This window comes from Heloderma suspectum, chromosome 2 (genome assembly GCF_057233095.1).
Source record: "Heloderma suspectum isolate Gila_16-S chromosome 2, 16-S_ref, whole genome shotgun sequence".
Lineage (NCBI taxonomy): Eukaryota > Metazoa > Chordata > Lepidosauria > Squamata > Helodermatidae > Heloderma > Heloderma suspectum.
This window is the reverse complement of record NC_139459.1, coordinates 344,254,913-344,314,356: the sequence shown is the minus strand read 5'-3', so window position 1 is coordinate 344,314,356 and position 59,444 is coordinate 344,254,913. Positions and strand designations below refer to the sequence as shown.

The 59,444-nt window shown below is 46.7% G+C and overlaps 1 protein-coding gene across 6 annotated transcripts; it reads left to right on the top strand.

The window, feature by feature from the left end:
* Window positions 1-5,218: 5,218 nt before the first annotated feature.
* Window positions 5,219-44,472, top strand: LOC146355313 (uncharacterized). Of its 6 annotated transcripts, none has more exons than XM_084830455.1 (6): window positions 5,219-5,237; window positions 25,711-25,811; window positions 35,428-35,576; window positions 37,579-37,698; window positions 39,022-39,119; window positions 43,898-44,472. In XM_084830455.1, exons 3-6 carry the CDS (start codon window positions 35,489-35,491, stop codon window positions 43,943-43,945), a joined length of 354 nt encoding a protein of 117 aa, XP_084686581.1. In that variant the 5' UTR covers window positions 5,219-5,237; window positions 25,711-25,811; window positions 35,428-35,488; the 3' UTR covers window positions 43,946-44,472. The 6 variants fall into 6 exon arrangements, 5 of the variants coding, with proteins under 5 accessions (XP_084686581.1, XP_084686579.1, XP_084686578.1 ...); XM_084830453.1 differs by lacking the exon at window positions 5,219-5,237 and adding an exon at window positions 25,499-25,623; XM_084830452.1 differs by lacking the exon at window positions 5,219-5,237 and adding an exon at window positions 25,499-25,623 and having other exon boundaries at window positions 25,708-25,811.
* The last annotated feature ends 14,972 nt before the right edge of the window (window positions 44,473-59,444 follow it).

Genomic DNA, 59,444 nt, shown 5'->3' with positions numbered 1-59,444 from the left:
CATTGAGCTGGCACACAGCTCATCTGGTCACATTCTTCTCCACTATGGAGAGAGGTATTGTGTTTCTATTTAAATTACAATAATTCTTTTTAATTTTAATCCATATGTATAAATTAGCATATGCAAATTTTATGCATATCAGTGTCCTCTTTTTACCTCTTTTTTCATGATGCATTTCCTCTTTTTTGGTAATGTGTAATGTGTAAGTGGCCACCCTAGATGAAAGACTCAAATTTGCAGCAAGAAAGGAGTTTGATTACTCCACCATATGACACAGCTCCCCAGAAGCCATCAACTGAAGAAACATTCAGACACTGGGGAAGGAAGTGGCAAAGTCCAGGTGCTCGAATTTCCATCTTCACCCTGCCCTCATTCCCATCTCTCCCTGTGTTCTTCTGTTGCTAACCTCTGCCCATTTGAGCCTCCTCAACAGGGGTGGGCAACTTGTGGCCCTCCAGATGTTTTGGCCTACAACGCCGATCAGCCCTAGCCAGCAAAGCTAATAGTAAGGACCATGGGAGTTGTTGGCCAAAACATCTGGAGAGCCACAAATTCCCCACCCCTGAACTACAGAGGTTTGTTATCAGAAATTTCAGTAGTATTATTGCAAAGGAACAAAACACACACACACAAATATTTCAGTCCTACAGGTCACTTAAAACATTTATGCATATGCTTGCTTTCTGTTTCAACACCTCAAAGTACTCGAGTTCCAGCTTTCAAGATGATATTTTCCACTCACACCTCATACAGAAAATGGCCACTCACTAGTTCTTGAAACGGATTTAAAGAACCTAAAAACAACCACCACCAAACCTTGTACAGATTAAGAGTGAGCTATAATATCAACTCTGCTTGAAATTGCATAATCACTTGTCACAGGATGTTATGTCGGCCAGTTCCACAAACAGATTTTAAAAGACCCTAAGCATATTTATAGATCTATATCTTATTTTAGAAATGATTTATTTACTTAAATATTTTATTTGTTCTTAAATTATATAGAGAGAATTTCTCCCCTTTTCTTTGATCAGAAATATCAGTGCCACTTGGTGTTATCCGGCAGGGAAGCCCCCACCCCCATCAAATACACAAACACTGAATCTCAAGCAGTTTTTTGTAATCTTCCACACTTGGGGAAGGTAACAGAGGACTATAGTTCTGGAATGACAGAATAAAACACACCATGCACATAGCTCTCTCTCTCTCTCTTTCTCTTTCTCTTTGTCTTTCTCTTTCTCTTTCTCTCTCTCTCTCTCTCTCTCTCTCTCTCTTTCTTGCTGCATCAGGTTCAGTCCAGTGAACATTACCTCTCTTTGTTCTTTTGATTTCCATGGAGTTTAACTGCACACAACTCTTATTAACTTGTGCCCATTAAATCAACACTAGTCTCATTGGCTTCACTCAGAAATTGTACTAGCAACATAAGCATATCCAGAGCAGCAAAAGGTAAGGTTCTTCCATCTGATTATGTTTAATGTAGCCTGTGCAGGAGCCATTCTACTAGAACCAAAACAGATGAAAAGTGCCGTTTATTTATTTCAGTGGTGTGGCGACGTGACTGTTAAAAGCGAGCAGCCGTGCCCTGCACTTTCTTACTGTGACTTGGTTAACCACTAATACATTTATTAGTGGCAAGCGACTCTAACAAGAAAAGGAGTCCAAGATGGGTGGGAGCTTTTAAAAAAGGAAATTCTCAAGGCACAATTACAAACAATTCCAACAAGAAGAAAAGGTGGAAGACAACAGAAGAAGCCAATGTGGCTTCACAAAAAGCTTAGCGATGACCTGAAAACAAAAAAGGACACATATAGGAAGTGGAAAGAAGGCCAAGTAACAAAGGAAGAGTACAGGCAGATAGCACAGAATTGCAGGGATGGCGTCAGGAAGGCTAAAGCTGAGAACGAGCTGAAGTTAGCGAGGGATGCTAAAAACAGCAAAAAGGCTTTCTTCAGCTACGTGCATAGTAAAAGGCAGAGGAAAGAAATGGTGGTTCAGCTATTAAATAAGGATGGCAAAACAATAACAGATGACAAAGAAAAGGCAGAGGTGCTCAATTCCTACTTTGGCTCAGTCTTCTCCCAAAATAGGGTCTATGACCCCCCTGGCAAAGGTGAAGTACAGACTGAAGGGGCAGGATTGCAGCTTGAGATCGATAGGCATATGGTCAAGGAACACCTAATTACTTGGAATGAGTTCAAATCTCCAGGGCCAGATGAGCTGCATCCTAGAGTAATAAAGGAACTGGCAGAAGAACTCTCAGAACCGCTGTCTATTCTCTTTGAGAAATCATGGAGGACGGGGGAAGTGCCAGATGACTGGAGGAGGGCTAACGTTGTCCCTATCTTCAAAAAGGGCAAAAAGGAGGAACCTGGGGACTACAGACCAGTCAGTCTGACATCAATCCCTGGGAAAATTCTGGAGCAGATGATAAAACAATCCATCTGTAAGCACCTTGAAAACAATGCAGTGATTAGTGGAAGCCAACATGGATTTGTCAAGAACAAGTCCTGCCAGACGAATCTGATCTCAGTTTTTGATCAGGTAACCTCCCTTGTGGACTGTGGGAATGCTGTGGACATCATATACCTCAGCGTCAGCAAAGCTTTCGACAAAGTGCCCCATGATATCCTGATGAGCAAACTAGCTCAAAGTGGGCTAGATGAAACAACGATCCGGTGGATCCACAGTTCACTACAGAATCGGACTCAAAGAGTGCTTGTCAATGGGACCTTCTCAAACTGGGGAGAGGTAACGAGTGGGGTACCGCAGGGCTCAGTCCTGGGCCCAGTGCTTTTCAACATTTTTATGAATGACTTGGAGGAGGAGGTGCAGGGAATGCTAATCAAATTTGCAGATGACACAAAATTGGGCAGGATAGCTTAGCTAATACTTTGGAAGACAGAAACAAAATTCAAAGTGATCTGGAACTGGAGCACTGGGCAGAAAATAATGGAATGACATTTAATAGAGATAAATGCCAAGTTCTGCACCTAGGAAAAAGAAACTAAAGGCACAGTTACAAGATGGGGAATACGTGGCTCAACAACAGTACAAGCGAGAATGATCTTGGAATTGTTGTCGATCACAAGCTGAATATGAGCCAACAATGTGATGTGGCTGCAAAAAAGGCAAATGCTCTTTTGGGCTGCATTAATAGAAGCATAGCTTCCCAATCCCGGGAAGTACTAGTTCCCCTCTACTCAGCACTGGTTAGGCCTCATCTGGAGTACTGTGTCCAGTTCTGGGCACCACACTTGAAGAAGGATGCAGACAAACTGGAGAGGGTTCAGAGGAGGGCAACAAGGATGATCAGGGGACTGGAAACAAAGCCCTATGAAGAGAGACTGAAAGAACTGGGAATGTTTAGCCCTGAGAAGAGAAGACTGAGGGGAGATATGATAGCACTCTTCAAGTACTTGAAAGGTTGTCACAGAGAAGAAGGCCAGGATCTCTTCTTGATCATCCCAGAATGCAGGATGAGGAATAATGGGCTCAAGTGACAGGAAGCCAGATTCTGGCTGAACATCAGGAAAAACGTCCTGACTGTTAGAGCAATACGATAATGGAACCAATGACCTAGGGAGGTGGTGGGCTCTCCCACACTGGAAGCGTTCAAGACAAGGCTGGACAGCCATCTGTCAGGGATGCTCTGACTTGGATTCCTGCATTGAGCAGGGGGTTGGACTTGATGGCCTTGTAGGCCCCTTCCAACCCTACTATTCTATGATTCTATGATTTGCTTCCTAAGGAAGTAGCAGACCATTTTAGTGGTCTCCCACGCTCTGTCCATTGCTTATTTTACTACCACCGCCACTGCTTCAAAATCCTTTAGTGCGTCCATAGGCATGCAACAGGGAGTGCCAGGGACACCCTAATGTCTCTCTCAAAAAAAGTGGCTTTGTGTTTTAATCGCAAGATAGGGTCTTTTAGTTTTAAAGTATGGATTGCTGTATTATGCAATAAGCACCAAATTGTGTAATATAGACATTGCAGAAATGTATCGGAAGCCCATGGTCACATGCAGGATGTGTCCCCACTACTGTGGTGCCGCATTACCATTGGTCCTCCCCTCCCCCTCCGACTACCAGTCTAGAAAATTCTTTGACCTATGTAAGCAGCCGCCCCCCCCAAAAAAAGTATTTTGTGTCTCATTTTTTAAGTTAGTGTTTTTAAGTAAAATTTAATTGTCAATTTTAATTTAAGCTCAGTTAAGTTTTAGTTTCTTTAGTTTGTTTGATGAATAAAAATGTCCTTTATGACTGAGCATCCAATAAATGTTCACCTTTAAAAAAAAATCCCTAGGTGCACACCGTAATGAAATGTGCTGCACATGCCTATGAGTGTATCTACAATCCAGAAAATTAGAGGTCTTTCCCAAGGTATGGGGAAAGACAGAGGCAGTGGGGACAGGAAAAAACATTGAAAAGTGGGGGGGGGGAGACATTTTTTGTAGGGATGTACAAAAGTCACTTACCTGTTCTCGGATTATGCTGATGCTGGGGGGGAGGCGCTCCGTCCCTCCCCCCCCCGAATCCTGGCCAGCCAGCTCCGCTCCGCAGGTATTCTGCAGAGCCGCCAGCCGGCTCCGCCAGTGGCCGGACATCCGGCCGCTGGCTAGAAGGGACGCAAATGGCGGCGGCCGTAGCTGCCACCGTTTGCGTCCCTGCAGTCAGCCGTGATAGGCTACGTAAATGTTTACGTAGCCTATCACGGCTGAGTAAAAAAAAACCACACACGTGTGTATGCAAATGGCGGCGCCCATGGGCGTCGCCATTTGCGTTCCTTATTTTGGCACATCTTAGTCTATGTAAACATTTACGTAGACTACGGCAAAAATAAGGGGAATGCTATTTGCGTCTACGCTATTTGCGTTCCCCTTATTTTTGCCGTAGTCTACGTAAATGTTTACGTAGACTAAGACGTGCCAAAATAAGGAACACAAATGGCGGTGCCCATGGGCACTGCCATTTGCATACACGCATTTTTTTGTTTTTTTTTACTCAGCCGTGATAGGCTACGTAAACATTTACGTAGCCTATCATGGTGTTTTTTAAAATTTAGCCGTGATAGGCTACGTAAATGTTTACGTAGCCTATCACATTTTTTGTTGTTGTTGTTGTTTTTTAAAACTTGGAAATGGCAGTGGCAGCAGCCGGTCGGAAAACCGGCCACCGCAGCAGCCGCCCCTGAACTGCTGCTGGAGCCGCCGCCGCCGCCAGGAAGATTCGCCGAAGGTAAGTCCCATCCCGGGGGGGGGGGCGGGGGGGCAGACCGTTTCGCCACCGATTTCGGGGGCCCGAATGTGCTGACATACGGTCTCCCTGAGATTTGTGCCGAAATTCTCTGACATCCCTAATTTTTTGAAGATTGTAGCGGCAGCATTCTCATCAAGTGAAGTTTCCCAACAGTTGTCAAGTCCACAGAGTATGTTGCAGTAATTCAGCCTCAATGTAACTAAAACTAATGCATATGTAACCATGCCATAGCTAGGTCTGGCTGTTTTAGGGATGGATGCAGGTGGTGTTGCAGTTGCCAAAGCTGAGCAAAATCACATCTGCTTTATATGCTTGTGTGACAATTCTGCTATTATGCATTCTCAAACAGCAAGCAATTGCATTATTTTATTATAGCCTCTCTAGATGTGCAGTTCTGCAACCAGGTATTTCATATGTAGAGTTACCTCTTTTTGCTAGCAAAATGCATAGATCATTCATAACTGTAGGACTGGCCACAGGGTTTTCCCCACTAGGGTATCCCCATGTGGGGAAAAATGTATCATCTTTTTGTATGTTGGAATGGCGGGGCGGGGGGGAGAAAGTTGTTTGGTTCACATGTTAACATGCACCTACTGAATTTTGCAGTTTTGAACCAATATGTGAACCACATCTCAATTATACTTCAAAATTTGCACATCTCCAAATTTTGTAATGGTGATCTCCAATAAGAAAAATTGTACAAAAATCATACATTAGGGGCCAATGTGCACAAAAATGAATGCATTGGTGAAAATAACATTAAAGTGCATTACATTAGGAAAACTGTTTGAAAAAAATGTGTATATTGGGCAAAACTGTACAAAATGCAAATATTAGGAGCAATGTGTACGAAAGTGTATATAAATTCTCAAGCAAGCTTATAAACAAACACACGAGAGAGTGTGTGTGTGTGTGTGCAGTAGTGTAGTGGCAATTCAGAAGTGCAGGGTCCCTTCGTGACAGTCACAGCCACACACCCCCACAGCCACGCCCCTTCTAAGATTGTACAACCTTGTAAGATATACAGCCTTCAACTGGGATCCAAAAACAGTGCAGCTGAGAGTAAGGCAGTGGCATTTCCATGGGATGGCTGAGAAAAAATGCAGGGATGTTAAAATCTTTTTCACTCACTCACTCACTCACTCACTCAAACATGAACATTTTAGGTTTTCAAAATATGATACTCTATGGAAGCTTCACCCTCTCAACTTAGCCCTCATGGACAAATCCCTTCTCATTTAAACAGCCCCCTTGCACACTCCTTTAGCCCCCCGACATTATCAATTAGCCTTCCCTAAGCTCCTTCATTGTATCTCCCCCTCCAACAGAAATGTTGACACAGCCAGCTGGATTGAACTACACACACACACACAGTGGTGTAGTGGTAAATTTGGAAATGCAGGAGCTCATTGTGTTGCAGAACCCAGAGTCAGAGAGACCACGGAGTGAAGGAAAAAGAGATTCTTTATTTAACGCGCGGGCTTAAGGCTGGAATCATTTCCAAAGAGCCAGAAGCCCCGAAATACATCAGCACATTGGTTTTATAGACATTGTGACACATATGAAACGGCTCCTCCTCTCCCTCCCACGTGGGGTTGCAGTCCTCAACATTTCTTCTCCTAGCACTATTGTTTATAATACAAGAACTGGGTTATAGGGTAGCCATGATAAGGAGAGAACAGAAGAGAACAGCAGAGAACAAGATATACAGTTGTATGACTTTTGACAAGATAAGGAATTCCTGTGTCTCGTCAGCTTACAACAATATATTCAAGGGAGAAAGAGCTCAGCAAGAACATGAAGCATGAGACTGCATGAGGCTACTTAGTCTGACCCCCGATATGGCTGCTACATTCCCCCCTTAAATGCATAATTTCATTACAATTATAGCATTTCTGATAACCATACAAAGCTTTTTGTGACATACATATTACTTAGCCTCTTGTTGGGCTATTAGAGCATAGAGGGCAGCAGTTTTACTAGCTGAGACATAAAACAGATTGGTTAAACAGCGCATAAGACAAGGAACGCAGAGACATAACAGTATCTCTATGAACAACACTGGTAGAATTAGGATGAACAATGCTTTTAAGCCAGCTAAGATCTGGAAGCCAAGGGGTTAACTAATTGAGCTATTTGTTTTGTTTTACTGTTTTGTTAGCTACTATATTGTGCAGCTTGTTGATCTACAGCATTGCCATTATCAGTTAAGTTAAAACAACAGAGCTTTTGGTGTGTCTCACAACTTAAATGATGAAGAAGGAAGAGGTAATCTATACCAGCTCTGTTTTCTAGAACTGCACCTCTTAGATCACGCAACTCTTTATTTAACAATGACAATGCTCGTGAGGTTGATCTTTAGACCATTAGCCAAGGCTAAACCTGGAACCCTAACCAGTGACATTGCTAAGGCCAATTTTTCTGAGTCAGAATATAACTGCACATGACTATTACAATTTTTAGTTAGTTGGAGTGCTCGAGGCTGCCATCGACGGATTTTCTCGGGCTACAGGGGAAGAATTGGCACCAGTTCAATTGGCGGCTGAGGCAACATGGGTGGTTATTAGACAAGTTGGCAGGAATGAATGACCAAGTGCGGGAACTACATGTCTAAAACCATCCATGAGGCAAAAGTATGTGGGCATTATTAAAAGATATGTTTTGAATTTTATTACAGTGGAAGGGGGCCAGGGATAGCTTTGTATTTTCTGGAAAAATTTTGACAATTAAGCATTCGTGCACACGTAGCATTTGTTTCAGCAACAATGGGGGTGCGTAGAGTGAACTCTGTAGGGGGTAGGATCTTTGCAACCACGCCCCAATTAGCATTTTGGGAATAAGTTAAACTTACACCATAAACTCTTAACATGGTATCTTTTTGAATTTTCCCAGGATGTCTACAGACAGGTATTAGGCAAGAGCTAATAAGCCTGTTTGCAGGTATACCTCTTGGCAAACAAAAATGTTTTACTCTCGTGATGTTAGCCAGGTGAAGCCAGTAATTATCAGCAAATCACTGGGACAAACTTCTTTTTCCAGGGGCAGACCCCCCCTTTTGCACCTTATTAAGGAAACACAATGCAACACTACTAACACGCATGTTTGATCTTCTTTGGGATCTGACCGTATGCTGGGCAGCTATTCACCTGGCAAGCTGCAGTAGGGTCTAGTCCCCTTCTTCAATTCTCCAGTTGCAGGTCTGACCGTACGCAGGGGGACAGTTTCCCGGTGTGTCCACAGTAAGGTCTAGCCTGAGTCTTCTTACTGCTTTTTCAGAATGATTTTTAAAGGATTTTCAGGATTTCTGTTTATAGTCTACTCTCCCCCTCTCGCTCTCTTGACTCGTGTCTAATGTATCCAGGGTTTAACTCCAGCTGCTTTCATAGCTGCGGGGGTGGAAAGTATGACAGTTTTCAGTCCTCTCCATCTGGGAGTCAAAGGGTTATTTTTCCCTCTTTAACTCATACTTTAACTCTTGGTTGGAAAGGATGAGCTTCTGTGATGGGAATGGCTTAATTTTTTAAGACAAAGCCACGCTGGGCTTGAAGAACTTTGTTTAGTGTTTGAACTTCTTGTTTAAGGCTAACATTTGCTTGCTTTTGATGCTGCTCCAGTGTCAATTATGAAGTCAATGTCACGGCCCCTCACAGTCAATGTCACGGCCCCTCTCAAGCTGTCTCCCTCTTTGCCCATTCTGGCCCCTTTGGTTTTCTCCTTTGTGTATTTGATTTATTTTATTTGGGCATTCATGCCACTAATGTCCATCTTGTCCACACTGGGCACACTGGTTCTTTTTTAAGAATCTTCTGCCTCTGCTGGGTCTTCTTCTTTTCTTCTTTCATCCATGTCTTCTTGGGCCTCTGGGTTGAGGGAGGTATACTGGCGATAGGCATTTGAAAGACGCTCCAAGTACGCTCTGGGGCCTCGATGGCACCTTGCAGCATTTTAGACACTTTGGTCATATTAACTGACTTCTTTATACCTGCCTTTACGGCTTTTAACAGCAGGGTTTGATACTGGGTGAGGCGCTCTAGCCCCACTTGTGTTTTGGGATTTCAGCGGGGGGGGGGGTTACTTACAAGGAGACTTTATTGGGTAACTTACAGCACACAGGCGTACTTAATGGTTGGATCAGACAGCTTCTCTGAACCACGAGCTATTGGGCTAAATGGGTTTTTATACCATACATGTTACCCATGAGGCAGCACAACACTAGCAAGCATTTTCAGCATAGGCTAGAAGTGTTTGGTTCTCAGGCACAGCTTCCTGTAAACAACTTCGCTTCCCAAAGTGCTTGATAACACTTTTATTCATTAGTATGGGAAGACAAATTTTTTCTCTTTCTTTTGCTTTTTTTTTTCTTTGCTGATCTGCCTGTATTGCAGATCATGTTTCAAACTTTTTACCTAAAACTTTCTGCTCCATGCACCAGCCTTGTCTCTTTATTTGTCTTTTTTAAGTTAAACTCACTTACTTAAACCTTTCTGCCTTACACTAGTCCCAATGACACACATTTGGGATAGGCTCTTCTTCTCCTTCTAGTTACATTTTCTTCATTTTAAAGAACTATTACATTATTGTGGCCACTTTACCCCAGGTAATAAGCTCCAGGCACAATCAGCTGCTTTTAATTTACCCTGGGGGCAACTATGGCCACGCTTCCTTTTTTCAAATGTTTTTTCTCTTTGCCTCTTGCCTTTTCTTTTTTCTTTTTTCTCCCTTCTCTATCTGTCTTCTACTTTCTCTATTTCCTTCTTTTCTACTTGCTTTTGTCTTTTTTCCTTGTCATCCATTGGGAACCACACTTAGTATCATTTGGAGTTGCAACTGACACTAATCTGCAAATATCACATATACTTTATGATATCTAGGAAATCATAAAATATATACAACAAACTTTTTCTGCAATTTAACACAATGAATGGAAAACACTTCTTGCATGGTAAGGCATGATGGAGCAGATCCAGCAATCATACTGGTCTTCTGGCTGAAAGCTCAGGGCCCATTAAAATTAAGGGACGGGCATACCCACACACACAAAGAGTTCTAGGTCACCATTTTTGCATCGGCAACTCTATGCTGCATGAGTTCTGGCAGAAGGAAATCTAAAAGTTATAGATCAAACTCAGCCTGCTGTACACTGAGCTGACTACAAACATAGACACACGGACTACAGCGATGAGAGTTCAAGTTTATCAAAAGCTTCACAGCACTGTCCATGGCAAGTCTTTGACAATTTAAAATTTTAGTTCATGTGCAGAGTGTCTCTAAAAAGCCCAGATGATGATGGAGGCAAACAGAGAAGGCTCTGGGCAATGAAGATGCGATGTTTCCAGCAAAGGCTCTCCACTTTTGCATCAGTTTAAAAAGGGAAAGTGTGGCCCTACACCCCTTCTGACAGACAAGGGCCTTTAACTTTTTAGCAAGGCCTCTGTCTAAACAGAGCGGCACAGCTCAGCTCTCTAGCCATGATGCTTTAACTTGGGCAACTCCTCTGTAAATTTTATTCTACCTCTGTCAGGTTCTCTCACAGACATTTTAAAAACTTACTCTTTTTTTTTTTTCTCTTCTAACCTGGTACACGAAAGCACTGAAACACTGAGTGCCAAAACTCAGGACGCTGGGGGGTGATGGGCATCGCCTTATACTTGCATTTTTCAAGCAGCCATTAATCTTCGGGGAGGCAGTGGGGTGATTTGCAGGACTTCAAAGGCAAGCTTCTCAGTTTGTTTGTATTTGTAAATCCCAAGCTTAAAACAGGACATGATGAGGTACAGAGCAGCCAAATTCTTGCTTTGGCACGGGCAACAAATAACTCGTGTCAGCTTTCTTCGCTGGGGTTTCAAACAGGAAAACAGTCTTAATTTAAAGTTGTAACATCACTGACAGCGTCAGCCAGCCAGCTACACAGATCTCATTGTTTTTTAAGACAGTTGCTCCAATATCTTCTTTTCTTCTCAATCAGGTTGGGTCTCCCAGCTTACACAGTTTATTGCAGCTTTCAGGAGCATGGTAGTAGCGTGATTTTGGCTTGGCCAGGAACATGCTGTCTGGTTTCTCGGTCTCTTTAGCACACACACTTAGGCAGTGTAACACTGGACACTTAAATCAGTGAGATTTCTTCATTGCAGGGAATCCCACGGCAAAAGCTTAATGGTTACGATCTTTAGAAATCATACAGCCGATGGTCAGTAGCTACAGGCTCTATGCAATTCTAACACAGTTCAAAGCTAAACACGGCTACCTTGACAGAGATCTTCAACGTGGTCTCTCCGCTTCATTCTGCTTTGGGACAGTCTTATGGCACACTTTTCACTCGAAGAGGGGTCTAGCCTGTGCTCTGGGGGCTGATTCTTCACCTTTATTTTCTATTTTGCCTTCATCTTCTGGGTCTTCATTTTCAGTTTCCATTTCTTAGGGATTTCATCTCAATTAGGCGAGGTGATGATGTTGCACAACTCAGAACGTTGTGGGCAATTTTCCTGCCCCTCCTCTCTCGGCGCGCTAGGCTAACAGCTACTTCTTCAGCCTTACACTCTCATGCTCCCACGCTTTGTTAAAAGCCAGACTGTCCTGCAACATTTTTCTAATTAACAGCCTCAGATCTTGTTTTTTTTTTTCTCTCAGCTCGACCTTGAGCTTTTTGCTGTTTTCTCTCTCTATTCTGAATCTTTTTAAAAAAACCTTTTTCCTTCTTTGTTTGACATACATCTCAAGGGGGTGCAAGGTTTGCTTCCCCCACCACCCATAGCCTCCCTCCTAAATTGAAGACAGACACAATTAGGGAATGGGAATTGGTCAGTGAGTAAGGGGTCTCACTGGCCGACACAAGAGGATTTTTCACACCACGCACTTTGCTACTGGCCTGGGCACCCGGACGGTCAACGGTATGCTTCAGAAACTGCAGTAGCCACTCACACAATCATCATTCTCTCCACTGCATCCATATGTCCCTGCCACCCACTTTTCCCACTTTTTACCAGAGCGGAAAACGGCTTCCCCAGCTTCCTCAGCTTCCTACTGAGTACTGGCGTGCTGGGTACTGGCGCCCACTCAGGGGTGTGATCAGGCCCCCCTTCTACCCGCAAGGAGTAGGTTCTTTTGTATACGTATACCACCAACACTGACCTTCTTCATAAGGCGGGGCCCTCTTTTTTTCTGCCCAGTGGCCTTTCTCCCTAAAGGCGGGGCCCTCTTTTTCCCATATACTTGCCTTTCTCCTGAAGGCTTCCAATGTGGGTTTCAACTCAATTGCAGCTGCGATACAGGCAGGGCTCAAGTTCCTTCCTCCGCTTCCCAAGGTTCTCTTGCTGCTCGCTGCTGTTTGGGCGATCTCGGCACAGGCTTTCTCCCATTCACTCGACAAAAAGGTCGGTGGCGCCAAAAAAGGGAGGCATGCGCCGAGCTTGTCCTCCTGGTGCGGCGATCAAGAGCAGGCAACTGCCACCTGTCTGGCTCAGAGCCTGCCACATCCGAGTCACGGCACCATTTATGTTGCAGAACCCAGAGTCAGAGAGACCACGGAGTGAAGGAAAAAGAGATTCTTTATTTAACGCGTGGGCTTAAGGCTGGAATCATTTCCAAAGAGCCAGAAGCCCCGAAATACATCAGCACATTGGTTTTATAGACATTGTGACACATATGAAACGGCTCCTCCTCTCCCTCCCACGTGGGGTTACAGTCCTCAACATTTCTTCTCCTAGCACTATTGTTTATAATACAAGAACTGGGTTATAGGGTAGCCATGATAAGGAGAGAACAGAAGAGAACAGCAGAGAACAAGATATACAATTGTATGACCTTTGACAAGATAAGGAATTCCTGTGTCTCGTCAGCTTACAACAATATATTCAAGGGAGAAAGAGCTCAGCAAGAACATGAAGCATGAGACTGCATGAGGCTACTTAGTCTGACCCCCGATATGGCTGCTACAATTGTGACAGTCTCCAAGGGCAGTCCAAGAATTTCAGGCAGCTGTGTCAAGCCATATCAACAAACCAGTTCTAAGAGTTTTCTGCTTCACCAGGAGCACGTCTTTGGTAAAGCGAATAGGCCTTAATTGCCCATTCCAGACCAAGTCATCCCAAAGACTTTGCATTCCAACATGGAACAATATATTGTTGCTTGGAAAATTAATTGCCCCCACAGCTACAGTGAGGATTGCAGCTAAGCTCAGAGGGAACAGGGAATTCTGAGGGGGGTGGAAAATGACATCAGAGTCCCTGCTAATGAAACAGTGCTGGGGCTGCATCCCTGGAAGCCCTGCCTCCACTACACCACCGTGTGTGTGTGTGTGTGTACTTGTACATCTGTGGGTGAGTAGGTGGGTGTGAATGATATTTGTACTGTAATCCAGAAGTGTATTCCCATTTTCATCTGTGAAATATCAGAATGTTTGGGCTCTTCCCTTGTATTTTCATAAAAACATCTGTGAGGTAAGCTAGGTGGGCCGAAGGATGTGCATGTCAGGGATGGGCAGAACACTGATTGCAGTTGATCCCATTGGGCTAATGACTGGGTATCCTGATAAAGCAGGGTTTCCTGAGCATGCAGAAGCTTCCACTCATGTTCAAAGGAATGCAAGTGGAAGCTCCCTTTGTACCTTCATCCTCAACACAGAAAGGTGTGGGACACAGTGGGATGGGGACATTGGGAATAGGGTCAGCATGAGCAGTCCCAGCCTCTTACACATATTGCTTGTATCTTGTTCAGGCATAACACATGAACAGGGCTACATACACCACCTGTTATATTGGTCTAATCTGCAATAATGTGTTCTGCACTGGCTTTCAAAGTAGGTATGTTAGACCCCAAGACAGTTGCATTTAAAAACCTGCAGATTGTTTAATCTCACAACATATTTGTTCATACATATTAAAGTGTAATGACAGTATTTATAATTTAGCGGCATTTATTTATTTATTTATTTATTTCTATATCACCCAATAGCTGAAGCTCTCTGGGCGGTTCACAAAAATTAAAACCAAGGAACACACAATAAAACAATATAAAATATATAAAACATTAAAACCACAGTATAACAATACAACCAGAATGTTGTTGTTGTTCAGTCGTTCAGTTGTGTCCGACTCTTCGTGACCCCATGGACCATAGCATGCCAGGCCTTCCTGTCCTCCACTCTTTCCCGGAGCGTGCTCAAGTTCATATTCATTGCATCTATCTAGCCATCTCATCCTCTGCCGTCCCCTTCTCCTTTTGCCTTCAATCTTTCCCAGCATCAGGGTCTTTTCTAGTGACTTTTCTCTTCGCATTAGGTGGCCAAAATAGTTGAGCTTCAGCTTCAGGATCTGTCCTTCCAATGAGCAGTCAGGGTTCATTTCCTTTAGGATTGACTGATTTGACCTCCTTGCAGTCCAGGGGACTTGTAAGAGTCTTCTCCAGCACCACAATTCGAAAGCATCAATTCTTCAGCGCTCAGCCTTCCTTATAGTCCAGCTCTCACAGCCATACATTACTACTGGGAAAACCATAGCTTTGATTAGACGGACCTTTGTCAGCAAGGTGATGTCTCTGCTTCTTACTATGCTGTCTAGGTTGGCCATAGCTTTCCTCCCAAGGAGCAAGCGTCTTATAATTTCATGGCTACAGTCACCGTCTGCGGTGATCTTGGAGCCCAAGAAAGTAAAATCTGTCACTGCTTCCATTTCTTCCCCTTCTATATGCCAGGAAGTGATGGGGCCAGATGCCATGATCTTCGTTTTTTTAATGATGAGTTTCAAACCAGCTTTTGCACTCTCCAGTTTCACCCTCAACAAGAGGCTCTTGAGATCCTCTTCACTTTCTGCCATTAGGGTGGTATCGTCTACGTATCTGAGGATGTTGATAATTCTCTCGGCAATCTTAATTCCGACCTGTGATTCATCCAACCCGACGTTTCTCATGATGTATTCTGCATATAAGTTAAATAAGCAGGGTGACAATATGCAGCCTTGTCGTACTCCTTTCCCAATTTTGAACCACTCGGTTGTTCCATGTCTGGTTCGTACTGTTGCTTCTTGACCCTCGTACAGGTTTCTCAGGAGACAGGTAAGGTGGTCTGGTACTCCCATCACTTTAAGAATTTGCCACAGTTTGTTGTGATCCACACAATCAAAGGCTTTAGCGTAGTCAATGAAGCAGAAATAGACGTTTTTCTGGAATTCTTTTGCTTTCTCCATGATGCAGCGAATGTTGGCAATTTGATCTCTAGTTCCTCTGCCTCTTCGGAACCCAGCTTGTATTTCTGGTAGTTCTCAGTTCACATACTGCTGAAGCCTAGCTTGTAGGATTTTGAGCATCACCTTGCTGGCATTTGAAATGAGCGCAATTATACGGTAGTTTGAACACTCTTTGGCATTGCCCTTCTTTGGAATTGGAATGTAAACCGAACTTTTTCAGTCTTGTGGCCACTTTTGAATGTTCCAAATTTGTTGGCATATTGAGTGCAGCACTTTAACAGCATCATCTTTTAGGATTTTAAATAGCTCAGCTGGAATACTGTCATCTCCGCTAGTTTTGTTGTTAGTAGGGGTGCACGAAAGGCCCTTACCTGTCCTCGAAGCTTTTCGCAGTGGGGGGAGGCGCTTCGCTGCTCCCCCCACGAAGTTCAGGCCGGGGGGGGAGGCTTCCCGCCTCGCCCGGCCGAAATTCATGCCGGGGGGGAGGCTTCCCGCCTCACCCGGCCGAAATTCAGGCCGGGGAGGAGGCGCCTTGCCTCGCCCGGCCGCGAACTAAAAAGTTAAAAAAAAAAACGCCCCCGTGATAGGCTACGTGACGATTAACGTAGCCTATCACGGCTAGATCTGCAAAGTCAGCCGTGATAGGCTATGTAAATCGTCACATAGCCTATCACGGGTGACTTTAAAAAAAAAAAAGCGCATACGCAAATGGTGGCCCCCATAGGGAGCCGCCATTCGCGTTCCTTATTTGGTCGCTGTAGTCTACGTAAATCTTTACGTAGACTACGGCGAAAATAAGGGCAACGCTATTTGCGTTGCCCTTATTTTCGCCATAGTCTACGTAAAGATTTACGTAGACTACAGCGACCAAATAAGGAACGTGAATGGCGGCTCCCTATGGGGGCCGCCATTATCCGAACGCGCTTTTTTTTTTTTTTAAGTCACCCGTGATAGGCTACGTGACGATTTACGTAGCCTATCATGGCTGACTTTGCAAATCTAGCCGTGATAGGCTATGTTAATCGTCACGTAGCCTATCACGGGGGCATTTTTTTTTCTTTTATTGGAATGGCGGCGGCGGCAGCCGGTCAAAAGACCGGCTGCCAGTCCCGCCCCAGACAAAGACCCGCCGAACTGTCGGCCGGACCCAAAGGTACGTCCCGTCCCGGGGGGGGGGGTGCGGGGGGCGGGGGGGTGCAGAGAATTTCTCCCCGAAACTTGTTCGGGGGGCCAAACACGTTGGCGCTCAGCCTCCCGAAGTTTCGGGGAGAAATTCTCCGCCAACCCTAGTTGTTAGTAAGGCTTCCTAAGGCCCACTTGACTTCACTCTCTAGGATGTTCCAGCTCAAGTTCAGTGACCGCACTATCATGGCTATCAGGGACATTCCGATCTTTCCTGTATAGTTCTTCTGTGTATTCTTTCCACCTCTTCTTAATCTCATCTGCTTCTGTTAGGTCCCTGCCTTCTTTGTCCTTTATCATGCCCGTCTTTGCACAAAATGTTCCCTTGAGATCTCTGATTTTCTTGAAGAGATCTCTAGTCTTTCCCATTCTATTGTTTTCCTCCATTTCTTTGCATTGTTCATTTAAGAAGGCCTTCTTGTCTCTCCTTGCTATTCTCTGGAACTCTGCATTCAGTTGGATATATCTTCCCCTTTCTCCTTTGCTTTTCGCTTCCCTTCTTGCCTCAGCTCCTTGTAAAGCCTCATCAGACAGCCACTTTGCTTTCTAGCTGTTCTTTTTCTTTGGGATGGATTTCGTTGCTGCCTCCTGAACAATGTTACGGACCTCCGTTCATAGTTCCTCAGGCACTCTATCAGGTCTAATCCCTTAAATCTATTCCTCACCTCCACTGTATATTCATAAGGGATATGATTTAGGTCATACCTGAATGGTTTAGTGGTTTTCCCGACGTTCTTCAATTTCAGCCGAAATTTTGCAAGAAGAAGCTCATGATCTGAGCCACAGTCAGCTCCAGGTCTTGTTTTTACTGACTGTATGGAGCTTCTCCATCTTTGGCTGCAAAGGACATAATCAATCTGATTTCGATATTGACCATCTGGTGATGTCCATGTGTAGAGTCGCCTCTTGTGCTGTTGGAAAAGAGTGTTTGCTATGATCAGCGTGTTCTCTTGGCAAAACTCTATTAGCCTTTGTCCTGCTTCATTTTGTACACCAAGGCCATGCTTGCCTGTTATCCCAGTGATTTCTTGACTTCCTACTTTAGCATTCCAATCCCCTATGATGAAGAGGACATCTTTTTTTGGTGTTAGTTCTAGAAGGTGTTGTAGGTCTTCATAGAAACGATCAACCTCAGCTTCTTCGGCCTCAGTGGTTGGGGCATAGACTTGAATTACTGTGATGTTGAATGGTTTGCCTTGGATTCGTACTGAGATCATTTTATCATTTTTGGGATTGTACCCCAGTACTGCTTTTCCCACCCTTTTGTTGACTATGAGTGCTACTCCATTTCTTCTAAGGGATTCTTGCCCACAGTAGTAGATATGATGGTCACCTGAATTAAATTCGCCCATGCTTGTCCATTTGAGTTCACTGATTCCCAAGATGTCGATGTTCAATCTTGCCATCTCATGTTTGACCACCTCCAGCTTACCTTGATTCATTGATCTTACATTCCAGGTTCCTAAACAATATTGTTCTTTACAGCATCGGACTTTCTTTTCACCACCAGACACATCCACAGCTGAGTGTCCTTTCGGCTTTGGTGCAGCTGCTTCACTCTTTCTGGCGCTACTTGGAAATTCCCTCTGCTCTTCCCCAGTAGTATATTGGACACCTTCCAACTTGAGGGGCTCATCTTCTGGTGTCATATCTTTTAGCCTTGTGATAAGTTCCATGGGGTTTTCTTGGCAAGAATACTGGAGTGGGTTGCCATTTCCTTCTCCAGTGGACCACATTTTGTCAGAACTCTCCACCATGACCTGTCCGTCTTGGGTGGCCCTGCATATGGCTTCACTGAGTTACGCAAGCCCCTTCGCCACAACAAGGCAGTGATCCATGAAGGGGACACCCAGAATACAACCAGAATAAAACCTAGCAGCAGTGCAGAGATTTAAAATACAGATTTAAAACAGCGAAGCTAAAAGTCTAGAAAGCTAAAATGCTAAAATGCCTGAGAAAATAAGGTCTTCACCTGGCGCTGGAAGGAATACAGTGTAGGAACCAGGCAAACCTCACTAGGGAGCTCATTCCTCAGCTGGGGTGCTACAGCAGAAAAGGCCCTCCTCCTAGTAGCCACCTGCCTCGCTTCCTTTGGCAGAGCCGCTGAGGAGGATCTTAAGGTTGGGGCAAGTACATATGGGAGGAGGCGATCCTTCAGATAACCTGGCCCCAAGCTGTTAAAGGGCTTTGAATGTTAATACCAGCACTTTGAATTGGGCCTGGAAATGGACTGGCAGCCAGTGCAGCTGGAAAAGTACTGGCGTAATATGAGCTCGTTGTCCAGTCCCTGGTAACAATCTTGCTGCCCTATTTCGGACCAGCTGAAGTTTCTGGACCATTTTCAAAGGCAGCCCCATGTATATCACATTGCAGTAATCCAGATGAGAAGTTATCAGAGCATGGATACCTGTAGCTAGGTGATCTCTGTCCAGATAAGGGCATAGTTGGTATACCAACCTAAGCTGATAAAAAGTGCTCCATACCACTGAGTTCACCTGTGCCTCAAGTGACAGTTCTGGATCCAAGAGCAGCCCCAAACTATGAATGTGATCCTTTGGGGGAGTGCAACCCCTCCAGAACACGTTGAAAATCACCTAGCCGTGCAGATGGACTACCCATTAACACTACCTCCGTCTTGTCTGGATTGAGTTTTAGTTTATTGGCCCTCATCCAGTCCATTACGGTGCCCAGGCACTGATTCAGAACAGCCACTGCCTCACCTGGGTTTGATGAGAAAGAGAGGTAGAGCTGGGTGTCATCCGCTTATTGATGGCACCTCAGCCCACACCTCCGGATAACCTCCCCCAGCGGTTTCATCTAGATGTTGAACAGCATGGGGGATAAAATAGAGCCCTGTGGAACCCCATGGCATAATTGCCATGGCACAGAGCAATAATCCCCCAGCACCACCTTCTGGAATTGGCCATCCAAGCAGGAGCGGAACCAATGCAGTGCAGTGCCTCCAACTCCCAACCCAGACAACCTATCCAGATGGATACCATGGTCGATGGTATCGAAAGCCGTTGAGAAGTCCAGGAGAATCAGTAGGGTCACACTTCCCCATCCCTCTCCCAGCAGAGGTCATCCCACAGGGCGACAAAGGCAGTTTCCATTCCAAAACCAGGCCTGAAGCCCGATTGAAATGGATCTAGATAATCCGTTTCATTCAAGAGTACCTGGAGCTGTCCTGAAACCACTCGCTCAAGCACCTTGCCCAGGAAGGGGATGTTGGCCACTGGCCTGTAGTTGTTAATAGGGATGTACGAAAGTCACTTATCTTTCGCAGATTATGTTGATGGGGGGGCGTTCCGTCCCTCCCCCCGGTATCCTTGACGGGGGGGGAGGCGATCCGTTCCTCCCCCCCAAAATCCTCCGCGGCCGACTGTGCTCCGGCCAGGCCCAGCCAGGCCAGAGTCGTCCGCAGCTGGATTTCCAGCCACAGAGGGCTGTGGGGAAAAAACAAACAAACTGCGTACGCAAATGGCAGCAGCTACGGCCGCCGCCATTTGTGTTCCTTATTTTTGCTGTCTTAATCTACGTAAATATTTACGTAGACTAAGATGGCGAAAATAAGGGGAGCAAAAATAGCGTAGCCACTGCCATTTGCGTACGCCTTTTTTTTTTTTTACCCAGTCATTTTAGGCTACGTAAAAACTTACGTAGCCTATCACGTCTGGGTAAAAAAAAAAAACGCGTACGCAAATGGCGGTGGCTGTAGCCGCCGCCATTTGTGTACACCTTTCTTCTTCTTTTTTTACCCAGACGTTTTAGGCTACGTAAAAACTTATGTAGCCTATCACGTCTCTGTAAAAAAACCCAAAAAACTGCAAATGGCGGCAGCGGCAGCTGGTCGGAAGACCAGCCACCACAGCTGCTGCCGCTGCCTCCGGAGCTGCCACCGCCTGGAAGATCCGCCCCAGGTCCCGGGGGGATCCGCAGGGGAGCGGGGGGGCAGGCCGTTCCACCACAGATTTCGCGGGGCTGAATGCACTGGCATTCGGCCTCACCGAGGTCTGTGGCGAAATTCTCTGCCATCCCTAGTTGTTAACATCCTCCGGGTCCAGGTTAGGCTTTTTCAGGAGTGGTCTGATTACCGCCTCTTTTAAAGAGGCCAGCACCACTCCCTCTCTCAAGGAGGAATTTACAACCTCCTGGACCCAGCTGGACATCCCCTCCTTGTTTGATTTAATAAGCCATGAAGGGCAAGGGTCAAGCACACAAGTGTTCAATCGGATTTGGCCAAGCACCTTGTCCGCATCCTCAGGCCTCAGTAACTGAAACTTATCCAATAGAACTGGACCAGACGGTGCCCTGAATGCCTCTACCAATGGAACTGCATTAATCATGGTGTCCAATTCATGAGGAATCTGAGTGACTTTATCTTCAAAGTGCCATGCAAACTTGTCACAGTGTGCAACCGAGGGTTCCACAATTTGTCTCTCTGGCCCACAATGTAACAGGCCACAAACCACTCAGAAAAGCTCTGCTGGATGACACTGAGAAGATGCAATGCTGGTGGGAAAGAACTGTCTCTTTGCCACCCTCACCGCCACAGAGTAGGCTCGATAGTGAGCTCTTACCTGTGTTCGGTCAGACTCAGCACGAGTTTTCCTCCACCTGCGTTCTAGCCATCTCCCCTCTTGCTTCATTGCCCTCAGCTCAGGTGTATACCAAGGAGCTGGCCGGGCTCTGCTCAGAGGGAGAGGGCGCTTGGGCACGATCGTGTCAACCGCCCGAGTCATCTCTGCATTCCACAGAGCGACCTGGGCTTCAACAGGAGCACCAGCCATACCAGCAGGAAAACCCCCCAGAGCCCTCTGGAATCCATCGGAATCCATTAGCCTCTGGGGGCGGACCATTTTAATAGGTCCCCCACCCTTGCAGAGGGTGAAGGCTGCCAAGAGTCTAAACCTCAACAGGAAGTGATCTGACCATGACAAAGGGACAGATGTTAATTCCTCCACTGTCAGATCACCATCCTCCTGCCCAGTCGAGAAAACCAGATCAAGCGCGTGTCCTTTTATATGCGTTGGGCCGATGACATGTTGGGACAGCCCCATGGTTGTCATGGCGGCCATGAAGTCCTGAGCCGCCCCGGATACAGCGGCTTCAGCATGGAAGTTGAGATCCCCCAGGCCCATCATCCTGGGGGTCCTCAACACCAAGTCCAAGACCACCTCTGTCAGCTCAGGCAGGGAGTCTGATGGGCAGTGGGGTGGGCAGTACACCAGCAGAATCCCTAATCTGTCCCAGGTACCCAACACAAGGTACAAGCATTTGGGATCTGCACTCGAATGAGCAGGAAGCCTGGAGAGGGAGATTGAATTCCTATAGACCACGGCAACCCCCCCTCCCCGACCCTCGTGTCAGTGTTGGTGCTGCACTGAGTACCCAGGAGGGCACAGCTGGGAGAGAGTGACCCCTCCAGTTCCCCCACCCAGGTCTCAGTAATACATTCCAGGTCAGCCTCCTCATCCACAATCAAATCATGGATGAGGGAGATTTTATTTTGGGCTGACCTGGCATTCAGCAGCAGCACCACCAGACCCGAGGGCAAGTTGGTAAGGCCGCCAGGAACCATCAGGTTGGGGAAAGAACCAGAGGACAGGATAGCCATAAGGTGTCTAGCCCCTCTTCTCCTCAGCTGGCCTGTTAATCCCCCCAACACCATACTTCCCCCTACCCATGACCACAGTTATGGTGGCACCTCCCCGACCCCCTGAGTTGCTCAATGGACTTCCCTGGCACATATTAAAATGTACAGTATAAAAGAATATAAAAGAGAGCGGCAGCTAAGAAGGAGCAGATAAGATCTGCGTTTGCCCCTTTCTTCCTGGTCTTTAAAGCTGCTGCCCTCTACTGCCACTATTTGCTGCTAGTAATTGGTTGCTGGTATCTCTGGAGAGGTGGCAGGTGGGTCTTCATATGCTCCTCCATGCGTCTCCAAGTGTGACGCCAAGTGGTCCACCTGGTGCAGCAGGTCCTCTTCCCCACAAGCTCCTCCCCGAGCAGCCTCTGGCAGCCCCGCCTTAAGTACCTGTTTGGCAGGGGCAGAGACAGGCTCAGGGTCCACCTGATGCAGCTGGTCCTCTCCCCCACAAGCTCCTTCCCCTTCTGTGGTAATTTTGTTTGCAATCATCATCCCTTAAGGTCAGAGGTGGCAGAGCAGTAGGATGCTGGAGACTCCTGTGTCGCTTGAATCCATGAATGAGAAATCTCAATAGCAGGACTACAGATTAAAATTGTGTTTTATGCCGGTCCTCATTTCTATCTGTATTTATGGAGCAACACCCCACCACAAAAACATTGCACAGAACAGCTGCAGCTCAAACCAATTCAGCAATACTTACTATCTAGATAGCCAGTTATGGGGCAGTTGGGAAGGAAGCCATGCACCAGCATTATGCATTTAGACAATGAGGAAAGGATTGTCTTACCCACTACCTGGTATCGTTATTATGTCTGTGTGCCCCATTGATAACTCCTGGACACAGCCCTGTAATGACTTCTGTATTAGGCAGACCTCTTGCTTACTTGCCTGCTTGCTTTGTTCTGCACAGATGTACACAGAGGCAGTGGAGGCTCCCCTAAAGGCTTGGCATGGAATATAGGCAATAGTGCTCACATGATGTAATAGCAAATACAGTTTGTTCTGGGGGGGCACCCTAAAGCCAGGCCAGTTCCAGGTCTGGGGGGAACCTGGGCAAAGTATCCTCTGGTGGGGCCCTTCCTACATCAGTGGGTCCCCTTGAGCTTACCTGGCAACAGTGGCAGGCTGCTGCGGCAGCACTCCCAGCCAGGACAAATGGGAGATGCCTTTTCAATTTCCCACAATGTGCTGGAGCATGTGACGTAGTGTCACTCTGGGGCACTGTAGGGAATTAAAATGACAGTTGGGTTTGCAGACCTGGCCACCTGGCGTAGGGGGAGAACAGGGGAAGTGTTAGTGCTGGTGGGCCCTGCTGGGATAATATTGGGGCCCCAGCATCCACTCTGGGGTGTCAAGTGCTAAGGCTGGGCTTCCCTTAAAGACTGATACACATGTATTCGATGTTGCATGATTTTATTGATTGATTGCCAATTCTCATCGTGCCACAGAGATGGAAGAAAATGTTCCAAGGGGCTCCCAGATTTTCCTTTAATGTAGAGACGCCCTATGACATCCCCAGTGGTCAACTGCAGTTCTATTGCTAGCATTCGGGGAGGTGCAATGATTATTAGCACTAGGAGCCACCAATCCAGAAGAAGCCATATCTACAAAGGGCTGGTTTCTGGTAACCTCAGCCCTTTAACTTCAGTCCATTTCCTCTGTCCACCATTTCTCTGCTCTCAGTCATGCCTGCCAAGCTACTCCCGCCCCCCCATACGCCTCAGAACGTTTGCCTTCACCATTTCCCTGCTCCAAGTCATGCACAAAGTGGCTATTCCCCCAAGGGGGTTCAGTGCTGGCTTGTGATGGCAAACATGTATTTAGAAACTCATGAGGGGGAAACAGCTTGGGGGATGATTTGGAGTGGGTAGGGAGCAGGTCGGATAAGGGTTAAATGACCCTCTCTCGTGAGTTATCAGCTCTCAAATACCCTCTACAAATGCCGCTTTTCTTTTCTTTTTTAAATGTATGGTGCCCAGAAATATGCACTTTTGTATGCTTCTGTGCAAGACAGAATGACATCTCCCCAAGGTCAAACTTGTAGTCCACTGTGGGCTTCTTCTCACAGAGGTTTTATCTTGCTATTGAGAATTCTCAGTCATGGAAGTTTGCGGGGCCTTTTCATGATGTCATCAACCTCCAGGGCACATCCAGAGGTATTTCTTGGTTATTCCGTGTTAAATAGATCTGGAAATAATGAAGTATTAAAATACGTTGGATTGTTGCGCTATTAAAACAGCCACTAGATGGAGCTGTTTCATTGAGTTCTATGGAACCCTGAAAATTAAAAATGTCCCCTCTCAGCAATCACGTGGTTGCTGTCTGGGAGCCCACTGTAAACACAGAAAGGCTCCACAACGGGAAGACTGCATATTTTTTCTTTAATGTAAAGGCAGACTGGATCTGCGTTCCATGGGCTACAGTGAAAGAGGAATACAAGTGAACCTATGAAGGGGGCTCAGAGCTCATAGAGGTTGTCATGTGGCCACAGATCATATACCCCAGAAGGACCTGAATATAAAGTGTACTAGAAAGTCCTGTGTACTTGCACTTTTGTAATCCAAACACTGTTATGAGTATCCCATAGGGCGCTTACGCCCCCACCGATTCTCTTGCGCCCTGCAGATTCTCTTCCACAAACGGTGCCCACCCCTTACAGAAGGGAGATTTAGCTCTGATGGGGGCAATCCGAAATGACCAGAAACTTTCCTTTCTGGAAGGAGGCTGGTTGGCAGAGCTCGTATAAGGGAGCTCTGCCAACCTGCCTCCTTCCAGAAATAAGCGCTTCTGCTCATTTTGGGGGCTTCCTCTAGGAAGTGCTAAATCTCTCTTACATAAGCAGTGGGTCCCACTTGCACAATAGAATAGGACCCACTGCTTGCAGAAGGCAAGTGGCGGGGTGGAAGGGAAGCCGTAGCGGTGGAGGTGCTGTTGGTTTCTGCCCCATATCCCCACATTACTTCTAAGGATCTATTCAACATGTGGAGAAAGCCACAGATTTTCCCAACTTGAAGGGGAATACAACAACTTGGTGGAAGGGTATAATGGGGAATTAATCCACAACACGATATTTGGTGGGGGCTAATAGCTCCTTTAGAGTTCTGGCTGGTTCTGACTGAAATCCAGAGTGGATTCACAGCCCCACTATCCATTATAACACCAGCCTCCACTGGTACACTGAACTTTCAAAAGTCTGAAAAAAAGAGTGTAAAATCCAGGAATGTAGTTGGCAGACTTGACTAGTCTGGGCTGGAAGATAAGCTTACCAGGAAGGAAGGGAATAGTATGTACTCTGGTTTTCTCCAAGGGATTGGTCAAAGACTAGCTCTCCCCACCCCTTTTTTTCCACTGTCAGGTAATAAATAATTAAAAAAAGTCTTTGCTGGTTTTCACTTCAGTTTTTGTTTTCTCGGCTGATCTTGCTTTCGGTTCTCTTTAGCAGCAGCCCCACCACATATGGAAATGAGAAGTGGCCTAGGCTGCTGAGAAGCCACCACGCACCATGCCTGCCACCAACACAGCCTTTGCAACCTGCTGCAGGGGGTAAGTCTTCGTTTGGACTTCGCTACTACCTATGCCGGGCTGTAAAGGAGGCAGAACATTTTTGACTCCTTAAACAGAGCTGACATACAATTTGATGCTTGCCAGAAAATGGGACAGTAATGGGACGGTAAGGAAGCCAGTGACGTATTTTATCTTCCTAGACAACTAAATTAGGACCAAACTATCAAACTATGTATGATGCTTAGTGTGTGATTAGGAACCATGTCAGGGTTTCATCAGGACAATACCGTGCAGGGAGGGCGTTAATCCTTTCCTTTCCTACCCTGCCACAGCCACAACCCCTCACCCCATGTCTGCTATTAGCCCTGAAATAAAAGCACCAACCGGAGCTTCCCTTCAAATGCCCGAATGGGTGATTTTTATTGGGCCCGTGGCAGGGGAAGAAACAGTTAAATGTCCTCTCTCGTCTTTTTAATGTTCTATATGATTTGTTATATTTTCTGCTGCCCTGTTGAACGGAACAACCCAGTGACTGAAACTATCTGGCAGCTTGAGGTTTAGATGACTTATTTCAGCGCAATCTGGCTCTTTAAATGAAATCTTTTAATATTGTTATTAAGAGAATAATTTGTCATTTTACTCTTCCCGAATAGTAATAAATGTATGCCTAGGTTCCAATGTTAAATTGGGATTTTTGATTCCTCTCAGCATTGGCCTCTCTCACCCTTTCCCCTTCAAGCATATCCCCCTTCCAACATAACGGTAATGCTTAGCATTTGCACACCACTTTGAGCATAAGTGTTAGTGTTCAAAGAATTTCACATACATTATTTCCATTAATCCTTAGACCAGGCTTGTAAGATGTGGCTGCTACCCATGGCTATATACTCCTTCCAGGGTCAGAAGCAGCATGTCTGTGCTTCCTAATCCAAAAAATCCCCATGAGAGGAATTGCCTCATATTACCTTCTCCTGGGCTTTAATTGAAATGATTGAAGCCCCCGAGGCTTCAGGCTGCTGGAGAGATGATTACACAATACACTGGATCATTTGCCTTGGTTTTGGAATCTTCTTGTCTGGTTCCTCTCCCTAAATGGATGATGTTAGATTCTAGGCATACAAGAATAGGGTTAGGGTTTCTACTGTTAGAGGTGTGTGATGTAAAAAGTTACGTCAATTACACTTTGATCCATTTTCTCATGCTAAATTGACTTTATGGGGAAATCCAAATCTAAAAATTGATAAGAAAATGTTTTTGTGGTGGATATAGGCAGATTTTTACGTTGGATCAACTTCCAGCTGCTGACAATGAATTCTTGTCATTCGCTTAGGGATGGACGGAACACTTACCTTCCGTTACGTTCTGTTTCCGCTGGGGGGGGGAGGCGCTCCGTCCCTCCCCCGGAATCCTCGACGGGGGGGGAGGTGCTCCGTCCCTCCCCCCCGGAATCCTGCCTGGCTGACTCCGCTCCGCGGCCAAGCCGCGGAGCCGCCGGCCAGCTCCGGCCACCCGCAGCCAGACATCCGGCTGCTGGGCAGCCTGCAGGGACGCAAATGGTGGCCGCCGTAGCCGCCGCCATTTGTGTCCCTGTACTTAACTGTGATAGGCTACATAAATATTTATGTAGCCTATCACGGCAAAGTAAAAAAAAGCGTATGCAAATGGCGGTGGCTACGGCGGCCGCCATTTGCGTTTGCTATTTTTCGCCGTTCTAGCCTATGTAAATATTTACGTAGGCTTGAACGGCTAAAAATAGCGAACGCAAATGGCGGCCACCGTAGCCGCCGCCATTTGTGTACACTGTACACAGCCACAGCCGGCCAGGAGACCAGCCACCACCGCCGCACCACTGCCGCTGCCGCCCCTGCCGCCACCCCCGCCGCCCCCGTCGCCGCCCCCCGCCGCCGCCCCCCGCCACTGCACCTTCCGCCGCCGCCACCGCACCTTCCTCCACCGCCCCCGCCGCTGCCCTTTCCGCCGCTGCCACACCTTTCACTGCCGTGGCCGCGCCACCGCACCGCCGCTGAATCTGCTGCTGAATCCGCCACATCCGCCCCAGGTAAGTGCCGTCCCAGGGGATTCCACGAGGCGGGAGGGGGGCAGGAGGCCGTCTCGCCACGGATTCCGGGGGGCCGAATGCCAGTGCATTCGGCCGCACTGGAATCCGTGGCGGAATTCTCCACCATCCCTACATTCACTATCTTGTCTGCCAAATACAATTTGCCAGCTATGGCGGAACGGCAATACTTCCAATTGCAGCATTAAAACAATAATAAACAAATGCATTAAAACACAGTTAAAAACACAACAATAATAGAAGAAAAACAACAACCAATCCAACAGACCTGCAACAATCCAACATCAAGGGGCTGCTTGAATAAAATGTTCTTTGCCTGCCAACAGAATGACAGCAGAGGGAGCGAACCTAGCCTCCCTTGACAGGGAATTCCACAGCCTGGGAGCTGCCACTGAGAAGGCCCTCTTTTGCGTCACCAACAAACCTGAAGGTGACAGTCTCGAAAAGGCCTCTCCCAAAGATCTTAAGCCACAGGCAGGCTCATATGAGAGAATGCAGTCTTTTAGGTAGGGATGTATGGATTCCCCACCATCTGTTCCGGTGGGGAATCTGCCCGGGGGGGAGGCAATCCATTCCTCCCCCTCCCCGGAATCCTCCGGAGCGGCTCCGCTCTGCGAGGATTCCGCAGAGCTGCCTGGCTTGAGGGCCACTTACCTGGTCCATCCTGGACCCGTTTGCCTCCACACCGATCGCCACGTTGCTTAAAAAAATGGCAATCGGCAGGATATAGCCATAGACTTATAGGCAAAATAGAGCCGTGAATCTTTTGTATAAGTCTATGTAGACTTATACGCAAGATTTATGGCTGTACTTTGCATATAAGTCTATGGGCACATCCTGCCGATCACCTTAAAAAAAAAAATGGCGATCAGCATGGGGGCGAATGGCTCCAGTTAAGCAAGCAGCCGAGAGCCGTTCCATGCAGAATCCTCCTGGAGCGGAGGTAAGTGGGGCCGTCCTGCCGCAGATTCTGGAGGCTGGTTTCCAAAGAATCCAGCCCCATTTGAATCCACGGCAGATTTCTCCAACATCCTCACTTTCAGGTAGCCTGGTCCCAAGCCTCACAGGGCTTTATAGGTCATAACCAGCACTTTGAATTGTGTCTGGAAACAGACCCATAGCCAGTGAAGCTTTTGTAACTAGGGAGTCACCTGCTCCCTATAACCAACCCCTGGCAACAGTCTTGCTGCAGCATTCTGGATCAGCTGATGTTTCCAAACTGTTTTTGAAGGCAGCCCATGTAGACTGCATCACAGTAGTCCAAACGGGATGTAATTAAGGTATCTGTCTGATCAGACTTCTCTAAGAATGGGCACAGTTGGCACACTAGCCTCAGCTGCACAAACACACTCCTGGCCACTGCCAAAACCCAGGCATCCAGGTTCAAGGCGAAGTCCAGGAGTAGACCCAAACTGCGAGCCCAAGTCTTCAGGGGGACTGTAACTTCATCCAGCACTGGTTGAATCCTTATTCTTTCATCTGCCTTTTGACTAACCAGGAGCACGTCTGTCTTGTCTACATTAAGCTTCATTTCGTTTGCCCTCTAGGGATAGCTGTTTTGGGGAAATCTGGCCCTTTGGGGGCTCGATGGATTTCCCTGGAACCCCCGGCACGGCTTTCGTTTGTGAGCTGAGCCGTAGGCTTTTCCTTGGAATCTGGCAAATTTCTTGGTGTTCCCTCCCCCCTAAAAATAGCCATTTACACAAACTGTGGCCATAATTTGCTTAGTTTGCATAAATCGTGGCTGTAAATTGTGTAAATGGCAATGGGGGTGTGTGGAAATCCACAAGCTGACCTGACTTATATAGATCGAGTCGGATCAGCTTGTGGGTTAGTGAGCTGTAGTCTGGGGGGCTGAGCTGCTGAAAGCTCAGTGAACTCCACCTCCTGGATGGATTCCTCTGACATTCCTATTGTCCATTACTGACATCAGACACCAGTTTAGAACTAGAACAGCTTTCTTGGATTTAGATGGAAAGAAGGGATAGAATTGGGTGTCTTCAGCATATTGGTGGCACCAAACCCCCAAACTCCAGACAATCTCTCCCAGCGGTTTCATTTATATGTTAAATAGCATAGGTGATAAGATGGAACTCTGAGAGACACCACCGGCCAGTGGCCACAGTGGTGAACAGGAATCTGTACAAAAGTAAAGGAACCATATACTTATAAAGTGGGTATGATTGTTAGAGGAATCCCCAAGCACCACCTTCTGAGATCGCCCCTCCAAGAAGGACCACAGCGCCTCCCAGTCCCATCTGAGACAGATGCCCCAGAAGGATACCATGGTCAATGATATCAAAAGCCAATGAGAGGTCCAGCAGAACCAACAGAGACACACACCCCTGTCCATTTCCCAGTGTAGATTGTCCCGCAAGGCAAGCAAAGCAGTCTCTGACCTTCTACCTAAAAAGCACGTGCTCTGCCACTGAACCACAGCCCGTCCATAATAGGACAACTAAAGGTTCTGATGAAATGTCCAAAGACATTGGTGAGGAAAGTTAGAGATCTACCCCACTCTGTCTCCGAGTACTCCAGGGTGGTCGTCATTTTCCAAATGCAAATCATGCAGACAGTGACTGATTCCCTGGGGGTTTGAATGTGTGCATTTTGAGGGCAAACATGCGTTTTCAAACCCCTGGGAGGGCAGGCAGTTTGGGGACAAGTTGGTGTGGGAGAACAGCAGAGATGGCAGCGGGGTGGGGGCGGAGTTATAAAGAGCATTCTGGGCAAAGAAGATCCTGTCAGCTTCAGCACTTGCAATCAGTGATGTAGGTTAGAATTCCCACTTCACTTATAAACATAAAAGGTAGAGAAAGTTAGAGATTTACCCCACCATGACTGAGTACTAGAGATATACGAAACAGTTACCTGGTTTCATCCAGGGACATCCTCGATGGGGGGGAGGCGCTCCGTCCCTCCCCCCGAAATCCTCGACGGGGGGGGAGGCAATCCGTTCCTCCCCCCCGGAATCCTGCCTGGCCAGCTCCGCTCCGCAGCCAGGCTGCAGAGCCACCGGCCAGGCCAACCCACAGCGGGGCCTCCAGCCGCTGCCGGGCTGCTGCAGACGCAAATGGCATCCTGAGTAGGGGACGCCATTTGCGTCCCTATGGTAGCCCATGATAGGCTACGTAAACATTTATGTAGCCTATCACGGCTAAAGCGGGGACACAAATGGCGTCCTCTACGCCATTTGCATTTCTGTTTTCTCCGTGATAGGCTACGTAAATATTTACATAGCCTATCACGGAGAAAACGGGAATGCAAATGGTGTCCCCTACACCATTTCCGTTCCTGCTTTAGCTGTCATGGGCTATGTATGGAGAAAACAGGAACGCAAATGGCATAGGGGACACCATTTGCGTCCCCGCTTTAGCCGTGATAGGCTACGTAAATATTTACGTAGCCTATCATGGGCTACCATAGGGACGCAAATGGCGTCCCCTACTCAGGATGCCATTTGCGTCCGCAGCAGCCTGGCAGTGGCTGGAGCCGCTGCTGCCACTGGATCCACTGCTGCAGCCACAGCCACTGCCGCCACCAGGTAGGCTCTGTTCCGGGGGGCTTTCGCGGGGTGGTGGGGCGGGTTGCTCCTTTCCGCCACGGATTCCGGGGGGCCAAATTCACTGGAATTCGGGCCCCCTGAGATCCGTGGTGGAATTCTCTAACATCCCTACTGAGTACTGCGAGGTGGTCAAAGGGTATAATGGGGCAACTAATCCAATGTTTTTGTGGAGGAGGGGCTTAATATTAGAGGAGCCTGGCTACCTTTACACTTATCTCACTTCTCTGAGTGGTGGGGAAGTTCCAGGGGCACAATAGTTACCTGAATTTGGAGATAGATATATAGATATAGATATATAGCACACCTAGGTGGTGATGCAACTTAAACACTCCAGCAGCATAATCCACCTCCCCACATCAGGTCTCCAAAGACAGGCATCTGCTGCTAAATGTTCTGAGAGCTTACCAAACTACCCCAAATTCAGCTAGTTTTCTCTGTGTGTGTCTGTCTCGGTCCAACTTACTCCCTGACTCAAACTGTCATTTCCATCGCTTCTTTTCACCCAGGCTGCTTACAGATGAGGCTTATGTGGGGCCATCGCCCTGCCTCTTTCACAGAAATTTATGGGTGGTCCTAACATCATCGTCTTCTAGTTGTGACCCTCCCATGTTTTCTTACTGCTGCTTCTGTCCTTTTCCTAAATGCAGAAAATAGGTAATGCTACTGCTAGGAGCCCTCTGTCTGGATTGGAAGCGCCGTGGGCTCTCTGTGGTTCCATGACGTTGTGGCCATTCAGCACCAGTGTCGCATTTTATCGCTGAAAAACCGCTTCTTCTGAGACTGCTTATAGTCCGACTTTTCCCAGTTATGGTGGTTTCATTACTGGTTTCATTACTGACCTGTTTCCACAGTTGCACTGGGTTTGCTGTCTTAGCCCTGCCCATGGGGCATGTAGCCTGGCCTTTGTGGATGTGTTGCTCTGACCTCAGTGACCCAACCCTTTCCCTCCTTGTTTTCCGGAAGTTTCATTGCTGTTTTGGAGCAGGATGCCAAGGGACCAAGTTTAAAAACATCTCTCTTCCCACAACAAACACATTACAGTCTTGTCAGAAGTAACTCCCATTGTGATCAATGAGGTCCTCTGGGTTAAAATGGGGGCTAGTTTCCCTCTTTGTGGGGCCCCCCCTTCCCAGCACAAGCATATGTGTGTCTACTCGGAAGTAACTCCCATTGTGCTCAATGAGGCTTGCTCCTGAAATGCAGGTGCATCTGGACTTTCAGGGGAAAGGAGAAAGCGGGGGTGGGGGGGAGCCTCTCTTCACAGCAAAGCTGATTCCTTTTTTAAAATCCCGTGCTCCTCTATTAGCTTCTCCTTCCTTTGCCCTGGAAACACAGCCGAGGAGGCGGGAACACTGAAGTTGTGTGAAGGAGAGGGGGAGATGATCCTGGAGGGAGCAGTCAGGCAGAGATGAAAAGATGCACACAGAAGCACCCGTTTTAGGGGCAAGAAAGCAAGTTTAAAGAGTTGTAGGATGCTCCAGACACAGCGCTTTGATTTTTCACCACTTCATTAATGCACAACTGTGCTTTAAATCCCCATTTCAGGGGCAACAAGGAAGGTTTAAAGGGGAGGGGGAATGCTCCAGATGCAGTGCTTTGATTTTTCATTCCTGCTCTAAAGCAAAAGAAAAGGGCTGGGAAGGCAAGGAGGAGACTGGCCAGAGTGGGAAACTTCAGTGGGGCAGAGGGGGGTGAGGGAGGGGGGAATCGGAAGCAGGAAGCGGTGAGAAAACAGACGGGGTAAGCAGACCCAACCCACTCCAAAAAGGCTCCGTCCAGCCATCAAGAGAATAACGCGATTAAGGCTATGTGGAAACAGCGCAGCCCACCAAGGTACAATGATGATAGACCGGGTCCTTTGGGGACATGGAAACATGAGAGAGAAAATGTGCTTGGGGAAACAGCTCAACAAAGTTGGAAAAGAAGTGAAGGCGATAGTGTGGAAACACCCCCCTAGATCACATTGTCCTTAGCTAGGAGGAGAAGCTATGCCTTTTTACACCATTCAGAAGACTTGTGGAAGATCCAGCAATTGAGAATAATCAACCTCCCATCTTCCTAACCAGTGGTTGTACCTGGAAACTTTGCTATCCGCTGTTAAGGAAGTTTCTAAGCTGAAAAAAGGCAGGCAATAAACTGTGTATTCTCTGGGAGAGTATTGCTCCTGAGTTTATGGCAAAGAAGCAGAATGTGCCCGGTGGAAATGGTGAAAGAGTGTCCTTGCTCCTTCTCCTCCTCCTCCTCCTCCTCCTCCTCCTCCCCCGCCCCAGTGGTCCAAATCCAACTTGCTTTTGTAAACCAAACCATTTGACTGCTTTGCTTGCACAGGACATCTTGCTTTCAGTTCCACCTGGCAACAGTGCCTCCTCATAAAGCTCTATGAAAAGCCATGCTGGGGTAGGATCCTGGCTACTTTGGAGCCACCACCTGCTTTGCACCTTGAGAGCTGGCAGAGACAGGTATGGCTTTCATTGCTTGCTTCCCATGCAAGGCTGTGAAGAAGGCAGAACCTCTTTCTTTGTCCTCTTTATCATGACCCATAAGTTGCTGCTCATCAGAGAGTGGGATAGTAGGGAAGCCAAAGCTTACTGACCAGCAGCATTGCAGAGATAATATCAACATGGTATATCTGTTACTTTAAATATGAAGGTACCTCTGACAGTCTGGGTCTCCTATCATTCTTTCCAATCGAGCTTGTCCAGGAGCAACATTTTATTAATCCCCCCTTCAAGCCTTCCTTTTCTTCCCTTGTTCATTTTTTCTTCCATGTTTTCAGGGCTAGCCCAAGACATTTTGCTCTCTGAGCTGGAGCAGAAAATGGTACACACATACCCCAAAGTCAAAGTGCATAATACCCAAGTCATATTGGCACCTGAGACAGGAAATCCCACAAATGCCCCTCCCACTCCCTAATGAATAATTAACAATTTGCTGCTCTTTCATTTTACCCAACATGAGCTGCCTCTGCCTAATGGTAGGGCTGGCCTGTAGGAGTGGGTTTCTTGTGTCCAGGACTTGTGTTCACAAGTCAACATTTTCAGGAGTGGAGAGAATCAATATGAAATATATGTGTTTCCGTTAGGGAACATTCTAATGTGCAAGACAGAACTTTCCCCTCAGAGGAGTATCTTCCCTCCTCCCCTGTATTTTTCTGGTATGGTGCTCTTAGCTGTGGGAGAGGCTGACGCTGAAAGGCTTGGTGGGTAGATTTTTCAGTATTTACTTAGCTGATAAAACATTTCCCCTTCTTCTGCCTATTTATTTTCTACAAGTCTAGCAAGAAGGTAGGAATTTGTCTGTGCTTCTGCTTTATCTTATCAATGATTAGTTCATTGTGATGGGGTGGGGGTGGGGAGGTAGCAAGGGAAGAAGTGGTTTTCAAAGAATAGATTTCTTCGGAAGAGGTCCCATTTTATCCCCCCCCCCCCGCCCCGGGTGTTAATTTTATTATTGGCCAGCATAGGGATAGAGGTAGCCCTTGTTTCTCTGGAACACTACTTCAGGTGTCATACAATCCTGAAAGTGAACATATTTCAGCACAAGGAATAATATGCAGACCACCACATGTGGTGTCTTGTGTTACCCCGCTTGCTCCACCTATGTCTTTGCATGTGTCGCTGTACATCTCTTGAGATCTGCTTCTCCATGTTCAGGAATGAAGCCCTTCCAAAACATGAAAGAAAGGTGGCATGTAGCTCAAGTGCTAGGGCAGGGGTGGGGAACCTCTTTCAGCATAAGGGCCAAATTCAGTTTCACAGAGGCTCTGAGGGCTGCATTCCAGTGGAGGGTGGGCCCAGTGGTAAAAAGCAGGCCCAGAAATGAGCATGTTCATCAAAATGCATTGGACCACAACATGCATCGGTTGATCATTTGACACTGGCCAAGTCATAGTATAACTGAGGCTAGGATTTGTAACTAAATTTCTCTTAAATGCCACCCCAGTTTATTAACCAAATTGTTCTGGAATATTTAAACTATCCCCGTAATGTTCTGGATATTTCATTTTGATCCAGATGAGCCAAAGCCAGGAGTTGTACGTCTGACTTTCTGAGGTGCTGTTATTCTCAGAGGAAAATGGCGTCCGACCCACCTAAGACAGACCTACGAGAACGGAAAAATCTCATGCAAGAAGGAGGGAAGACAACAGAAGAGGGGACATCAGGTAATGGCAGCTTACTTTCCTGGGAGCAAGCAGCAGAGAGACTCAGGAGATGTAGAGAGTGTCCAGTGTACAGAACAAAAAAATTGTGTGCCCAAAGCTTTGCTCCTGCAGATAACCAGCTGTATTAGTAAGACATGAATCTAGTGATACTCTTAATATGTCTCCCTCTTGGTTTCAAATCATGTTCAGAGTTTTCCACACTGGTATTCTGTTTCTTTGAGGATGCTATTCTACTTTTCCTCCTTGTGCCATAAATGCACACTTTGGCTTAGAAGTACCACAACCCTATAGCATTTAGTAGCATGCTAAGTGGACATTGCAACTTTAGCCGCTTTATTCAGTGTTTCAAAAGACTGGAGGGGAAACAGGATATGCAGAAAAGGGCAACTAAAATGATCAAGGGGCTGGAGCATCTTCCCTATGAGAGAAGGTTACAAAGCTGGGATTGTTTAGCTTGGAAAAAAGGAGGGTAAGGGGAGACATGGTAGAGGTCTACAAAATTATGCATGTTGTGGAGAACATGGATAGAGAGACATTTTTCTCCCTCATTCAAAATACTAGAACCTGGGGTCATCCCATGAAGCTGATTGGTGGGAGATTCAGGAAGGATAAAAGGAAGGACTTCTTCACACAGCGCATAGTTAAACTATGGAATTTGCTACCACAGGATGTAGTGATGGCCACCAATTTGGATGGCTTTAAAAGGGGGTTGGACAAATTCCTGGAGGAAAAGGTTATCAATGGCTACTAGGAGTGCTTGAAAGTCACTTACCTCGTCTCGCAGCTTGCTTCGCGGTGGGGGGGAGGCGCTTCGCTTCTCCCCCCGAAATTCAGGCTGGGGGGGGAGGCGCCTCGCCCGGCCGAAATTCAGGCCGGGGAGAAGGTGCCTTGCCTCACCCGGCCGCGAAATAAAAAGTTAAAAAACAAACAAAACGCCCCCGTGATAGGCTACGTGACGATTTACGTAGCCTATCACGGCTAGATCTGCAAAGTCAGCCATGATAGGCTACGTTAATCATCACGTAGCCTATCACGGGTGACTTTAAAAGAGAAAGAAAGAAAGCGCGTATGCAAATGGCGGCCCCCATAGGGAGCCGCCATTCGCGTTCCTTATTTGGTCCCTGTAGTCTACGTAAAGATTTACGTAGACTACGGCGAAAATAAGGGCAATGCAAATAGCGTTGCCCTTATTTTCGCCGTAGTCTACATAAATCTTTACGTAGACTACAGCGACCAAATAAGGAACGCAAATGGCGGCTCCCTATGGGGGCCGCCATTAGCGTACGCGCTTTTTTTTTTCCTCCCAAAGTCACCCGTGATAGGCTACGTGACGATTTACGTAGCCTATCACGGCTGACTTTGCAAATCTAGCCGTGATAGGCTACGTTAATTGTCACGTAGCCTATCACGGGGGCGGGTTGTTTTTTTTTTACTTTTCTTGGAATGGCGGCGGCGGCAGCCGGTCGAAAGACCAGCTGCCGCCCCCGCCCCTGTCGAAGCCCTGCCGAACCACCGCCGGGACCCGCCGCCGGGAGCAACATTCGGGAAAGGTAAGTCCCACCCCAGGGGGTGGCGGGGGGCGGGGGGGCGGAGAATTTCTCCCCGAAACTACTTCGGGGGACCGAGTGCGTTGGCACTCGGCCCCCCGAAGTTTCAGCGAGAAATTCTCTGACACCCCTAAGGGCTACTAGTCCTGATGGCTATGTGCTACCTCCAGTACCAGAGGCAGTGAGCCTGTGTACACCTGTTGCTGGGGTACATGGGTGGGAGGGTGCTGTTGCGCTCATGCCCTGCTTGTGGGTTTCTGGTTGACAGCTGGTTGGCTACAATGTGAACAGAATGCTGGACTAGATGGACCCTTGGTCTGATCCAGCATGGCTCTTCTTATGTTCTCATGTGCTTGTCGACCCTGCCCCCCCCCCCGCCTTCCTGAGTTGAACCAGGAGGTGTGAAGAGACTTTTTGCAATAAATTGTGTTTAATAAGTTTGCTTCCTCCCCCAGGTTGTCAAGCAAAAATCATCATCCAGAATTTTCTAGAAAATATAACACTTGTCAAGTTCATTGCTTTACTGTATCAAGTTGTTACCCTATTCCTGCTCATCGGCATTGTTATTATAATTGGTAAGTTCTCCAGACACTGGTGCTTTTCTCTTGAAATTCCTCTTCATGTAACCGCTTGACTTCAGCTGGGGTGGGGTGGGGGGGTTGATGAATCCCTGCCTAACAAGCCTTGCAAAAGGAATCAGCCATCCTAGTCCCTGAAAGGATATGGATAGAGTCAAAGTGCTTTGGCCAAGCTGTTACTTGACCCTGGGGCAAATTGGGGAATGACTTCTGGGGTATTCAGAATTGCTGCCTCCTGAGCTGGAGAAGCCATCCTTTCTCTTGAAAACTCCATGGCAGAGAGAGATGCTATGCAAATCTGTCTTCTCCTAACCAGCAACATTTCTCTTAACCTGAAACAAACAGTCCTGAGATACATTACCTCAGCGTCCCTGCTCCAAAGCACTAGTACAGGGGAGCCCTGGTAAAGAATAATGATAAGAAACTAGATAAGAAATTAGAGCTGCTAGTCACAAAACTATACTCCTTCCGCTTCCTTCCCTGTTGTTTTCTTTATACAGAGAGGTTGAGGAGAAATGTATCAATCTTTATAGACACAACTGTCTGGGTCTCTGGGTTCCTCCATATTCATATTACTAACGAAGTTGAGATCTGGTCCACTTTGGAGGAGCCCTGCTTTAATTCGGACATCTCCCGAGTCTCTCCAAATCAGTTCAGTTTGGTTTGGGATTTGGATTAATCGGAACACACCCCTAGAAAAAATAGCCAGCATAGAACAAGTACTACCACAGAGCCCTTAGCAACAATACTACCCACCAAACATAATGCTGCTTCAGATGACAGCCCACATTAGACTTGCATGGAAGGCACCACACCAATGAACCTGTGGTGATATCAAGAACACAGGATGAAATTACGAAACCAATCTATATCCTGTTCCCCACACAGTGAACAAGCATAATATCAGGAAGAGGCTATAGCATCCCTCCCAACACAGTTTACGCTACATAGCCTAGTACTCAGGGGAGCAGTAACCCATACCTATAGCCACAAGCTTCAGGATGCCGGGCAGGGGTTCAAATCCACTGATAGCCCATAGACCTCTATTCAACCAGTTTGTTGATTTTTGTTTTCCACCTGAACTATTTATTTATTGCATTTGTAGCCTGTTGGTTTACTGCAGCATTTTCCAACCTGATGACCTCCAAATATTTTGGATTATAACTCCCAGCATTCCTGGCCATTGGCCATGCTGTCTAGAGCTGATGGGAATTGAAGTCCAGAACATCTGGAGGGCACCAGATTGAGGGAAGACTGATTTTTGGTGGCCTTTCAGTCACACAGATCAAGGTTCTAACTTACATCTTTTCTGACTTAAAGGATTTTGTGATGCATCTCAAAGGGAAAGATATTTATTGGATTGGCCTCCAAAGACGCCCTGGTCATCCATGGACATGGTCAGATGGAGAAAACACAGTGTGAGTCATTCTCTTTTCCTTTAGTCTTCTGTGACTGAAATGTCTACCTTGGGCAGTGCTGCAATTCATGTGTATATGATGGATCCTGTGATCACTCTTAATTCTACACAAGATCACAATATTAATACCTGATGGAATGCTTCTCCCAACATGAACCTACACGGACAGTACGATCAACATCTGGGGCCTTCCTCTGAGCACCTCCTCCAAGGGGGCTCAGAAGGGAGAAGGCCTTCTCAGGGTGGCCCCCCGTCTGTGGAATGAGCCCCCCACTGAGGCCTGCCTGGCACCAACGCTGCCATCTTTCCAGTGCCAGCTTAAGACTGCCCTCTACTCCCAGCCATTTAATGGCATATGATAGGGCACTTATGTCAGCTGTCTTGAACAGGCTTGTTACTGACATTGTGCACTGAAATTGTTTTTAGCTATCTAATTGTTTTAAATTTTGTACCTTCAAATATTTTAGGCCACGTTTTATTATAATGTTGTATTATAATGTTTATAATGTATTTTCTTGTAAATTGTTGTGAACCACTCAGAGAGCCTTGGCTATTAGGTAGCATAGAAAATAATAATAATAATTTTTATTTTATTTTTTATATACTATTATTATATTCTATGCTACCTAATATCATAGAAAGTAATAATAATAATAATGGACATCGGTCGGCGCCATGTCGTGCTGGCAAACGTTCTGCGGAGGCTTCGCAGGTAGGGATGTACGAAAGTCACTTACCTTTTCACGGATTCTGTTCATGGGGGGGGCGTTCCATCCCTCCCCCCAGAATCCTCGACTGGGGGGAGGCAATCCGGTCCTTCCCCCTGGAATCCTCGACGGCCGGCTCTGCTCCGCGGCGGCTCCGCAGAGCAGCCGGCCAGGCCCAGGCCAGGGCTGTCCGCAGCCGGATATCCGGCCGCGGAGGGCTCTGGGTAAAAAAAAAAAAAAAGTGTACGCAAATGGCGGCGGCTAAGGCCGCCACCATTTGCGTTCCTTATTTTTCTTTGACTTAGTCTGCGTAAATATTTACGTAGACTAAGACGAAGAAAAGAAAGGGGAACGCAAATAGTGTACTGGGCGCTATTTGCGTTCCCCTTTCTTGTCTTTGTCTTAGTCTATGTAAATATTTACGTAGACTAAGACAAAGAAAAATAAGGAACGCAAATGGCGGCGGCCGTAGCCGCCGCCATTTGCGTACGCAGTTTTTTTTTTTTTTACCCAGACGTGATAGGCTACGTAAGTCTTTACGTAGCCGATCACGTCTATGGGGGGGGGGGGGACACAGACTGCAAGTGGCGGCGGCAGCCGGTCGGAAGACCAGCCACCGCCGAAGCCACCGCTGGAGCCACCGCCATCTGAAACATCCACCCCAGGTAAGTCTTGTCCCGGGGGGGAGATCCGCGGGGGGCGGGGTGTGGCAGGCCGTTCCCCGATGGATTTCGGGGGCCCGAATGCACTGGCATTCGGCCTCACTGAGATCCGTTGCGGAATTCTCTGACATCCCTATCCTCAGGTCACCCTCTCAAACAGCTTTTAAAAGGTTGAAAAACCTTTTCATCTTTCCCTGGAATTAAAAGGGAAAGCTAGAGTACCAGCTGGATAAGATCTCGGAAGAACAACTCCTTTTGCAAAGCGGCAAAAGGGCTGCATTCTAAGGTCAGTTTTTCCGGAGCGTCATCTACTCAAAGTTGTTTTGGAAACTCCGAGTAGTGAGGAGACTTCAGGGCCGACAAGCGCCAATTTTATTTAGTCATTTTGAATTGAAAATAACATCTGAGGACCTGCAAAATCTGTTTACGTGACTGTTTATGTGACTGTTTGTTTCTAACTATTTCTACCTGCCTTATCTTTGGAAGGGGGGGATGGCAGGATCAAAGGAAAGGAATAAAACTGTCGGACCACTGTCAACCCCCCCAACCTCCCCTTTGCTAAAGGCTTCTAAAGACCCTGCAGATTTAGGGGAGGTACTGGCCTTGATAAAAACTTTGTCTGTTCAACTAGCAGAACAGGCTAAGAGGCTGGATACAATCCAAGATTCCATTACTATTCTTCAAGGGGCTGTGGATTTAATTAAGAGCTCTTGGCAAAAAATGGAACTGAAGGTCAATGCCCTCCAAGAACAGATTTCTGTGCAAGAAACTACAATGCCATGTCTGCTAGAATTTCTCAATTGGAGGCATACTCACACAGGGCAAACCTGCGCATCTTGGGTATTAAAGATGTGCCTGATGGGATAGGCCTGCCTAAATTTCTGGATAAATTTCTGCATGAGCTACTTGCTCTACCAGCTGGTTATTTACTTGATATTGAGCATGCATACCATGTTCCAGGTGCAGCTCGTGGCACCAATGGGACTGCAACTGTCATAGTCCAATTTGCAAGAGTCTCTACAAAAAACCATATCCTGCGTTTGCCTAGAGAAATGAAAGGACTTTTTTCAGGGCCAAATCAAGATAAAGTTATGCTATTTCCAGATTACACCAAAGAAATTGCTGACAAAAGAAGGCAATTTACCAAGGCGCGAAATCACGCAAGACAAATGAATTTACAATATCATATCAAATATCCTGCTATATTTTGTATTCTTTTTGAAGGCCAGATGAAAAAAAAATTAAATCATGAATTGGCAGAGGCTTGGTTAGCTGGCATACAAAGTAAAACACAGGAGACATCTTTTCTAGCTTCATGTGCTGAGAATTCTTCAATCAAGATTGCTCTCTGGATTTGTTTAGGCTACAAGGGCCGGGCAGTACACCAATGAGGAGGATTGTTTATATATATTCCTGTTTTCTTCTTCCTTCTTCCTTTTTATATTAGATATGATCTACTTTATATAAAATTTTTATTTGGGTGTGTATAGATATGTACACATTCATATATACATCCAGAAATGATATTATTTAAAATATAGATAGTATAAAATATATTAGTGATTTTTTTTTTACCCTTTTCTTTTCTTTTTTTACTATTATTATTACTTTCATTACTAAGAGACCTTGAATAGTAATATTTTTAGCTGGCTAAATTTTTAAGATCTATTATTATATATTAACTGAAGGGCAATATATGCTTTGTGGAAATGAATTCTATGCTTCCTTCCATGTTATAAGACTGATGATATGATACTGAAATTTAAGGTTGATTATCTATGCTGTATTGAAGTGTAATAATGGCAGTGATATAGGTATACTTTTTAATAGAATGATACTTGACGTCTGTGTGTAATGAAGTTTAAATGTAATCCCGTGAAGTAACTTTTTAATATTTTTTTCTTTTCCCCTTTTGCTTTCTTCCCCCTTTGTCCTTTTTTTTCTCCCCCTCCTCTTTTTCTTTTCTATTTTCTTTCTTCCCCCCTTTTTTCTCGTTAGTGTTGTGTCCTCTTAAGTATACTGTATTGTTGGAAACTGTAGATAATGATTGGGTTGTTTCTATAATGTTTCTATAATGTTTCTATAATGTAATCCCGTGAAGTAACTTTTTAATATTTTTTTCTTTTCCCCTTTTGCTTTCTTCCCCCTTTGTCCTTTTTTTTCTCCCCCCCCTCTTTTTCTTTTCTATTTTCTTTCTTCCCCCCTTTTTTCTCGTTAGTGTTGTGTCCTCTTAAGTATACTGTATTGTTGGAAACTGTAGATAATGATTGGATTGTTTCTATAATGTTTCTATAATGTTTCTATAATGTAATCCCGTGAAGTAACTTTTTAATATTTTTTTCTTTTCCCCTTTTGCTTTCTTCCCCCTTTGTCCTTTTTTTTCTCCCCCTCCTCTTTTTCTTTTCTATTTTCTTTCTTCCCCCCTTTTTTCTCATTAGTGTTGTGTCCTCTTAAGTATACTGTATTGTTGGAAACTGTAGATAATGATTGGGTTGTTTCTATTGTTTATTTCATTTATAAAGATTAAAAATAGAATAAAAAGTATTTAAAAAAAGAAAACAACAACAACAATAATAATAATAATACTGTCATCATCATCATCTAAAAATGGGGATCAGGTGCTTTACATTGAATATTGAGCACGAAGTCATGTTTCATTGGGTCTCTGAAGATGACTTTGCATATGATGCCCGTTTTATTATTTGTCGTTACATTTCTCTGTCTTTCAGGAATCCCAAAGGAGGAGATCATGTTGAGGTGAAGAAGGAAACAAACAAAATCGTCACCCATCCCTAATCTGTGTCATGCAACCATAGTGGGAGCAGCGGAGGTCAGATGAGTGCCAAGTGGCTTTCCAAAAGCCACTTCATGCTCATTGGACTGCCGGCATCACTATCCCAGCTGAAAGCCACTTGGCACTGATTAGTGTCACTGCTTCCCCCACCCCAGCTGAAAACCGCTTCATTCAGGGCAAGGGGCAGTGATGAGAGCAAGTTTCCTATGACTGCCAGGCAGCTTTCAGCTGCCATTTTACTTTCCTACAAATCATCCCACCACTCCAGGTCCTTGTGGGAGAAACAGTATGTCATTTGTGGGGCATTGGTGGGAAGTTAAAATGGCAGCTGAAAGCTGCTCAGCAGTCATTGGAGCACTGGGGGGGGGAAATCAAGGTGGGGCCAGCCCAGAGTGGGCCCTGCCAAGTGTTGGGGCCCTGCAGCCACCCAAGGATGCTGGATGCTCACGTCAAGGGAGCTTGACAAGTTGCATAGGTACAATTTCTCCACTTATATTGGTTCTCCCTTTGCAAATTATTACGTGTTGCATTTTCTAGGGTGTTGAGATCGGTTCCTGTTGTTATCTGGAAATACCCAAATCTTACTTAACTCCATTTTTGTGTGTTTGTGTTGCAGAATGGAGGTCTCTGCAGGAGGAGGAGACTGTGCATATTTGGAGAATGAAGGCAAAGCCACTTCATCAGGATGTCACACAAAACTACGGTGGACCTGCAGCAAACCTGCTGCATATATAAATCCGAGTACTGGACCCATAGACAGAAGTTTGGGGGTAGAATAGGAAAAATATATGCAGAGTTAGCTGGTGGGGCAGTAGGCAAAGAAGATGATACTGCCACAACTGTGTACTGATTGGTTGGGTAGAATATTGCCTGTATGTGTACTCCTTTCATGTTTGTATGTCTGAGACCGGCACTGCACATTAACAGCTGCTGAAGGAAAAACCAGTGTTAAACCAATAGTCTCAGTTGTAAGCAGTTGTACATTTCTAACAAAATGTGTGTGTCCTTAAAATAAATACCCAAGCATACACACTGGGGGGAAATGAGGAATAGGAGCCTCAGGTGTTGCCCTTATTTTCGCCGTAGTCTACGTAAATCTTTACGTAGACTACAGCGACCAAATAAGGAACGGGAATGGCGGCTCCCTATGGGGGCCGCCATTATCCGTACGCACTTTTTTTTTTTTTAAAGTCACCCGTGATAGGCTACGTGACGATTGACGTAGCCTATCACGGCTGACTTTGCAAATCTAGTTGGTTATTTCTTATTTGCAGTTGTGCACTTCTGCAGCTGCAGGCATCCAAAAATATTGGGGCTGCCTTGGCTGCTCCCTTGAATGTCAGACATACAAGGGAACACTCAAGGCTACGCTATAGCAAGGCTCTTGTGAGTGACAGGCTTGCACAGCTGACAGGTGGGGAAACGGGGTGTAGATCACCCCTGCCCAGGAAGGGTATCCCCAGAGTTCAGTGTGTTGCCCTGAACCTTGGGGGTGCCTTGCTAGGAATCCCCACCTGCCCAAGTCCCCTGCACCTGTTTTTAAGGGTGCCCAAGGCACCACCCCATGTTTCTCTTCAGATTGCTGTAACCACTTCTATTTTGACAGCTGTCAAAGTAGAAGCAGTTAATTACTTTAGGGTAGAGAAAAGGGGTGGCATGCACTTTATCTGAAAATGAGATGGTGGGGACTCGAGGAGGGGTGCACTAGAAAGAGGGGATCACCAAAGATCGGGATGGCAGTTTAAATCCCTGGGGCCCTTGGCTTACGGTGTGATCTTGCGCACTTTGATAAGTGGGGAAAGTGCTCAAGAGCATCCAGTTAGCTGAGAGCCATGACCCATGGCGGTGCCCCCTTCTTGTGCAACTATTTATTTTATTTATTGCATTTATATCCTGCCTTTTTTCCTCCAAGGAACTCAAGGCAGCATACATGATCCTCCTCCTTCCTCCATTTTATCCTCACAACAACAACCCTGTGAGGTGGGTTGGGCTGAGAGTCTGTGACTGGCCCAAAGTCACCCAGTGAGCTTCCATGGCCGAGTGGGGATTAGAACCCGGATCTCCCGATTCCCAGTCCAGCACTCTAGCCACTACACCACACTGGCTCTCTACATTGTACACACTGTACAAAAAACTACATTTTTAACAAGGAAGGTATAACAGTTGTGTTCCCTGAGGGCCCTTGGCTGTGTGATCTTGAGCACTTTGACAGGTGGGAAAAGTGCTCAAGATCATCCACGTAGCTGAGAGCTCCCCCCTCCCATTCAAGTCTTGCAATAACCCATGGGGGTGCCCACCTTCTAGAACAACTACATTTTTAACAAGGAATGTGGGGAGAGAGGAAGCCTCCACTGCCCCTTATCCCTGAAAATATGGAGCCTCTCCCTGGGCAGATGTCCTGAAGCTGTCCGAAAGACAACACAAACATCTTCACACACACACACACACACACACACACACACCAAAAGTAGCAGCAGCTCCCTTACGAAGGTTCCTAGGGTTGAGAGTGTGGCTGGTCAGGGGGAAACAGCCAAGCCCTGATGGCAAACACACATTCCCCCCTGTGTATGTGCATGCTGAAAAATACCCACACCAAAAAATCTCTAATGTCCAGCCTGCAAATCCCATTAGTATCAGTGCGAGGAATGAGCAGGGAATGGATGGAGGAGGAGGAAGAAGACATGGGGTGGGGGGAAGCTTGTGTGTGCAGGGCGGGGGAATGTTGCAAAACAGGTTTTACAGTTTTAAAGCCACTCCCACCAATAAGAGTTATAATACAGCTAGATTCAAGCTAGCATGTCTTTACTGCATGGAAACAACAAGCACAGAAGTCACAGTAGAAGTTGTTTCAGTAGAAATGGAATACTGAGAGAGAAACAGTGTCAGCACACCAGATTGGGGAGTCTGTTGTGTGTCCTTGCATGAACCAGAACTTAAAATGCTAGTGTAGACGGGCCTCAGAACTTGCATGCATGTATTCTTCTGGCTAATAGTATGCCTCTTATATGAGATCAGTAACTGAGGAACTTTAAAGAACGCAACACACACACACGGTGCAGGCTCCATGCCCCATGGGGTTCCTCATCTATGGGGCCTCCGTGCCCAGTAGGGCATCCTGTGATGGGTTCTAGGACCACAGTGGACCTAGAACAATGCACAGGTAAAATCCTAGGATGGTTTCATATGAAGTAGTTCGCAGACGGTCCCTGGTCTGAGTCAAAGAGCCAGTCTAGTTCAGCAGAGCTACATGGTTGCTCAGAGCTACATCCAATGATTTGCATGCATAAAATCCCAGTTTCAGTTTCTTCCCTGGTTTCTCTGGTTTAAAGGATCTCAGAAAACAGGGCTGGGAAAGACCCCTGCTATGAGACAGGGTGGGCAGAAAGAAGATCTCCAGATATTTTGGACTTCAGCTCCCGGATTTCCTGACCATCGGCCATGCTGGCAGGGGCTTCTGAGAGTCGAAGTCCAAAACTAGTCCGAAGATCTACCTTCTGCCCACCTCTGGTGTAAAGCTGCTGCCAATACAGTAGATGCTAGATGGACAATGGTCTGATTCTGGGATGGAGGACTCCTGCCACTACCAGTCAGAAGGCATTGTCCCACCATCTGGACCTCTTGTAAAACTCTGTGAATGACACAGGGCAATTCCATTATAAAAGCCTTCTCTGGAGGCACCATAACTATAAGGTAGTCTTGGGAGTTTATAAATACACGTTCAGTCATCCACAACCGACACAGGTCAGGTTAACTGACTTCCATTCTGATCGATGGATACAGATGAACCTCACTGTGGGGTCCTCCAGAGCTCACAGGATTGCCACATATCCCCAGAAGGGGAGGGTGGATATAATTAGCACACTGGGTGGGCCAAGAAGATCTTAACAGCATTCATGTTGTGCACTTTCAATTGCTGTTGTTGTTGTTCAGTCGTTCAGTCGTGTCCGACTCTTCGTGACCCCATGGACCATAGCACGCCAGGCCTTCCTGTCCTCCGCTCTCTCCCGGAGCGTGCTCAAGTTCATATTCATTGCATCCGTGATGCTATCTAGCCATCTCATCCTCTGCCGTCCCCTTCTCCTTTTGCCTTCAGTCTTTCCCAGCATCAGGGTCTTTTCCAGGGAGTTTTCTCTTCGCAATAGGTGGCCAAAATATTGGAGCTTCAGCTTCATTATCTGTCCTTCCAATGAGCAGTCAGGGTTGATTTCCTTTACGATGGACTGATTTGACCTCCTTGCAGTCCAGGGGACTCGTAAGAGTCTTCTCCAGCACCACAGTTCGAAAGCATCAATTCTTCGGCGCTCAGCTTTCCTTATAGTCCAGCTCTCACAGCCATACATTACTACTGGGAAAACCATAGCTTTGATTAGACGGACCTTTGTCGGCAAGGTGATGTCTCTGCTTCTTACTATGCTGTCTAGGTTGGCCATAGCTTTCCTCCCAAGGAGCAAGCGTCTTTTAATTTCATGGCTACAGTCACCGTCTGCGGTGATCTTGGAGCCCAAGAAAGTAAAATCTGTCACTGCTTCCATTTCTTCCCCTTCTATATGCCAGGAAGTGATGGGGCCAGATGCCATGATCTTAGTTTTTTTAATGTTGAGTTTCAAACCAGCTTTTGCACTCTCCTCTTTCACCCTCAACAAGAGGCTCTTGAGATCCTCTTCGCTTTCTGCCATTAGGGTGGTATCGTCTGCATATCGGAGGTTGTTGATAATTCTCCCAGCAATCTTAATTCTGACTTGGTTAGAATCTATGCTTCACCAGTAAGCATGTATGTCAATGGTAAAAATAAAAGCCTCAGTGGGAAGGGAGGAAGGGGAGTACCTTAATTCCCGACAGTGCAGGCAGGGACAAAAGATTGCTCAGATTGAACACCAGCCCAGCAAGGTAGGCTGCCACCACTCCTTTCATCCAACTCAGCTTGAGCCAGGTGTCTCTCAGACCTTACAGGACATGCCGAAGGCTTATGAAACGAGAGGGTGCAAGTTGGCACCCTCTATTTCAAAGACCTAGGCCTGAAACCCTAAGAGTAGCAATAACTGAGAGGAAAGCTCTGGACTTAGTACCAAGGTCAATAAAGCACACACGTTCCAATACAATAGGTGGCAAATTTATTTACAAAAAGGAAAAAGGGGAAGGCAGCAACATAAAAAAGAACCAGAGCAATATTTGGAAACCACACCCACAGGGCAACACAACAAAACTGACTAACCCTGTCTATGTGCACTATCAGCACAGGGCGTCAGAAAGCAAACCCTCCAAAGCAAACATTGGATAGGGAAATACAAAAGCAAAGCAACGAGCATCAGCCCCCAGCTCCTCGGTTGGTTTTATATCCAAATTAATGCCTCTAGCAAATCTGAGGTGATCCCTTTTAGCCAATCATTAGCTAGCTGGAAATAATCTGCCCAGGTTTTTGGGCGGGGGCAGGGGGCAGGGAGTTCTCATCAACACTCACCTGAACTTCTTCAGCCCAGTTAGTGCTTTGGCCTTGAAGGCAGGGGTGGCCGGAGATAACACAGCAGCATGTGGCCAGATAAATATGTGTGGGCTCAGCCCCACGGGATGGAGCTGTATATAGGCTGCTAAAACGCAGAAGAAAAATTGACACTCGGATTTACTCACCCCAACAGAGTAGCCACTGTTATGTAATTGACCCATTTTATCAGTGTAAATTAAAGGTCACGAATATGATGAAAGAACATTTATGGTGGATGGTCTCCTGGGTGGGCAATTCAGGTGCAGGAGAAGGGTCTGGTTGCCTCAGTATACTGTGCAGTGCCATCTGTGGTGGGTGTTGTTTTTTCAGTTTCATGCTAGTGGGGTTCATTGGGACCACCGTGCATGGGGAGGAGAGGTATAAGTCTTCTCACCATAGCAATGATCCCAATGAAATGTTTGCCCCCCATGGCTGGCTAGGGGGCTTAGGCAAAAAAACTTCAATTGGACCTATGGACGCTTTTTTGTTTTTTCTTAGCCTCATATCTGTGCAGGGGTGTGTGTATGATTGGGATCACAGCTGCTGAGCGATAGATTAAACCTCCCCTCCCTGTGATGAAAATTGCCCCACTCCAAAGTGGAGATGACTCTGCACTCCATGCATTTAACATAACGTGTCATTGGTCCCTTAAACCAGTGCACAGGGGAAGCTGCCTTATATTGGGTCAGGCCATTGGTCCACTAGCCCAGTACTGTTGACACTGATTGGCAGCAGCTTGCTCAGCTTTCAAGCAGGATTCTTTTCTTGCCCTGCCTGGAGCTACCCGGGGATTGAACCTGAGTCCTTCTGCATGTAAAGCATGTGCTCTGCCACTGAGCTATGGTCCCTCCCCAAGTGCTTGAAAGGGGGAGGGAAAAGAGTCTGCAGACAGTGTTGACTTTTGAAAGGATGAGAGAGAACAGAGAGAGAGAGAGAGAGAGAGAGAGAGCGCTTGGAATTTGTAGGTGAAGTTAGCTAGAAAGTGGGGGTGCCGTCTTAAGGGCGGGCAGAGCACAAGTTGCACTCCAGAACTTTGATGCAGGGATTAGTGGTCTCCTGTTGCTGCTTAGGGTTAAATATGGGTCTGCAACCATATGAGCAGAGTGCTGCTGTGGAAGAAATGAGAGGGAATGCAGCAAGAAGTCAAAAGCTGGAGCTTTCCTCCTTTGCCCATATGGTGATACTTTTAAAACAAGCACATACTTTCGGAGACCCTAGAAAGAGGATCTTGGTTCCTAAAAACCACACTCTACTACACTAAAACAACACGGGGAAACTAGAAGAAGGGGTCTTCGAAAGTACCGAAGCCAGAAGAATGGGGATTTTTTTTATTGCACAAGAAGTGCTAGGTGGTGTGACTATCCCCTGTCTGTGGCCAGCTGGCAAAAACCAGCTTCATAACAGTTGCGGTGTGGCAGAGAAGGTTCAAAAGAAGGGTGTGACGGGGGTAAGTCAGATCTTTCCCTCACTTGTCTCTCCCTTTCCTGTAGATTGGGCTGAGGAACTGTTTTTCTTCTCTTTTGCTCAGCACAGACATGTTTTCAGCATGATGCAGAGACACACAAAGGGAGAGAGGCAGAGGAGAGAGAGAGAGAGAGAGAGAGAGAGAGAGAGAGAGAGATCTTCCTGGCATGTCCCTCTGCCCCGCTCCACATTTTGCTATTCTGGGGTGGAAATGACTGGGCAGGACAAGGCCAGGCATGATGGGGGAAAAGCATGTTTGCAAAAGAGAGCTCTTCTGTGCTGCTCCTCTCTTCTCTTCCCTGACCCCAATTGTATTGATTTTCCAAATAGAAGGACTAGCAAACAAACAAAAGAAAATAAAATTACATCTAGTTTAAGTCTAGATATTGACCGAGGGTTGCGCGTTTAACTTCTCCCCCCTTTATTTTACAGGCAAAAATATTGGTGGAATCTATTGGCTACTTGGAGGTTTTCTTTAGGGTTCTTCATAATAGCGCATTATGTTTAGTCTCTTTCCTGTAATCTGAGGAAAGGCTTTGATAGATGTTGCTGCATATGTCCCTGATTTAATGAAATCATGGCATTTTGTATAACAATTGGTATTTTAACTTTGTCTTTAGCTAGCTTAAGTTAGTGAGTCAATTCCACACCTACACCCATCCTTTCCAGGCCTTAATATGAGTATCTGAATGAGGTAAAGGTGATAGAATGGAATACATCACTTTAGACTCCAGGTGGAGGATAATGTGTGTGCGTGTGTGTGTGTGCGCGCGCGCGTGCGTGCATGCGTACATATGTACATGTTCCCTCCTGAAAAATCAGCCCTTCGACTGGAAAAAAATGACCACATCAGGGAGAAAGGTTCTGGCCCAGAAGGCATCTCTTTCCCTTTGCAGACTTTAGGGGTTATGTTCTCTTATCTCAACCATGCATGAGGCTTTCTTTTTCTGTTTATGAGACTTTTAGCTCATTTGGCTTCTGCTGAGTGATGTCTTATGCTGGGTTTCTTGGGTGTTTCAGATGATGCTTCTATTGTGCCATCGCCCTGAATTTTATGGAGGTACAGAGGATGATGTCTTCCACTGGTAAACCCCCCACCGCTGCTTCAGTCTTTTTTCTTACCACCGAAAACCCATTAAGGAGAAAAAGATGCAATAGCTACACAATGCCTCCTAATTCGTAGCCCTAGGACCCCTCCATCTGAAAGTATGCTTGTCTTCCCTGGTGATAATGATCATAATCACCATCCTGTATCTTATGTTGTTATGAACATAAGAAGGGCTGTGCTGGATGAGACCAATGGTCCACCCAGTCCAGCATTCTGTTCACATAGTGGGCAACCAGCTACCAACCAGGAACCCACAAGCAGGACATGAGCACAACAGCACCCTCCCGCCCAGGTTCCCCAGCAACTGGTATACATAGGCTCATTGCAGATGAGTGGCATATAGCCATCAGGACTAGTAGCCATTAATAGCCTTCTCCTCCAGGAATTGGTCTAACCCTCTTTTAAAGCCATAGTGGTCATCACAACATCTTGTGGTAGTGAATTCTATAGTTTAACTGTGTGCTGCTGTGTGGAGAGGCCCTTCCTTTTATCTGTCCCGAATCTCCCACCAATCAGCTTCATGGGATGACCCCAGGGTTCTAGTATTATGAGAGAGGGAGAAAAACTTGTCCATATCCACTTTCTCCACTCCATGTGCTGGTGGTGGTATCTCCAATTTGATTTTAAAATGGAGGATCCTCATGGCATTCAATGGAGTGCTATTTTCTGCACACTGTCTGTCCCCACAGCCAAGGGGGTGGGAGATACTGCTTTAAAGCAATGGGAGAAGGGACCACTTCCTGAGACCTTTTAAAATATTGATTATAGGAGTGATTATTAGGATTATGATTTCACTCTAAATTAATGCACCAAGAGGAAATGTTCTCTATCAACAAGCCATGCTGTGGTGGAAACGTGGTGGAAGAAGTTTCTTTGGCCCTGGGATAGTGCAGAGTTGCTGAGCCGCCTCCTCCTTCTGTGCACATGTGTGACTGGCTGGCTGGGAGAGGTTGCTAAATGCTGGCTGGATTTCGATGCTCTCCTTGCCTCAACTCTCCTTTCCTTAAAGTGGGTACCATGCTGTTCGTGGCTTTCTTCACTCTCTCCCACCCGCTTCTCCCCCCATCCTCTCAAATATTGACTCCTAAAGCTTTTTGCAGGGGAGATGCTCCAGCCATTTGATCATTTTAGTTGCCCCTTTCTGCACTTTTTCCAGCTCTACAATGTCCTTTTTTGACCAGACCTCTGTACAATTTTCTAATTTGGTCGCACCATAGATTTGTGTAAGGGGAGTACAGTTTGGTGAAAGGTAAAATGTCAGCTTTGTCAGGTTTTAGGGTGTCATGACAGGGCATTCCACATACATGGTGCCACAACTAAGAAGGCCCCCTCCTCTCCCTACTGGACAACATCCATTTGCTTCTTTGATCAGTGTGTGTATCACTTCATCCTTTAACGCAGGAGCTGGGCTACACACTGTACTGATCACCTGAAAAGCAACCTGGTTGCCCTTGTTCAGAATTCTGAAGACCCTTCCCACTGGGAGGACTGGAGAAGCTTGATGTGCCTGGCAATCACTTGCCTTTCCCTGAACTTCCAGGAAGGAGAAGGACTCATTTCTATCAACAGTGCTGGCTCCAGGTTTTAAGGGCTCTTTGGCAAGACACCGTCAATGGGCCCCTTTCCTCAGTGGGTCTACCTTCCCACCACCATTGTCACCAGTTGTGATTACTCCTCATCGTCTTGCTACCACTTGCTGGCTTGACAGTCAAGAGAGCCAGTGAGCAAGTAGGCCATGGTCTCCACTGTTGCCTGGGCCAGAGAGAGGCAGGTGAACAAGCAGGTTGCCATGGTGAAGAGGAGGAGCAACTCCAGGGGGGTCTTGTCAGCGGGCCCTCGGCAGGGGCCCAACCATGCCTCCCTTTGATGCTAACCCTGCCTATCTGTCTCTGCAAGACTTTCCCCAAGCCCTTTTCCCTGGAAGCTACCAAGTCTTGGGGAGGGGAAAGGAACCTCTACTGTTATCTTCTCAATTGGAAGGGCGAGTGGCACTCTAACTGCTTCCCTGGTCAAGGCACCGGGTGGAGGATCACTCCTTCACCCAGCACCTCAGCTGGGGAGGTTTAGGTGAATGTATGCTTTCCTTCCAGCCGATGCTTTGGCTGGGGACCAAATGGCATATGGCTTTGGGCAAACGTCACCTGTAATCCAGATGGTCTCTATTTTGATCACTGGATATAGGGAAATCAAGTGTGTGTGTGTGTAAAAGGTGTCCCCAACCAGTTGTGTCTGACTGTAGGGTGCGGTGCTCATCCCCGTTTCTAAGCCGAAGAGCCAGCGCTGTCCGAAGACGCTTCCGTGGTCATGTGGCCGGCATGACTGAACACCGAGGTGCACGGAACACTGTTACCTTTCCCGCCAAGGCGGTACCTATTTATCTACTTGCAATTTCCTTTCGAACTGCTAGGTTGGCAGAAGCTGGGACTGAAGACGGGAGCTCACTCCGTCACTCAGCACTCGGGTCTCGAGCTGCTGTCCTGCCGACCTTCCGGTCTGCAGTTCAACGTCTTAACCACTAAGCCACCGCGGCCCTGTGTGTGTGTGTAGGGGTGCGCAGTTGGGGGTCTTCGGAATTCAGAGAATTCTAACATGACGGCACACCCCATGTGTGCACGCGCGCTTAATATAAACTAGAGCGTTGTGCAAAACACTCCAGCCTATTTGTGGGCAGAGAAATTGGGGGGACAATTTCACCAAATTTCTCCTAGGGGAGGAGAAATTCTCCAACAGTTTCTCACAGAATGGGCTGACTATTGGCAGGGGGTTGCAGCACAGCTTCTTTCTTTTGTCCTCAGGGTTTTTGGTTTACTCCACTGCTTCTGTAGGTGGCAACAGCATCAACTGTGCTGAGGCTTCCACTTTTCTGAGGCAGAGTTTTTAATTTCTTTTGAGCTTCCCTATCACTGCGAGGTGGCCGAGGGTGCTGTGTATGTTTTCTCTCTCTATCACTCAGCTTTCCTTGCTCTGCAGCCTCCCAGGACACCTGCACTTCCTGAACTGAACCCCCCGCCCCTGTGGGCGGGGCCTCATGATGTCTCCCTCATGATGGCTTTAACAGAAGGGCGGGAAGCCGAGGAGGCCACAGGCTGCCACAGCGATTATTGTACACTCCATGGCCACCTCATAAGTAAATGAAGCCCCATAAGTAAATTAAGCTCCATGGCCACCTTGTAAGTCGAGTAATCACAAGAACCTCAAACCTAACCCATGAGAATTTCTCCGAAATTCCTTCTCCTTTGAATTTCTTTTCGAAAGCAATCTCTTTTGTCAAATTGAATGAGAATGGTCAAAAAAATGTGGGAGAAATCTTTGGCACAGCACTAATCTAAACAGCATTCTGAACCAAGAAGGTATTTTTGGTAGACCTTCTCTTGTAGTCACTAATACAAGTGCTGTTGCACTCATATCCTCTTGTGGGCTCCTGGGTGGCAGCTGGTTGGCCATTGTGTGAACAGAATGCTGGACTGGCTGGACCCTTGGTCTGACCCGGCATGGCTCTTCTTACGTTCTTAACTTTCAGTTGGTCCTCACTAGGTGAAGCCCTGCTTTAGTGCCCTCTGTAAAGAAATTCTGTCCTTGGGGAGAACAGAAGGGAAGGACCCTGGAAGGACCAGTTGCTGGGGAACATGGGCAGGAGGGTGGTGTTGCACTCATGTCCTGCTTTCAGGCAGCTGGTTGGCCACTGTGTGAACAGAATGCTGGACTGGATGGACCCGTGGTCTGATCCAGCAGGGCTCTTCTTATGTTCCAGCCCATCATGCTGCCCTGTTATTATTTGTCTTTACTAATCCTGGGCTCTTTCCCATCGCTTCTGGGGTGGAGTTAGCTTGGGATGCCTTTGGGGAGAAGCCTTGGCCCTTGGAGCTGTTTGATGGTGCCTGACCTGGCATTCCTGGCAGGGATTGGCTCTCTCACTGGATTATTCCTCTCCTCCCTCCTCCAGCAGTGAACTTTGAGGTGCCTTTCCCTGTTGCTTCTCAGCTAGGTGCTGCTGAAGCCTCCCCTCCCACACCCAACTCCACCGCCACCACTTGGGAAGCTTCTTGGGCATCTCATGTGACTGTGTACTCCCAGCACTAATGCTGTTGCATCGCTTTTTAACTTTATCTACATCCATCAGGGAAATTCCACTGTGGAGCTGCTGGCTTGATCATGTGAATAAGAGGTCAAGGACTCGACGAAAGAACATTAATGATGGATAGTTTCCTGATTCAGTAATTCAGCCACAGGGGTGTGGCCAGATCTTGGAAGGGGAAGCAGTCTGCAGTACTGGAGAAATATACACTATCTGCTTCTAAGTGTTTATTTGCCTCCATTGAGCTTTGCTTGCATAAAGCAATAAAGCAACTATTACAAGGACATCATACATCTCCAGAACACTTTCTAAACCAGGAGTAATCAGTGTGGTGCCCTCCAAATGGTTTTTGGAGTACAGCACCCATTGGCCTCAGCCAGCATGGCCAATAGTCAGGAATTATAGAAGCTGTAATCCAAAAAATCTGGGGGGGCACCATGTTGTCACAGCAGCCTAAACCCGTTCAGCCTGATATGTTAGCCTTCCAGCTCACGACTGGGAATTCAACCTCCATTTCAGGCCATTGGTCCTGTCACATCCCAGCAGCCCCCAGGAAGACAAAGCAGTCTGGCAGGAAAGGATTACCCTTCTCCTTACCAGGTTCTCACCTTCCCCAGGTAAGCTGTGGTGCTAATTGTCACTTTCTTGGACCTCCCCTGCTATGTGACTAGGCATCTTCTGGCTACGTGCCAGGGCATTCATTGGTTAACTCACTAACAACTGTCAATCAAAGTCGCCCCTCAATGGCACACACTAGGGCCAACACTTAACAAAAAGCCTTGTTGCACCATTAAGACCAATTCTTGCGTTCATCCACGCCCTCACCCTTGATGGTGCCGACTGAAGCAGGTTGCTTCATCCAGCTGCATGGCAGGGCCAGGCTGGGTGCTGGCTGCCCCAAAACTTTTCAGCACTCAGCAAACAGACCTGGTTCAACTCACAGGAGGATTCCTTTAGCAATATAGTAAGGCTCAGATGCTGTGTAAGGCAATGCAGGACCGGGACAATGTGAGGCATCTTTGCTGGTCCCAGGCACTCCATCCTATCTGGATTTGTGCCTGAAAGACATGGGGAAAGTGTGGGTGCCTGGAGGCAAGCACAATCTGGGACATTGCACAACATCATCACTGGTCACGGGGCACCTCAGTTAAGGCATCAGACCTAGCTTCCAACTTCCTAGCTTTGTGGAGCTTGGGTCAACACCAGATAGCTTTAACTCTGGTCTTAAACTGGAAGGTTTTAATCATTAAATTCTATTCAATGGCAGCTTCTTGGGATCGGTCCAAGCAGTTCCTCCCTCCCTGGCTGGACACCTAAGTCCATTCCTGTTTTTTTAAAGAAAAGACCCAGTACTATTGCTATGTTGTTAAGGTTTGCTAAGACGTGACTCCCAACCCAGGGTGAGGCTGACTCTTGCACTGAGCTTCCCACAGATGAACTGCTGAGCAGCTGCCAACCACCAAGTGCAGCCATAGTCAGAGGATCTGAGTGTTTATTATACTGGCTTACAGTGGAAACAAGCCTGTTCAGCTCAATTCCCTGGCTTCGAGCCAAGGGGGAAAGGAATCTACCATTGTTGTAAAAGGATTTGTTTCGTGAATCCTTACAAACAGCCACATATCTTGAGACATATGAAGACTTTGGGGAATTGTTGTTGTTGTTCAGTCGTTCAGTCGTGTCCGACTCTTCGTGACCCCATGGACCATAGCACGCCAGGCCTTCCTGTCCTGCGCTCTCTCCCGGAGCGTGCTCAAGTTCATATTCATTGCATCCGTGATGCTATCTAGCCATCTCATCCTCTGCCGTCCCCTTCTCCTTTTGCCTTCAGTCTTTCCCAGCATCAGGGTTTTTTCCAGGGAGTTTTCTCTTCGCATTAGGTGGCCAAAATATTGGAGCTTCAGCTTCATTATCTGTCCTTCCAATGAGCACTCAGGGTTGATTTCCTTTAGGATGGACTGATTTGACCTCCTTGCAGTCCAGGGGACTCGTAAGAGTCTTCTCCAGCACCACAGTTCGAAAGCATCAATTCTTCGGCGCTCAGCCTTCCTTATAGTCCAGCTCTCACAGCCATACATTACTACTGGGAAAACCATAGCTTTGATTAGACGGACCTTTGTCGGCAAGGTGATGTCTCTGCTTCTTACTGTCTAGGTTGGCCATAGCTTTCCTCCCAAGGAGCAAGCGTCTTTTAATTTCATGGCTACAGTCACCGTCTGCGGTGATCTTGGAGCCCAAGAAAGTAAAATCTGTCACTGCTTCCATTTCTTCCCCTTCTATATGCCAGGAAGTGATAGGGCCAGATGACATGATCTTAGTTTTTTTAATGTTGAGTTTCAAACCAGCTTTTGCACTCTCCTCTTTCACCCTCAACAAGAGGCTCTTGAGATCCTCTTCGCTTTCTGCCATTAGGGTGGTATCGTCTGCATATCGGAGGTTGTTGATAATTCTCCCAGCAATCTTAATTCCGACCTCTGATTCATCCAACCCGGCATTTCTCATGATGTACTCTGCATATAAGTTAAATAAGCAGGGTGACAATATGCAGCCTTGTTGTACTCCTTTCCCAATTTTGAACCAATCGGTTGTTCCATGTCTGGTTCTTACTGTTGCTTCTTGACCCTCGTACAGGTTTCTCAGGAGACAGGTAAGGTGGTCTGGTACTCCCATCACTTTCAGAATTTGTCACAGTTTGTTGTGATCCACACAATCAAAGGCTTTAGCGTAGTCAATGAAGCAGAAATAGATGTTTTTCTGGAATTCTCTTGCTTTCTCCATGATGCAGCGAATGTTGGCGATGTGATCTCTAGTTCCAATGCCTCTTCGAAACCCAGCTTGTACTTCCGGTAGTTCTCGGTTCGCATACTGCTGAAGCCTAGCTTGTAGGATTTTGAGCATCACCTTGCTGGCATGTGAAATGAGCGCAATTGTGCGGTAGTTTGAACACTCTTTGGCATTGCCCTTCTTTGGAATTGGAATGTAAACTGACCTTTTCCAGTCTTGTGGCCACTGTTGAGTGTTCCAGATTTGTTGGCATATTGAATGCAGCACTTTAACAGCATCATCTTTTAGGATTTTAAATAGCTCGGCTGGAATACTGTCATCTCCACTAGCTTTGTTGTTACTAATGCTTCCTAAGGCCCACTTGACTTCACTCTCGAGGATGTCCGGCTCAAGTTCAGTGACTGCATTATCATGGCTATCAGGGACATTCAGATCTTTCCTGTATAGTTCTTCTGTGTATTCTTGCCACCTCTTCTTAATCTCATCTGCTTCTGTTAGGTCCCTGCCTTCTTTGTCCTTTATCATGCCCGTCTTTGCACAAAACGTTCCCTTGAGATCTCCAATTTTCTTGAAGAGATCTCTAGTCTTTCCCATTCTGTTGTTTTCCTCGATTTCTTTGCATTGTTCATTTAAGAAGGCCTTCTTGTCTCTCCTTGCTATTCTCTGGAACTCTGCATTCAGTTGAGTATATCTTCCCCTTTCTCCTTTGCTTTTCGCTTCCCTTCTTTCGTGAGCTACTTGTAAAGCCTCATCAGACAGCCACTTGGCTTTCTTGCATTTCTTTTTCTTTGGGACGGATTTCGTTGCTGCCTCCTGAACAATGTTACGGACCTCCGTCCATAGTTCCTCAGGCACTCTGTCTATCAGGTCTAATCCCTGAAATCTATTCCTCACCTCCACTATATATTCATCAGGGATATGATTTAGGTCATACCTGAAAGGTTTAGTGGCTTTCCCGACGTTCTTCAATTTCAGCCGAAATTTTGCAAGAAGCAGCTCATGATCTGAGCCACAGTCAGCTCCAGGTCTTGTTTTTACTGACTGTATGGAGCTTCTCCATCTTTGGCTGCAAAGGACATAATCAATCTGATTTCGATATTGACCATCTGGTGACGTCCATGTGTAGAGTCGCCTCTTGTGCTGTTGGAAAAGAGTGTTTGCTATGATCAGCATGTTCTCTTGGCAAAACTCTATTAGCTTTTGTCCTCCTTCATTTTGTACACCAAGGCCATGCCTGCCTGTTATCCTGGTGATTT

Coding starts and splice junctions, on each gene's coding strand:
- LOC146355313 (XM_084830455.1), top strand. CDS start 35,489: ATGGCGTCCGACCCACCTAAGACAGACCTACGAGAACGGAAAAATCTC. Junction 37,699..39,021: donor CGGCATTGTTATTATAATTG/GTAAGTTCTCCA, acceptor TCTGACTTAAAG/GATTTTGTGATGCATCTCAA. Junction 39,120..43,897: donor TCAGATGGAGAAAACACAGT/GTGAGTCATTCT, acceptor TTTGTGTTGCAG/AATGGAGGTCTCTGCAGGAG.